General features: G+C 47.8%; 1 pseudogene; it reads left to right on the top strand.

The window, feature by feature from the left end:
* The first annotated feature begins 23,606 nt into the window (after positions 1-23,606).
* On the top strand, positions 23,607-45,935 carry LOC141026044 (protein FAR1-RELATED SEQUENCE 5-like; annotated as a pseudogene).
* Positions 45,936-72,089: the final 26,154 nt, after the last annotated feature.

The raw sequence follows: 72,089 nt of genomic DNA, 5'->3' as shown, positions 1-72,089 counted from the left end.
GGATTGGTGGAATCAGGCTGGTCACTTTATAATGTGGTGTTGGAATCCTCCAGTTCTCCGCGTCAAAACCCGGCTGGTACTTGGTGAGATCTGCTTCATCCCTATCAGGGTGGCCACGGGGCGTATACCCTTCACACAAGTGGCGAAGTCTTCCTGTTCAAAGGGAGTACCGTCCTCCTTAAGGCTTGGATAACCAATGGCAATGTTGGCCTGGTCTAACTCTGGCAACCAAGCTTTGGCCCAGCTTAAGGCAGCCACGGCTCCGGCTCTTGCAGACGATCACCTTAGTTCATTGCACCGCTGGGGCAGCACAGAAAGATTCTTTAGTACATCCGCCAAGCGTGTGGGAATTTCATTTGACAGGGACACTGTGGCTAAGGCACTCTGAGATCCGGTGTAGAGTTGTTCCACCAGCGTATAAACCGCCTTCAGCTTTGTCAGCATGTTTTGGTTAAGATTTGAACTTCTGGGGCCTGCATTGCAATGTCAGGTGAGTTAATGACAATTTATATGCTCATTACAAAGATTCAAATATTTAACACTTGCAGGGCGACTTACCAAAGATTGCTGAGACCATCTGAGATATATGGCGTTTTAAGCCAGATAATTCGATGGTCGCCTCTGCAAGAGCCGCCTCTGCTTTCTCAGCCCGATTGGTCAAGGAGATCTTTTCGTCAGCCCAGGCCTTCTTCTCCACTTCAAAGCCCTTTTTCAGTTTTTCTTGTTCAGATACACTGAATTCGAATTTGGAGTTGGCTCTTTGGGTTTCAGTCTCCTGTGCTTCCAGGCGGTTCTTCAAATCAGATATTTCTGATTCAAGTTGACTAGTGGTGGCCTGTACAAATACCGGGTCAAAGTCAGGGTTATCATGATGCAACATTAAGTCCCAAGCATTTTGCAAGCAATAACACTTGGCACTTGGGGGCTAATGTATACTGAAGAATTTTGCTTAAAGTGGCGGTTCAGTAAGTCCCAAGCACTTTGCAAGCAAGAATACTTGGCACTTGGGGGCTAATGCATATTGCTATTACACATTTTACAAGTATTTTATTCGATTCAAGCATTATAAGGACCGGTTCAAACATGCTGCTTAAGCCAGCCCTTGGGGGCTACGGAGTAAGCCGGATTTCTTACATGCCTTGTCCAGATATATTACTAATGTTATCAAGCTTGTTTCTAAGTCTACAGCATATTTCGTCATAAGCAATAGACTTGGGGGCTAGCATAGTAAGGATAAATGAGTACAGAGAAAAGATTGTACCTCAAACTTCTGGTGCATCTGCTTCACCATGTTAATTTCGATGTCACGGCTGCTGTGCACTTGGCTCATATAGCCAGAAAAGACTTCTCCAATACTCATGTGAGTATAATCAGCGACATCAAGCTTAACCCTGCGGCATTCCAGAAGTTCCTCTTTGGCGAAACACTTGGCCAGCACGGTTGGCCTCCCCGGCTCAACAAAGCCGGTCTTGGTGATTTCGATATCAGGGTCTTGAGGATCATCCGTCCTGGCCGGGCTAGGGACTTTCGGGTTTTCAGAACCATCGACAGCTTGCTCGGCAGGCGGGTCAGCAGTGGGCGTTGGTATATCATGGGCTGGCTCAGGCGGCGGCTCATGAGTAGAGGCTTCAGGTGCGGCCGTTCCAAGTTCCGGCTCATTTAAGATCGGCTCTTCGTCCGACTTATTCTTCTTCGCCCTTTTGCTGGGCTTTGCTTTTCCGCTGCATAAGATCAAAAGGTCAGTGCAAATGCAACAAATTGAAATGAACACAGGATAAGTAGGTTATCATTACCTTGGAGCGGTTTTAAAAGTCGGCAAACTGGACTGCATTGACTCGCCGGAGGAAGGTGAAGTTTCTTGATAATTTGAGTCGGAAGAATTGAGTAGTTGACGAGTGAGACCCGCCAAAGGATAAAAGGGATTTAAATCAGAGGAGACCTCGTTCCGGCATTTCCTTGGTACATTGGGTAAGCCGGAGGAGAGTTCCGCATCTTTACTGGTCCGGGTTTGCCTCCGGCTCTCATGAATCTGTCGCTTCAAAAGAAATTGAGGATTGTGATAAGCTAAGGGATGTGAAAATCTTACTTTCCGGGTTACTCTTCGGATTTTCTGTCTTGGCAAAGGCTCGGAGTCGGAGGAAATGATAGTTACCTCTTCAGCTTTTCCATGACTGGTTCCTGTGTCCTCCTGCTGATAATCAGTGTCAACAAGGTGGTTAAAAAAGGAGCCAAGAGAGTCAAGGGCTACCTCTGACTCAGTAGACCCTTCTAGCCAAAGCAAGTCAGAGGCGGTGGCTTTCTTGCCCTTCTTCTTCGCAGCCTCTTTTCTGGCGGCTCTCTTGGCCTTCCTGGCCTTTTTTGCAGCTTCGTGATCATATTTGACTTTCCAGAATTTGTCACCAGCCTGTGAAAATTAGCAAAGGTATGAGTATAGATAAAACGTCAAAAATTAAAAGTAATTTGTTCAGATGGGCGGCTTACTGCTGGAGCCGGGTTAGCTTCGTAGAAGGGGCTTAAGCCCACCTTGCTGCAGTCTACTAAGCTTTCATTGAGGAGAGACTTGGTCATGTCATTGATGACGTATTCAGGTAAATCGTCAGAACTGTGCCGCAGAGGATCATTTTTCTTGCCTGTATAGGTGCACATCAGGACAGGGCGACGGCTTAATGGGATGACACGCCAGGATAGCCAAACCCGGACTAAATCGATGCCATTTAACCTGTTCCCCACAAGAGCCTTGATCTTGGCCAGGGTGGGGGCGAGCGTCCTGCGTTCGGCGACTGTTATCTTATCCGGAAGTGGATGATCAGACTCCAGACGCAGAGCACGAAAGTCGGGCAGAGGATTTTCGTCAGCCGGAGAAGTGTCTTGACAATAGAACCATGTCTGATTCCAGTCTTTGGGCTGACTCGGTGGGTTGGCATAAGGAAAATTGCGTCTCTCCGACGTTGGATTGAGACACCACCAAGTTCCAAGCTTTGGCCATTGGCACATTCATTCTGGCGGTTCAAGTAAAATAGCTCTCTGAAGAGTAATATGTTGGGTTCTTCTCCAAGATATACTTCACTGAACACTTGAAAATTGCAAATATTAGACACGGAATTGGGTCCGATGTCTTGAGTACGGAGGTCAAAGAAGTGCAGGACGTCTCTGAAGAATTTTGAGACGGGTGGTGAAAAACCCCGGTTCATGTGATCCGTGAAAACGATAACTTCCCCCGCTTTGGGCTGAGGAATTTCTTCCTCCGGATTAGGAGCACGATAAGACATGACTTCCTTCTTCGGCAGATAGCCGGTCTTTACAAAGTCATCCAGCGTACTGTCTGTGACGATGGATTTAACCCAGTTGCATGTAGTGGGTGCTTTTGGTGCCATTGTGATGAAACCCTAAGATAGAGTAAAAATTCCCGGTTCAAATTTAAGCCGGAGAGAAATATTTCAATGCATATTCAAGATGGCGGCTTATAAAGGGGCCTAATGGTATATGGCTAATTATGTCAGATTATTTAAGCCGCCATGAGCAGTTAAGTTGTTTGAGCCGCCGTGTGTGGTTAAGGTTATCTATTGAGCATTGTAATTAAAAGTCGGTGGTATGAGCCGCCATGGCTAGGTGGATCTATCAAAACACAGACGTTGACTAAGTGTCACAAAAACAGGTTTCACAGATTGCAATCATTATTTTGGATCAACGGATGCTCAGAAAAGGAAAGTATTCTAGACCTAAAATCCAGTACAGAGGAGTTCATCAGTTCTAAAGAGGCCTTTGTGCAAGAAAAGGGGATCTACTAGCATCTGAAATGGATGCGAAATAGCTACCGCATGAGTTTCATACTCCTTTTAGATCAAAAGAGGCTGCGGTGGAGAAACTATGAAGAATCCGTGATGAACAACGAAGAACACAGAAGAACTTGCAAACCCTAATGTGGATCTAAGGTGCGGAAAGGCAAGACTTACGGACGCAGATCTACTGCGGAGGGTCGCCGCCGTTCTCTAGACAAGCTCAGGTTGATGCAGCGGCCGGGGTCGAGGAAGACGAGGTGCGCTGCGGCGGCGGCGGAGCTCGAGCAGCAGTAGGGTTGCGAGAGGAAGAAGACGATGGAAAGGGGGAGAATGAAGAAACACCAGTCGTACCTATTTATAAGGGAAGGACTGATAAGTAGGGCGCGAAAAACGAGGAGGCCAAAAAATATGGGTATCCAGCTTGCCAGGATGCCTCGATTCTCGGGATGGTTATTAAAGATAAGGATCCATTGAGATATATTGAATAAGGTATGAATTAATGACTGATGACGTCATGGCGGGTTATTGCAAATCCAGAAGATGACGTCATGGCGGGTTACAAATTTCCGTGCAATAAAGAGCAGAAGATTTTTTCCAAGTGTTGAAGATTGACATGAACCAGTTCAAATCAATCTGGGGCCTAATGTTGGGGATATAATTATTAGTATGACCCGCCCAGGAGGGGCCGGGTTATACCTATGATGACTCATGAAGCCTAAGACGACTCTTGGAGATGGCGGGTTAGTTAAGGGCCCGAGGCCCAAAGGGCGACTTAAGGCCCGTAGAGATAAACCGCCATATGTGTGTAACTTGTATTATAAGGCAGGAATAGAGAGAAACCGAGCCGGACACTGTTATGAGCCGGTCGGGACTCTATGAGCCGCTGGGCGTCGACCTCTATATATAAAGGGATGACCCGGCGGCGGTTCAGGGCAAGTAACATCAAATCGAAGCTAGGTCAAGCGGATTCGCTCCCTGGTTATCGAGACATAAGCAATCCCACTCAAAACTGGATCGTAGGCTTTTACCTTCACCGTAAGGGGCCGAACCAGTATAAACCCCGTGTCCTTTGTCCCGATTAACCCCTTTAAGCTTCCTAGTTGCGATGGCTCCACGACTAAGTCCTTTCACTAGGACATCTGACGTGACAATTCCATGACACATCCCATCATATGAGAAGGATGCAATCATTTGTGTGGACAAGATGTACCGGGACGCGGTCGTGGCCGAGGCAGCAGCAGCGGTAGCTCCCGCCAAGGGAAGTAAAGGAAAGAAGAGGGATTGTAGAGACTCCGGCAAAGAGTCCGGGAAGCGTCACTACAAGAAACCAGTTAATACATGACGGATTCGCAGTGACATTTTGAGAAACCGTCATGACCGGTCTAGTACAGCCCCAAAGCCCACCGAAGCCCGCCTAACCCATTCCTCGTATAAAATCTAAACCTAACCCTAAGCCTCTCCCTGCCCCCATCTCATTCTTCCTCTGTCGCCGCCCATCATCTTCTCCCTTCTCCCGTCTCCTCGATCTACTCCTTTTCGTCCTCTGCACACCAACCGCTCTGACAGTCTCTCCTTCCTCCATCCAATCCCCACCTCCCCGGCTGCACCCTCCCTCGTCCCCGGCCTCTCCCGTCCTTCCTCCACTCGCAATCCTAGTGGAAACCATCACCCCTAGACACCATCATCTACCTTTCCGGCCATCCCCTTCCCCCCTCAACCCCATCTTCACGAAGATGGTTGGTCTACAGCATGTGTTGCTGATCTGCCGAGTGGCGGTAGCTGCCCGAATGATGACATCCGCGTCTTGGGCGCCGCAGTTCCGGCACGGGCTCAATCACAATGTTGACCTTGTCGGAGGGAGCGGCCGTGCGGTGGCCGGTCTATGACAATGGCTCGCGGGAGGCCGCAGTGTACCCTAGCCGCCACTGGATACCAGGGTCGCTCCAGCCCCTTGTGTTGGCTTCCTCAACACCATGGCGTCATGCCGCTACTGCGACTTGTGGTCAGGTTCATTTGCCTAAGCTAGTAGCCGTACCAGCCATTCGTGGGCAGGGAGGGAAGCCTATGGCTGGTGCGTGGCCTCCCTCTTCAATCGATTGCTGTTGTGTGTGCGGGTTTCCTCTAAATCTATAACACTGAATTTTCTCTGTATCTTTACACTGCAGGGTACCAGTAGAGACAGAACGCACATGTTCGTCAACCGTCTGCACTGCACTATGTGGGCTTCTATCAAGATCTAATTCAGTTTAATTTTCTACCAAAATCTAATTCAGTTTAGATTTTTCTGACAGTTTGATGCATCTCTGTTCTCTAAATCAATATAATCAAGTGTTCTATATGCAGTTAGTTTAGTTTTCTATCGAAATATAATTCAGTATTAATCATTGTAAACAAGTGGTGAACAATTTCATCAAATAGGTCTTGGAGACATGATTTATGTTACTGTATTAACATGGCGAGATGTTCTGTTTAGAGTTTTGTCCATACACTTCTCTCCTTGTTGTCAACTGCAGCTTGGTAAATATATACAACCAGAATTAAGTTTAACCTGAATCTAAGAGGAAAGTTACATCGGTACAGTGTGGCGGTTCTACAGTAATAATACAGAGGTTTAAACGTGTTCATTTGTGTATTGAGCACATGTATTAGCGAGTCAATTTAGAGTTGTACTTCTACTATTAGTTGTGTGCTTACTAGTACTAGAACCAATTCCACGTTAGTTCACTCTCTCTCAACCTGGAGGCACACACCGAGCTAGCACCTGCCAACACAGTGACACACATTTCTTCTTCAAATCCTCTGCTCCATGCTAGGTCGCCCTCCGCAATAGTTCTGCTGACAAATGAGGATTGATGTCTACTGTCTGATCCTAAATCTTTTCCCTGATGTTTTTCCCATCTTATATTCGGTCACTTAAACACTCTAATCTCCATGATTATGATCTCCGTTGTTTTGGGATGCAGGTCTAGGTGGTGCCGTAGCAGGCGTGCTGCTGCATGGCGCACAATAGAGCTCGAGAGGGCGGCTGCGGTAACTGTGGACGAACTGCACCTATTTAGTTGATCAAGTTCTGAGTTAGCATTTTTCTCCATTGTGTGATTTTGTAGTAATATGTTTGCGCCCCTTGGATCTTGGTGGTGAAATTTATCATCTCATGCATGGTGTGATTTTCTACTAATCTATTTGCCCCCCTGATACGTCTCCAATGTATCTATAATTTTTTAATGTTCCATGCTATATTATATTCTGTTTTGGACATTATTGGGCTTTATTATAGACTTTTATATTATTTTTTGGGACTAACCTATTAACCGGAGGCCCAGCCCAGAATTGCTATTTTTTGCCTATTTCAGAGTTTCGCAGAAAAAGAATATCAAACGGAGTCCAAACGGAATGAAACCTTCGGGAACGTGATTTTCGGAATGAACGTGATCCAGAGGACTTGGACCCTACATCAAGACATCAACCAGGAGGGCACGAGGTAGGGGGCGCGCCTACACCCCCCCCCCCCAGGCGCGCCCTCCACCCTCGTGGGCCCCACGTTTCTCCACCGACGTACTCCTTCCTCCTATATATACCTACATACCCCCAAACTACCAGATACGGAGCAAAAAACCTAATTCCACCGCCGCAACCTTCTGTACCCGTGAGATCCCATCTTGGGGCCTTTTCCAGAGCTCCGCCGGAGGGGGCATCGATCACGGAGGGCTTCTACATCAACACCATAGCCTCTCCGATGATGTGTGAGTAGTTTACCTCAGACCTTCGGATCCATAGTTATTAGCTAGATTTGGACTCCCGACAACGAGCCATTTCTGGTGCCGTTGCCGGGGAGTCTACGCAAAAGTCAACATACCAAGTACCCATCACAAACCCTTATCTCCCGCATTACATTATTTGCCATTTGCCTCTCGTTTTCCTCTCCCCCACTTCACCCTTGCCATTTTATTCGCCCTCTCTTTTCCGTTCGCCTCTTTTTTGTTTGCTTCTTGTTTGCTCGTGTGTTGGATTGCTTGCTTGTCACGATGGCTCTACCTAGATTTGGAGATCTTCACCTTAAAAGGTTGGAAGAGATCGAAAGCAACGTCAGGAGTTTTATGGTTTTACAATTTGAACATAATAATTTCTTTAGAAATGAGCTTAAGGAACAAAAAAGTTTTATGAGTTATATGAATAAAGAGCTCGATGATATGTCTAAAGAATTTGATGGTTTGAAATCTCAGATTGCTGACCTCGACAAATTGATAGCTGAAATTTCGGATAAGCAGGCCACCTTAGTTAATAGGATGGCCGCTAAACCGGAGAAGTTCTATGAAAATAAAGATGAAGATCTAAAAGTTATTGATGTGTCTCCTATTAAATCTTTGTTTTGCAATATGAATTTTGATAATGATGAGACTGAACATGATCCACCCTTACCTAGAAGGCGTTCCAAAAATTCGGAGTTTTTAGATCTTGATGCTAAAATTGATGAAAGTGGGAATGAAGAGGTCAAAACTCTAGATATTAATGAACCCACTATTTTGGATTTCAAGGAATTTAATTATGATAATTGTTCTTTAATAGATTGTATTTCCTTGTTGCAATCCGTGCTAAATTCTCCTCATGCTTATAGTCAAAATAAAGCCTTTACCAAACATATCGTTGATGCTTTGATGCAATCTTATGAAGAAAAACTTGAGTTGGAAGTTTCTATCCCTAGAAAACTTTATGATGAATGGGAACCTACTATTAAAATTAAAATTAAAGATCATGAATGCTATGGTTTGTGTGATTTGGGTGCTAGTGTTTCCACGATTCCAAAAACTTTATGCAATTTACTAGGTTTCCGTGAATTTGATGATTGCTCTCTAAACTTGCACCTTGCGGATTCCACTATTAAGAAACCTATGGGAAGAATTAATGATGTTCTTATTGTTGCAAATAGGAACTATGTGCCCGTAGATTTTATTGTTCTTGACATAGATTGCAATCCTTCGTGTCCTATTATTCTTGGTAGACCTTTCCTTAGAACGATTGGTGCAATTATTGATATGAAGGAAGGGAATATTAGATTCCAATTTCCGTTAAGGAAAGGCATGGAACACTTCCCTAGAAAGAAAATAAAATTACCTTATGAATCTATTATGAGAGCCACTTATGGATTGCCTACCAAAGATGGCAATACCTAGATCTATCCTTGCTATTATGCCTAGCTAGGGGCGTTAAACGATAGCGCTTGTTGGGAGGCAACCCAATTTTATTTTAAGGTTTTTTCTTTTTGCTTCTGTTTAGGAATAAATATTTGATCTAGCCTCTGGTTAGATTTGTTTTTATGTTTTAATTAGTGTTTGTGCCAAGTTTAACCTATAGGATCTTCTTGGATGATAGTTATTTGATCTTGCTGAAAATTCCAGAAACTTTCTGTTCACGGAAATAATTGTTAAAAATCAACAGAACGTGATAAAATATTGATTCCAATTGCTGCTGATCAATAAACAAATTTTCTAGGTCGTCCTATTTTAATAGATGTTTTGGAGTTTCGCAAGTTTGCGTTAGTTACAGATTACTACAGACTGTTCTGTTTTTGACAGATTCTGTTTTTCGTGTGTTGTTTGCTTATTTTGATAAATCTATGGCTAGTAAAATAGTTTATAAACCATAGAGAAGTTGGAATACAGTAGTTTTAACACCAATATAAATAAAGAATGATTTCATTACAGTACCTTGAAGTGGTCTTTTGTTTTCTTTCGCTAACGGAGCTCACGAGATTTTCTGCTGAGTTTTGTGTTGTGAAGTTTTCAAGTTTTGGGTGAAAGATTTGATGGATTATGGAACAAGGAGTGGCAAGAGCCTAAGCTTGGGGATGTCCATGGCACCCCAAGAAAATCTAAGGACACCTAAAAGCCAAAGCTTGGGGATGCCCCGGAAGGCATCCCCTCTTTCGTCTACTTCCATCGGTAACTTTACTTGGAGCTATATTTTTATTCACCACATGATATGTGTTTTGCTTGGAGCGTCTTGTACTATTTGAGTCTTTATTTGTTAGTTTACCACAATCATCTTTGCTGTACACACCTTTTAAGAGAGACACACATGATTCGGTAATTATTAGAATACTCTATGTGCTTCACTTATATCTTTTGAGTTATATAGTTTTTGCTCTAGTACTTCACTTATATCTTTTAGAGCACGGTGGTGGTTTTGTTTTATAGAAACTATTATTCTATCATGCTTCACTTAGATTATTTTTAGAGTCTTAAACAGCATGGTAATTTGCTTAAATAATCCTAATATGCTGGGTATTCAAGATTAGTAAAAACTTTCTTATGAGTGTGTTGAATACTAAGAGAAGTTTGATGCTTGATGATTGTTTTGAGACATGGAGGTAGTGATATCAAAGTTGTGCTAGTTGAGTAGTTGTGAATTTGAGAAATACTTGTGTTGAAGTTTGCAAGTCCCGTAGCATGCACGTATGGTAAACGTTATGTAACAAATTTGAAACATGAGGTGCTCTTTGATCGTCCTCCTTATGACTGGCGGTCGGGGACAAGTGATGGTCTTTTCCTACCAATCCATCCCCCTAGGAGCATGCGCGTAGTGCTTGGTTTTTGATGACTTGTAGATTTTTGCAATAAGTATGTGAGTTCTTTATGACTAATGTTGAGTCCATGGATTATACGCACTCTCACCTTTCCATCATTGCTAGCCTCTTCGGTACCGTGCATTGCCCTTTCTCACATTGAGAGTTGGTGCAAACTTCGCCGATGCATCCAAACCCCGTGATATGATACGCTCTTTCACACATAAACCTCCTTATATCTTCCTAAAAATAGCCACCATACCTACCTATTATGGCATTTCCATAGCCATTCCGAGATATATTGCCATGCAACTTTCCACCATTCCGTTTATCATGACACGTTCATCATTGTCATATTGCTTTGCATGATCATGTAGTTGACATCGTATTTGTGGCAAAGCCACCGTTCATAATTTTCATACATGTCACTCTTGGTTCATTGCATATCCCGGTACACCGCCGGAGGCATTCATATAGAGTCATACTTTGTTCTAGTATTGAGTTGTAAATAAATAGAAGTGTGATGATCATCATTTTCTAGAGCATTGTCCCAAGTGGAAAAAAAGAGAAAGGCCATAAAAAAAAGGCCCAAAAAAATGAGAGAAAAAGAGAGAAGGGACAATGTTACTATCCTTTTTACCACACTTGTGCTTCAAAGTAGCACCATAATCTTCATGATAGAGAGTCTCTTGTTTTGTCACTTTCATATACTAGTGGGAATTTTTCATTATAGAACTTGGCTTGTATATTCCAACAATGGGCTTCCTCAAATGCCCTAGGTCTTCGTGAGCAAGCAAGTTGGATGCACACCCACTTAGTTTCTTTTGTTGAGCTTTCATATATTTATAGCTCTAGTGCATCCGTTGCATGGCAATCCCTACTCCTTGCATTAACATCAATCGATGGGCATCTCCATAGCTCATTGATTAGCCTCGTTGATGTGAGACTTTCTCCCTTTTTTGTCTTCTCCACATAACCCCCATCATTATATTCTAGTCCACCCATAGTACTATATCCATGGCTCATGCTCATGTATTGCGTGAAGGTTGAAAAAGTTTGAGATTACTAAAGTATGAAACAATTGCTTGGCTTGTCATCGGGGTTGTGCATGATGAGAGCATTCTTGTGTGACGAAAATGGAGCATGACTAAACTATATGATTTTGTAGGGATGAACTTTCTTTGGCCATGTTATTTTGAGAGGACATAATTGCTTAGTTAGTATGCTAGAAGTATTATTATTTTTTATGTCAATATTGAACTTTTATCTTGAATCTTTCGGATCTGAATATTCATACCACAATTAAGAAGAATTACATTGAAATTATGCCAAGTAGCATTCCACATCAAAAATTCTGTTTTTATCATTTACCTACTCGAGGACGAGCAGGAATTAAGCTTGGGGATGCTTGATACGTCTCCAACGTATCTATAATTTTTTATTGTTCCATGCTATATTATATTCTATTTTGGACATTATTGGGCTTTATTATACACTTTTATATTATTTTTGGGACTAACCTATTAAACGGAGGCCCAGCCCAGAATTGCTGTTTTTTGCCTATTTCAGAGTTTCGCAGAAAAAGAATATCAAACGGAGTCCAAACGGAATGAAACCTTCGGGAACGTGATTTTCGGAACGAACGTGATCCAGAGGACTTGGACCCTACGTCAAGACATCAACCAGGAGGGCACGAGGTAGGGGGCGCGCCTACCCCCCCCCCCAGGCGCGCCCTCCACCCTCGTGGGCCCCATGTTGCTCCACCGACGTACTCCTTCCTCCTATATATACCTACCTACCCCCAAACTACCAGATACGGAGCCAAAAACCTAATTCCACCGCCGCAACCTTCTGTACCCGTGAGATCCCATCTTGGGGCTTTTCCGGAGCTCCGCCGGAGGGGCATCGATCACGGAGGGCTTCTACATCAGCACCATAGCCTCTCCGATGATGTGTGAGTAGTTTACCTCAGACCTTCGGGTCCATAGTTATTAGCTAGATGGCTTCTTCTCTCTTTCTGGATCTCAATACAATGTTCTCCCCCTCTCTCGTGGAGATCTATTCGATGTAATCTTCTTTTGCGGTGTGTTTGTTGAGACCGATGAATTGTGGGTTTATGATCAAGTTTATCTATGAACAATATTTGAATCTTCTCTGAATTCTTTTATGTATGATTGGTTATCTTTGCAAGTCTCTTCGAATTATCAGTTTGGTTTGGCCTACTAGATTGATCTTTCTTGCAATGGGAGAAGTGCTTAGCTTTGGGTTCAATCTTGTGGTGTCCTTTCCCAGTGACAGTAGGGGCAGCAAGGCACGTATTGTATTGTTGCCATCGAGGATAACCAGATGGGGTTTATATCATATTGCATGAGTTTATCCCTCTACATCATGTCATCTTGCTTAAAGCGTTACTCTGTTCTTATGAACTTAATACTCTATATGCATGCTGGATAGCGGTCGATGTGTGGAGTAATAGTAGTAGATGCAGGCAGGAGTCGGTCTACTTGTCTCGGACGTGATGCCTATATACATGATCATACCTAGATATTCTCATAACTATGCTCAATTCTATCAATTGCTCAACAGTAATTTGTTCACCCACCGTAATACTTATGCTCTTGAGAGAAGCCACTAGTGAAACCTATGGCCCCGGGGTCTATTTTCCATCATACTAATCTTCCAACATTTAGTTATTTTTATTGCTTTCTATTTTACTTTGCATCTTTATCATAAAAATACCAAAAATATTATCTTATCATATGTATCAGATCTCACTCTCGTAAGTGACCGTGTAGGGATTGACAACCCTTTATCGCGTTGGTTGTGAGGATTTATTTGTTTGTGTAAGTGCGAGGGACTCGTGCGTGGCCTCCTACTGGATTGATACATTGGTTCACAAAACTGAGGGAAATACTTACGCTGCTTTACTGCATCACCCTTTCCTCTTCAAGGGAAAAACAACGCAGTGCTCAAGAGGTAGCACCCCCTTGGATCTTGGTGGTGAAATTTATCATCTCATGAAGTTGAATTAAAGTAACCCCAGCACGCATGTTGTTAAGAGCAATAACGGATACGTCCTAACCAGTATCTCTTAAGAGAACCATTTGTCACTTAGTTCTATAGATTTATTAGTGGCCACGACTAGTTATTTTGCATGCCATTTGAAGTTTACTTGTCAAGCAATTGTTTTCTACTATTGTCAGGGCCTCTGATAAACATTTAGTTTCATGTGCATAGTTGTTGACACATGGAAATTTGAAGCTTATGCCCGCCTGGTCAATGAGTTGTGGCTCCGCTTCATTGATATTGTTTGTTAGTGATGCCATTTTCTCGGTGGGTTTTTATGGCCTCAATTGCTGCTTAGTACTTGTGTTCTCAGATTTATGTTCTTTTACGTTGTCACTTATAGGTCAACTTGATTAGACTTTAATTTGATCCACTTTTATTTGATTAATATTGAGCAACCTCATGTTTATTTTTGTTTTAATGTAGATACCTCGTTATTCTCATTTGTAGGCACTGTAAAAATTTAAGAATTTTGGACAGCAAGTAATTTATTTTTGAAGTTTGTTCTAATTCTCTTATTTCTACTATCTAATGTCCAATGTTGTTGTAAATACGCTAGGTATGATTGGGCAGCGTGCTCCTTTGTGTTGGCCATCACAATCCGCCATGATATGATACTTACCATCCGGAGGGCCGTCGACAAGAACTTGAATAACAACCTCATTAGTATTATATGTTTTGTTGTTGTAAATTGGATTCCACTGGTTCCTAACCTTGTTGTGTGATATATTTTGTTAATATTCAGTAAATTAGTATTTCATGGAGGATTTTGTAAACTACTATGGTGTAGATACCAACGGTTGGCAGCATATTGAATATCTGTGTAATATATGATCACACTTTGGAAATACTTTATCCTGGCCAGAGTTTGTATTATGATTTGTGTAATGCATTATGCAAAAAAATGTACTGGTTCAAAATTGCTGCGGTAGATATGTGCTAGACTAAATTAAATTGTTCCTAAATCCATGACGAAAAATAATGTCCACGTAGGTAGCCACGTCATTCCAGTTGGTCAATCAAAAATCCTACGTGGCGTTGGTCCTGTGACAGTTTGTTCCGTCATGAATGGTTGGGCCTAGTTTGGGCTGGGCAGGCCTTGGGCAGATCCATGACGGCCAAGGACTATCATGGAAGGCCGGATGTCAAATTATGACGCGATATACATGACAGATTTCAAATCCGTCATCGATGGGCACCCATGACAGTTTTTGACTGATGCATGACGGACGAGGACCGTCATGTATTAACAGATTTCTTGTAGTGCCCCCACCGAGTGCACGGCACCCATTGACGATGTGCCGGAGTGTTCTAACAGCAAGAGAACCAAGTTTGTTGCACCCCAAGTGAAGAAGGTCCCGGCAGGGCTGGCTAGCGTTGATAGTACTTTTACTATCAGCGCTACCCTTGATGACAAATAGGAAAGCGCGCCCGTTGCCTTCCTACGGGCGAATATCGATGTGTTTTCCTGGCAACCATCTGATATCCCCGGTGTTCCCAGGGAGGTAATCGAGCACCACCTTCTTGTCTGCCCACATGCCCGACATGTCAAGCAGAAAGTCCGGAAGCGGGCCTTGGAGAGGCAGCAGTTCATTGCAGAAGAGATCAAGAAACTTGAGGCAGCTAGTTTGGTCAGAGAAGTATTGCACCCCACGTGGTTGGCAAATCCAGTGGTAGTCCATAAGGCTAACGGGAAGTGGAGGCTTTGCATAGATTTCACAGATCTCAACAAGGCTTGCCCGAAAGATCCATTTCCCTTGCCGCCCATCGACCGGATTGTGGATTCCACTTCAGGTTGTGATTTGCTCTCATTTCTGGACGCATACTCTGGGTATCACCAAATCTTCATGTCGAAGGAAGATGAAGAGAAGACGTCATTCATCACTCCGTGTGGTACGTACTGCTTTGTCCGCATGCTGTTCGGATTGAAGAGTGCCGGATCCACTTTTGCAAGGGCAATCCAGATTGGTTTTGAGCCATAGTTGCGCAGAAACATAGAAGCTTAAATGGATGATATTGTGGTCAAAACCAAGGATAAGGCCACCCTTATTCAAGATTTGGAGAAGACATTTGACAATCTGCACAAGATCAATCTGAAGCTCAACCCGGAGAAGTGTGTATTTGGTGTTCCCTCTGGAAAGTTGCTTGGTTTCTTTGTATCCCATCGCGGGATCGAAGCCAACCCCGACAAGATCAAGGCCATCGAGCAGATCTAGGCGCCAAGGACAGTTAAGGATGTGAGGCGCCTAACAAGATGTGTTGCCACGCTAAGCAGATTCATTTCCAAGTCTGCCGAGCGCGCCCTGTCATTTTTCAAAATTTTGAAGAAGGCCGGCCCTATGAAGTGGACCCCAGAAGCACATGCAGTTTTGCAGGAGTTGAAATCTTACTTATCCTCTGTGCCTACCTTGGTTGCTCCCAAACCCCAGGAGCCTTTGTTGCTATACTTGGCAGCAACCAACCAAGTGGTCAGTGCGCCTCTGGTAGTGCAACGGGAGGTGGATGAGGCAGAAAGTGAACAGAGACTGGCAAAATCAGAGAAGGATCTGGACAGCAATGAGCACGGCAACGAGAGCAATCTCAAGGACGCGGTAAGGAAGAAAGTGGTGCAGCGCCCAGTGTACTTCGTCAACTCCCTGTTACAGGGGGCTAGATCGAGGTACTCTGGCATGCAGAAGTTGATCTTTGGCCTCGTCATGGCCTCAAGGAAATTTCGCCACTACTTCCAAGCCAATGAGATCACGGTTGTTACTCGTTTTCCGTTGCAAAGGATACTCCGAAACCCTGAGGCTACCGGCAGAATAGTGGAGTGGGCTTTGGAGTTATCCAGCTTTGGTTTGAAGTTTGAGAGTACATCAACTATTCACAGCAGGGCATTGGCAGAGGTTATTGCAGAATGGAGGCCAACCCCTGATGAGGAAGTGACAGAGACAGTTATCCCCGACAAGGAATTGCCCCAAGAATGGATTATGTATTTTGATGGTGCTTTTTCCCTACAAGATGCAGGAGCTGGTGTGCTTCTTGTCTCCCCCTCCGGGGAGCACTTGAAGTACTTCATCCAAATGCATTTTGCCCAGGAAGAAGCAACCAACAATACAGCTAAGTATGAAGGGCTTCTTGCCGGGCTCAGGATTGCAGCTGAATTGGGAATTAAGAAGCTGATCATTCGAGGAGATTCACAGCTTGTGGTGAGACAAGTCAACAAGGATTATCAAAGTCCATTTATGGAGGCATATGTCGAGGAAGTGAGGAGATTAGAGGAGCGCTTTGACGGATTGAAAACAGAGCACGTACCCCATGCGGAAAATAGCATAGCTGATCATCTGTCAGAGTGTGCTACGCAGAAGCTTCCTGTGGAACCAGGGACTTTTGTTCTCCATCTCACTCAGCGCTCCGTATCCCCAGCGACAATGGCCCGGAAGAGGAGAAAGTTGGACTACGGAAAGCCTCTCCCGGTAGAGCCGTCCGTTCCCGGCAAAGACCCTGCCGAAAACAACTCCTCCCAGCCTGCCGGACAACCCCCTCCAGCCGGGCCTATGGACCCCGCAAATGAGGTTGGTGCTCCCGCAGCAAAGGAGGTGCCGCTAGTCCTTGTTGCCGAGCCCCAGGCTCCAACTTGGGCAAGGCACATTGTCCACTTCCTCCAAACCAGAGAGCTTCCCGGCGACCAAGATGAAGTTGAAAAAGTAACCCGGAGGGCCAGTATGTATCAGTTTGTCGATGACACTCTGTACAGAAGGAGGCCCAACGGTGTGAAACTGAAGTGTGTCTACCGGGAAGAAGGAAAGGAACTGCTGGCTGAGATTCACAGAGGAATGTGCGGCTCCCACATTGGATCAAGGGCATTGGTTGTGAAAGCATTCTCGCAAGGATTCTATTGGCCCACAGCCCTCCAAGATTTAGTCGAGCTAGTCACGAAATGTGAAGCCTGCCAGTTCCATTCCAAGAAAACACACCTGCCTGCCCAAGCTCTTCAAACAATCCCTCTATCATGGCAATTTTCTGTCTAGGGGCTCGATATCCTTGGCCCCTTCCCCCCAGCAATCGGGGCTTTGAATTCTTGTTTGTTTCCATCGACAAGTTTACGAAGTGGCCGGAAGTGACTGCCGTGAGAAAGGTGACTGATCAGTCAGCTACCAAGTTCTTGAAAGAATTGGTGTGTCATTTTGGAGTTCTGACAAGGATCATCACCGACAACAGCACCCAGTTCACAAGCCGCGCCTTCATGCAATATGTTCATGCCCTCGGATGCAAGATCTCATTTGCCTCTGTGGCACACCCCCGGAGCAATGGACAAGGTGAGAGGACGAATGTTGAAGTGTTGCGAGGACTCAAGATAAGAACTTTTGATACGCTACAGAAGCACGGCAGGCGGTGGATCGAGGAGCTTCCGGTAATTCTCTGGTCCCTCAGAACGACACCAAACCGAGCTACCAGGCAGACTCCCTTCTCCCTGGTCTACGGGGCAGAAGCAGTTATCCCCACGGAACTCATTTACGGGCCATCTCGAGTGCTTGCCTACGATGAAGTAGCGCAAGATTAGCACCGGCATGACGATGCTGTTCTACTCGAGGAGAACCGTCTCTGAGCTACTACGCGTGGTGCACACTACCAGCAGGCCCTGCGTCGCTATCATAGCCGCAGGGTTCATGCCAGGTGTTTTGAGGAAGGTGACCTTGTCCTTAGGCGCATTCAGTCCGCCAAGGGTACAAACAAGTTGTCACCAAAGTGGGAAGGCCCTTACCGGGTAGTATGAGTCACCAGACCTGGTGCAGTCCGTCTGGAGACCGGAGATGGCACTCAGTTGCAAAACTCATGGAATAATGAGCATCTCCACAAGTTCTACCCGTAAGGCGTGGCTGTCGGGCACTGCCCGGCAGCCACCCTTTTGTACAGGCCTTGCCTCAGCTGCATGTAACCCCTTGTACAAATCCGGGGTGATGACCCCGTGCAAGAGAAAATAAAGAAGCGCTGTGGGGGGGGCGACCAAGATTGCATGCATGCATGAGCATTCCCAAGATCACCGCATAAGCATTTGCATATGCATATAGATAGGATCTATCACGCCCAATATGTGTCTCTATCCTAAAGGAACTCGAAGGTCCCACCAAGGATAGAACCGCATATTGACATGCTTTTGCAAGGTGGATATCATTACATCGTACCATTACATAATAGTTGGGGATACATACAAGGCATACAAGTGCCGCAAGAATACATCAACATCATACATGAGAACAACATCCGACTACGGATGAAACACAAACAAAAACTCAAACGACATCCACCCTGCTAGCCTAGGCTGCCGACCAGGAACCTATCCCAAGATCGACGAAGAAGAAGAACTCCAAAACAAGCAAACATCGCTCTCGCGTCATGATCATCGCATTACCTGTACCTGCAACTATTGGTGTAGTAATCTGTGAGCCACGAGGACTCAGCAATCCCATTACCATGGGTATCAAGACTAGCAAAGCTTAAAGGGTGTGGAAGGGATAAATGGTGAGGTTGCAGCAAGCGACTAAGCATTGTATGGTGGCTAACTTACGAGTAACAGAGTAAGATGAGAAACTACGCAAACGGTCGCAACTAGAAATGATCACTAAGTGATCCGGAACTACTTACGTTCAAGCATAACCCAATCGTGTTCTCTTCTCGAACTTCCCAAAAAGAGACAGACATGGTTACGCAACGTGGTTGGTGTATTTTAATTGAGTTTACTTCAAGTCCTCTACAACCGGATATTAACAAATTCTCATCTGCCACATAACCGCGGGCACGGCTTTCGAAAGTTTAAACCCTGCAGGGGTGTCCCAACTTAGCCCATGACAAGCTCACGATCCGCGGAGACAATCCTCCATCGCGGGACCCTCCGATCAGACTCGGAATCCCAGTGCACAAGACATTTAGACAATGGTAAAACTAATCCAGCAAGACCTCCCGGCGTGCCGACACCCTGATAGTAGCCGCGCGTATCTCGTCTCAAGCCACGTCCGGATGAGCAGTCCGTACAACTAAAACCAGTCCTCGAGTTTCCCCGTGGCGGCGCTGCAAGGGGCTCTAGTTTGGGACCAATGCCATCAGCACTGGCCCCCCTGCTATGTAGAAAATCCTCGGGTTCATGACGCCCTATGCCAATTAATTATTTAGTTCAAGTGTTATTATGGCAAATGTTTAAACCAATGTTGGGCCTTGCAGGAAGAGTTTTATTCAAAGCGAACTGTCAAGAGGGCCCCATACCCCTCACCGTGTTAGGGATGCAAAATCAAGGAACATAACACCGGTATGACGAAAACTAGACCGGCAAGAGTGGAACAAAACACCAGGCATAAGGCCGAGCCTTCCACCCTTTACCAAGTATATAGATGCATTAATTAAATAAGAGATATTGTGATATCCCATGATATCCATGTCCCAACATGGAACAACCTGAAACTGTACCTGCAACTAGCAACGCTATAAGAGGGGCTGAGCAAGCGGTAACATAGCCAAACGACGGTTTGCTAGGAAAGGTGAAAAGGTTAGAGGCTATCATGGCAATTTGGGAGGCTTGAAGAACAAGTGGTAGGTAGCGCGACATAGCGATAGCATCGAGACAACTAGCATAGCAAAGATAGTAGTGAGATCCAAGGTGACGGTCATCTTGCCTGAAATCCCGCTAGAAAGAAGACCGAATCCATGAAGAAGATGAAGCCACGTAGTCGAACGGATCCTCACAATCGCAACATAACCGGAACTATCAAGGAGAAGCGTAACCAGAAAGAAGCAAACATCATGGTAAAGAACCAAGCATTAACATGGCATGATGCACAAGCAAGTATGATGCATGTCCGGTTTAAAGAGGAATGACATGTCAAAGAGCATCAAACAATACTACAAGTTAAGTGGAGCTCAATATGCAACTCGTTGCATATTGACGAAACACCACATTCATTTATGGGACAATTACATTTTTACCCCTAGTTGGTTCCTACCCACGGGTTTTGCCCTTACTTTTCGAGCTTGCTCAGTTTTGCCCTTACTTTTTCCGTCGTGGTCCCTCGAATGCCCTTTGACCGTTTGACCAAAACTTTGAAAATTCATAACTAATTCATATGAACTCAGAAAAATTAAAATAAGGTATCAAAATGTTCAGATAAACATTACCTTCATGTGCATATCATTTGCATTCGGGACAAAAGCACCCATTAAACTACCTGAGGTAAATAATGTTATTAACATTATTAAAAATAAAAAGGTATAAACAATACTTTTTTTCATGAATAAAAATTACATGCAAATGTAGGTGATGTTTTCTGAACATCCAGATATCTTATTTGCATTTTTCTGAGTTCGTATCATCTTGTTAAGAATGTTCTAACGACTTTGACCATTATTTGGAAACTTCATAACAAGTTGGTACGAACTCAGAAAAATGCAAATAAGATATCAGGATGTTCAGAAAACATCACCTACATTTGCATGTAATTTTTATTCATGAAAACAATATTGTTTATACCTTTTTATTTTTAATAATGTTAATAACATTAATTACCTCATGTAGTTTAAAGGGTGCTTTTGTCCTGAATGCAAATGATATGCACATAAAGGTAATGTTTATCTGAACATTTTGATATCTTATTTGCATTTTCTGAGTTCATATGAATTAGTTATGAATTTTCAAAGTTTTGGTCAAAGGGCATTCGAGGGACCTCGACGGAAAAAGTAAGGGCAAAACTGAGCAAGCTCGAAAAGTAAGGGCAAAACCCGTGGGTAAGAACCAACTAGGGGTAAAAATGCAATTGTCCCAATGTTTAAAATTGTGTTTGCATTAAATTGTTAAATGACCCGCGGGGAATTACCGGAATTGTTGTTTGATATTTCCGGCCTCATTTAAACTTGCCTAAATAGTTAGTTTAATTATGCTTCACCTCTTGCCATGTTTAGCAACATTTCATATTGTTGGGTACATAAACGGGAGAGAACTAAATAAATCTAAACATTTTAAATGTTGTTATCATGATGCGGATGACATATGCAAGTTATATGCAATTTTTATGAAGATGTTGGCATGTTATAAGCTATGGAGCATTTTGTCACCACGGCGGAAAGAAAGGGGTGCCATGGCAACGACAACGAAAATGATGCCATGGCAAGATTCCGATGATCCGACAACTCGTCGAGATGTCGGTGCAAAAGAAAGTGTGCGGAGCGAGTCATGTGAGGATGGTGGGGTGATCCCGGATACCGGGTTCCCACGGGTTGACTGCATGGAAACGAATGGCAAATTGGACACGGTGCAACCATACGGTTCATCTCATACAACATGCATGCATTCGTTCACGGGCGTCGTCTCGGGGTTATACCTTCGAAGCGTGCGTTTTCGGAACGGTTCGGGGTTCAATGGGTTGTAGTTTTTTTTTGCAGGGAAACCAGAGAGCTTTATTCATATAAAGGCATTCTTGGGACAATCAGCCAAAAGGCTGGTCACCAAAAAGCCAGGAATCTCCTCAAGCCAGCTATCGGTCACATTCAGAGTGCAAGCTCGCTTTGCACAAAGATGGGCCGGGACATTAGCTAACCTGCTTACATGCTGAATATCAAAAGAAGTAAAATTATTACATAGCTCTCCTATCTCTAACAATAAAGGAGCCACAATTGACCGAGAATTGTGGCGAGTGTTCCAAAGCGTCACCATCTCCAAGCAATCAGTTTCCATGACCACATGCGAGAATCCTCGAAGTGAAGCAAAACGAACTCCGTCTCGTAGTGATAAACCCTCCATAATCAAGGGATCAGAAATACCCAAATATGGTTTGCACCATGCTCCTAGGAGCGCCGAAGAGGATCTGGCCACCCCTCCCGCACCGCCCCTACCGTCTGCCAAATTTAAGGCACCATCAGTGGAGATCTTGACGAGTCCCTCATCCGGTGGTCTCCAACCGAAACCAGGCAAAGTCATCGCATCACGACGTGGAAGATGAAGGAGGGCAATCACCTCCTTGGTAGCCCTGATCGTCGCCGTGGGATTCCTCCCCTCTTCACCGTGCCTGATCCGATTCCGGGAATGCCAAATGGACCACATTATTGTTGTGATTTTTGCGCGGTCATCATCAGTAAACCGAGAGTCACATGTGATATCCCGCGCCCATGAGTCAGGATGAAGACGAGGCAATCTGAGGCCAAACCAAGCATAAGCTTCTTCCCAGAAGCATTTTGCATGTGAGCAGTGTATGAGTGCATGTTCCAGATTCTCGTCCATGGCCAAACAAACTTTGCATCGACGGATCTCTGCAATATGTCGATAGTTTAGAGTGACCTCATCTGGGAGAATTCCACGGAGAACCCTCCACCAGAACACTCTAACCTTTGGGATGGCATTCAATTTTCATAGGGATTTCCACAACTGTGTATCTTCCTCCGAGGTTCCGGTGGCCGTCCCTTCCTCTAGAGCAGCTCGCTCTTTCTGAGTCACGAGAGCACAGTACGCCGACTTCACAGTGTAGTTCCCCGATCTTTCGAATGCCCATGCAAGAAAATCATCTCCTCCTCCTTGCCGAATAGGGATATTCAATATTGCTTCAGCATCAGGAGAAATGAAAGTATGTCGAACAAGTTCTTGCCTCCACGGCCAGTTAGATGGGCTGTTCGCGGGTCGTCGTGCGAAAGTTGTGGTACATGTTCTGTAGATGTTCGGGCGGCAGTAGTGGTACACGTTTCGAAGGTGAACTTGACGAATTCGAATCCCTTCAGGGTTGTCGTGGTACTTAGGGTCTTCGGACTTGCCGGTCTCGTTCTTGCGACGGTAGTTGAACTTGACGTATCCGAGGGCTCCGAATATCGTGGTACTCGGCGAATCCGCGTAGTCATACACGTTTAAGAAGAAACTTATGCGACGTCGTGGAACTTGCGCGTCCAAAAGGTACTTGACGGGTCCGGTCTTGGCGTGCCAACGAGGATCACAGATGCATGGGGTGCAAGTAGTGCCAAAGGTGGAAACTGGCAGCGAGCATGGAGGCCTCGGGGCTGCGTCTTGGCGGTCCAACGATAGCAGGGCCTCGAGGTTGCACAGCCAAGTATGCAGCGGCACAACACAGCATCAGGCAGAGCCAGGGCCACGGAGCATCCCAGATGGCGAGCTCGGGGTGCTCGGGGCCGTGCGGCAAGGCGACGAGGACGAGGCACGTCGGGGCAGCAGGGCGGAAGGTGCATAGGCAAGGATGAAGCGGAGAGGAGCTGGGAAGCAGCGGCTGCAGCAGGAGCTTGGCGGAGGGGATGGCTGCCGGCGGCGCGGGACGGCGGATCTGGCGCAGGGCTGCCCGGATCTCGCCGGAGTCGTGGCCAGAGGCGGGTGGCGCAGCTCGGGGTCGACCTGGACGTCAGCGGCCGGAGGTGAGGCCGCAGGGTGCGCGGGCGTCGGGGCTCCTCCCTTGCGCTACGGCTGCGGCAGCTCGCGCCTCCTGTGAGTGCGGGCACAAGGAAGCAGGAAGAGGACCAGGGGCGCGGGTGAGGGGACGGCCACGGCGGATGCTGGTCGCCGGCAGGGGCGGCTGGAGTCGAGGACGGGCGAAGCAGAGGACGACGCGAGGCAGGGGGCGCTGGGGTTGGGTGCTTGCGACAGGAAGCTCGGCGGCCGGACCTGATGGTCAGCGCGGCTGTAGGGTGAGGCGCGCGAGGCAAGGGTGTGTGCAGCGGCGGCGCTGGATGAGGGATCGAGGGAGAGAAGTGCGGCGCTGAGGAACGAAGAGGAGGGGGTCGGGCTAGGGTTTAGGTGCGGGCTGGCCTAGGTGCAGATGGGCCGAAACAGTTGGGCTAGCTCAGCTGGGCTTTCCTCTCTCTCTTTCTCCCTTCTTCAAAACTCTTCCAAAAACAGAAAAGCAAAGAAAGAAAAAGAAATGAGTGGACAAGAATTTGAGCATGGGGATTATTTTCCCGGACCCACAAAAATACGAGGAATTTGACAAAAATGGCCTGAGGATTTTTAGGGGAAGTAAAATCCGCACATGTTGAATTTAACTCGACATGTTTGAATTTCGAAACCTATTCAAATGATCTCCAAATGGGTTGGAATTCAAGGAGCTAACCCTACACACCAGATGTGATTTATGGGCAGACTTGGAACATTTATGGAGAAAGTAAAATTGCAACTCAATTTGCAATTTAACTTAAAAGGTAGAAAAGGAAGGATAGGAAGTTGAGTCGGATAAAAGAAGAGTTGAAGAACAATGCAAATGTGTTATGGGTGATTCCAAGTTAATGGAATATTTATATATAGCTCCCTAATAATAGTAGGAGACTTTGGTATGTTTTAAAGAGAATTTCACCTTGTGAATTCCCTCGATTTAAATGGATCGAAGATCCATACTGTTTATTTGGTTGAGTTTTAAAACGGGTTGCATGATGACATGATGCAATGCGAATGATGGCATGATGAATGCAACAAGTAAACAAATCACACGACTAAACTCGGAATCCGTGGAAGGCATCTGGAGCGCCGGTCTTGGGGCGTCACAACTGTCCTCCACTTACAAGAGATCTCGCCCCGAGATCTAGGGATGGCACCGGAGAGAAACGGAAGAAGGAAGAGGTAAAACTAAGTTGCTTCTTTGACAAAGGAGTGAAACCAATGAACCTTGAGAGATTGAAAACTTGAAAGAAAGAACACAACAGAGTTGAATGGAATTGAGAGCACTCCGGTAGAAAAGAGAAACAAGGAACACCATGTGAACCTTGGAGGTTGCAAAGCTATGAATAACGAGCACAATGGACAAGAAGGAATTGAAACCACTCTGGTTGAAACGAGATCAACCAGGAACAAGGAAGAACAAATTCGAACAGCACTCCAGTTGAAAAGAGAAACAAGACTTGATAAGATGAAAAGAACTTGAGCAGAGGACACAACACTCCTGCTAAACGGATAAGCAAGGAAAAGAACATGATATTTACAAAATGAGATGACGGGTCGAAGAGAGTAACATCACAATGCCTCCGAAACAAATGTAAGAATGGAATCAAAAGAACGGAGAAGAAAACAACATGTTCTACCTGAAATGAATTTAAGAGAGCATCCTTTAAAAGAAGGATTGAACGGAGTTGTTGGAAGATCAATACGAAAGGATATGATCCTCCTGGGCTTATGGAGACATCTCAAAATTATGAGGTGAGCTTCTGCCAGCAACGGAAACAAGTGATTTGATTGAGAGCCAGAAAAGATAGAAAGCTCCTTCCAACGAGGTGACGATTAAGGAGAAAACTTGGATCATAGATGAGCACCACAATAGCAACATTCCTTAGGGAAGGTTGTAGGTGAATATAACCCAAGATAACTCCAACAAATAGATTGATTGGTTGAAAAGATCTCTTGAATGAAGAGAAAATGATGGATTTAAATATCTCATTCCTGACAACTTGTGAATCATGAAACACGAGTTGAAATTGCCAGGGATGACATAACACCATCTCAAGAGATAAGGTAGAAAGAATTGCACTTCAGAATGCAAGATGAAGAATGCTTGAACTCCTAAAAACAAAACATGTGTTGAACACCATGTTTATTTTAGAGTATAGCTTGGCGGTTCTTAACTCCGAGAGAAATCTTGAAGAATGAAATGAATCCTTGACAAACCACCATGTTGAGCCTTCATGAGAACTCCGTTAATAAAAGAATGACTAGACGAAAGAGAGTTGAAAAGAACAAGATGAAGCCTTCCAATGATTCAAATGGAGCTTCATGACGAGATAACCGAGAGAACATGGAACTCCGGAAGAAAAGATGAACAACTTAGAACCGAGAAATTGATATTACGAACAAACTCCGGAAGAAGGAATTAAACACTTGGATAAAACAAGAATAAGAATTATGTTATGCGTATCCTTCACCAATTTAAATTGATGACAAGCAATGGATTTGGCATACTAATTATACTCGTTGAAAAGGATTAAGGAGAGTTATAGCGCAAACTTGAATAAGGTCTTCAGCGAACCACCGGTAGGAATTGAAAAAAATGTAGCAGAGGGACGAATCACCGGGAAGAATGAGAAAACGAACGAAGAGATGCAGGAGAACGAAGAGATCGCGAATTGATTAAAGAATGCTTGAACGAAGCACCGGTACAAATATGGGAACGAACGAATCTGAAATCTTGGAACGAATGAATCTTCTTAAATGATGGCCTCCGGATGATCGAACGGAAGACAACTCCTGAAATACTCCGGATGGTTAAGAAAAGAATCGCACGATTGGAAACAATTTGAGAAGATGGCATGAAGCTAGGACCACGAATCTCTGAGAGAACGAACAAGATTTAGGGGAAAACTCTTCTTCGGTCTTCAAATGTTGAGAATTACAATGAGGAACACCACCAAAATTATTGAGGCACTCCGGAATGAAGAATAGAAAGGTTGAACCAACGATGAATAGAATTTGGAAGCGCTCTTGGAGAAGGCATATGACTGATGGAATCCATTCTTACGTCACACTTTTGAAAAGAATTTGGGAATCGCTCCGATAAATTAGAAGAGTCAAGTAAGATCCTGGGAAAAGACCTGTGGGTTAGGGCCCACTCAAAAGAAAACACCGTTGAACGATTTTAAAAGAGAGATTGCACCGGTTGAATTAAATAGCTCGAAAGAGATAACAACCTCGAAATAGCTTGAACGAATTAGCAACGGGAACGTGAATCTTCTGATATATCTTCAGCACTCCGGATACAAGTATCGCAATGTTAATGATCAAGAGATGCTTGGATAAGAACTTCCAACACGAGAAAGCATTTGAAACGAGGAAAGGGATATGATCAACACCTACAACTTGAATTGAATCCACCGGAAAATAATACGAGAATGAAGAATGATAAACTTGAAGCTTCCTTAGTATCTTCCTGAGAATCACCGAATAAGAACATTGACGGAAAAGAATGGAGAGACTTCCCATCATTTGAGTCCTTGAAGAAAAGGGTGGGAGGGCGGGAAAACAAAGGCAACTTGGGGACGGATGAAACGAACGACGTTGGGAAAACTGAGAGGTGATCCTGCGAATGGGGAAAATGATAGGATCATCTTGACGAGAAGCGAACCGGTTGGAAAAGAATTGACATGACAATCTCGATAAGCAAGAAGGATTAGCACTCCCATAGAAACATGAGAACACCACTTAGAATAAGGTATGGAATCAACACTTGACATCGAAGCAACTCGAATACCACAACAAAAACAAAACAAGGATTTGGCTCATAGAATAAGCTGGAACAAACATATGATGGACCCCATATCGTATCATGTGTCTATTGGAAAGATATCCTACGTGATACTTGAATTCCCACAACTCCCAGAACTTTCTAGTTATGCAATCAGGTGTTGGGGATACAGGGAGGCACAATATATATCACACAACTAAAAAGCCCTACGCTCCAACTGTATCCATCCGTCAACACATAACCAAGAAAACTCCGAAAATCGTGTACCTTGACCTTCGAAAAGCATCTGATATACGAGCTGTGGCAATACTCCCGAACTCCCGCCCCAGTATTGGGCGGCGTCGAGGTTATCTCACCACTAACTGCATATAAGAGATTTTCGATGTCGGTGAAACTCAAGTATACCGGAACTGCAACGATAAAATTGTGACGACAACACCTCGGAGCTCAACTCCCAGGGACACTGCCACAACCCCTAAATGACAGGAGGCACCAAGAACAATCTTCTCCTCACAAAATTATCGGAACGACTCCAAGATACCCGCATGATCCTAATTTTTTTTAGTGAAAATTGGGGAGAGGAATGTTAAAACATCTACGTCAGGAGTCCTCACCAGAGCGATGAAGGGGTTGAGGAGTAAAAAGAAATCCTACTCTCTGATATATATATATTCCCAAGACTCAAAAAGTTTCGTTCTAGACTCAACAATGCTAACGATCAATCAAGGGGGCTCCTATGGTCGGTCGAGGCTCTGATACCAACTTGTCACGCCCAATATGCGACTCTATCCTAAAGGAACTCGAAGGTCCCACCAAGGATAGAACCACATATTGACACACTTTTGCAAGGTGGATATCATTACATCGTACCATTACATAATAGTTAGGGATACATACAAGGCATACAAGTGCCGCAAGAATACATCAACATCATACATGAGAACAACATCCGACTACGGATGAAACACAAACAAAAACTCAAACGACATCCATCCTGCTAGCCCAGGCTGCCGACCAGGAACCTATCCCAAGATTGATGATGAAGAAGAAGAAGAAGAACTCCAAAACAAGCAAACATCGCTCTCGCGTCATGATCATCACATTACCTGTACCTGCAACTGTTGGTGTAGTAATCTGTGAGCCGGACTCAGCAATCCCATTACCATGGGTATCAAGAATAGCAAAGCTTAAAGGGTGTGGAAGGGATAAGTGGTGAGGTTGCAGCAAGCGACTAAGGATTGTATGGTGGCTAACTTACGAGTAACAGAGTAAGATGAGAAACTACGCAAACGATCGCAACTAGAAATGATCACTAAGTGATCCTGAACTACTTACGTTCAAGCATAACCCAACCGTGTTCTCTTCTCGAACTTCCCGAAAAGAGACAGTCACGATTACGCAACGCGGTTTGTTGAGGATATAACCATTAGAGTCAGCCGCCCAGGAGGGGCCGGGTTACGTCATAATGATCATCACGTGAAGCCCAGTACCAAGCTTGAGGATGGTGGATCAATAATGGGCTTAAGACCCGAAGGCGGCTTAAGGCCCGTAGTGATAACCCGCCATTATGGCAAGACTTGTAATGTAAGGCAAGAGTAGTTAAGAGTCCGAGCCGGATACTGTTATAAGCCGGCCGGGACTCTAAGAGCCGCGGGGCGTCAACCTCTTTATATAAAGGGATGACCCGGCGGCGGTTCAGGACGAGAGACAACAGATCGAGAGCCAGGCATAGCGATTAAGCTCCCTGGTCATCGAAACCATAAGTAATACCACCTCAACTGGACCTAGGCTTTTACCTTCATCGTAAGGGGCCGAACCAGTATAACCCTCGTGTTCCTTGTCCCGCTTAACCCCTTTAAGCTTCCTAGCTGCGATGGCTCCACGACTAAGTCCTTGTATGAGGACATCTGTCGTGACAATTCCACGACAGTTGGCGCCCACCATGGGGCCAGCGCACGGTGGATTTGAGTTCTTGAAGGGCAGCTTCGGGGCTCAAGGGCTACGCTGTGGGCCGGATGACCAAGAGTTGTCGCGGCAAGCTCTACATCGACGATGCAAACTGGGGCCCCGATGCCGGCTCAATTGAGTACGGGTACCGGGTCCCCTTCGGAGGAATCCATGTCTTTATTGGCAAGATTGGCGAGCCGGACCTCTGCGCCGAGCTCATCGAGACGGCTCAGCGTGCACGACCCGCCCGGACTCTGCCTGCCTTGAAGCATGCTTTCGTAGGATGCGTCCATGGAGGACTCTCTGAAAGATCTGGATCTGACGAGGAGACGGCCGCTCGCTCTGACGGTGAGTCATCCACAGAGGAAACCGACTCGTTATACCAACTTCAAGATGACAAGCTCAGGGGTTGTTCCGATGGCGACAGTATTCCGGACCCCTTTGAGCCGCCGAGCCGGGTTGGAATCTTCATGGCTGGCGCACAACCTGTTCAAAACCCCGCCGAAGGGGCAGGAAGCCCTGTGCCCTCGCCGGCTCAGGTGCTGATGGACCTCACAGACAAGATGATGGCCCTGTTAACCGCTACGGTCGCTCCAGCGGATCAGGCTCAGCATGACGCGGAGGTGGCACAGTTAAAGTTGGATTTAGCAAAGGCCAAGGAGGATCTGGCGGCGGTGGGGATCAGGATGGCTGCAGAGAGGGCGGCTCTCGACGCCCAGACTCAGCTGATTCAGGCACAATCTTTCCGGCTCACGATGGATCAGAACGCGTCCAATGAGGTCTTGAGAAGGAGGAATCAAAAAGCCCAATCTCGACTCCCTCCGGTTTACGATCCGCTAAACCTCTTCAACACGCCTGGTGCAGGGCCCAGTAACCCGCCAGAGATCACGACGCCCGGGGTTGGAACATCAATTCAGCCCCAAGTGATGGGGCCTCCCCGGGTGAACGCTGCCCCGCCTCAGTACGTGCCAATACCGCCGGGTCATTATGCTAACCCATTGGAAAACATGGTCGCCGCGGCGGCGCGCCTGGCGGCTCTCCCAATCGACGGTGACTCTCCAACGGCGGTTGAAACCCGCCGGGTTAGAGAACTCCTTCAGACGGCTCTGGCGCAGCAGGAGGCATATTCATATAGCCGGGACATGATTCATTCAACCCCTCGTCCAGGCCGGAGCCCTAGTTATAGCAGACACATGGTCTCAGCGACCGGCTCTAGCAATGTCCGACGCCGTGACTTGCCTCCGGGCCACGGCCCGGCTCATAATGGAGCTTTTAACACGGTAGACCAAGACAGAGCACGACAAGAGGCGGAGCAGGCGGCTCAATTGACGGCTTACCAGCCACTCCCGGCTTATCCGACGGCTTCCATCGACGCGGGTATACCTACAAGGACTGGAGGTGTTCCTTGTCTGGTGTCGGCTCTCCGTAATGAACGTCTGCCCAAGGATTTCAAAGGGCCTAGGAAGGTACCTAATTACACGGCTGATTTACAACCCGGAGCATGGATCGAGAGTTACGAGATGGCTATGGAGTTGCTGGAGCTTAGTGAAGCGGCAATAGCCAAGTACTTCACCATGATGATAGATGGGACTGCCCGCACTTGGTTGAAAGGACTGCCACCGAACTCTATCGGGTCTTGGGCTGAGTTAAAAGCCCGGTTCATTCAAAACTTCAAAGATACATGTAGGCAATCTATGTCAATTGTGGATTTGACTAATTGCAAGCAGCAGGAGGGTGAGTCTACAACCCATTGGGTTCGCCGGGTCAAGGAGATAATACATTCATCTGATAAGATGGATGCCGGCTCTGCAGTTTTAATGTTAGAGCAGAATTGTCGTTTTGCGCCCCTGAAGATGAAGCTCGGGCGGCTCAAGCGCGATTGCAATGATATGGGTACGCTGATGGCGGCTCTGGTCAAGTACGCCGACTCTGATAGTACCAAGGATCCCGCGTCGGATGATGAAAGGACAGGGAAGGGAAAACGGAATGGCAATGGCAAGGGCCCCCAGCATAACCTGGCGAACCAAGGAGGTAACAAGCGTAAGGCTGATGGCAGTATGGAATTTGTGGCCAACACCAATTCACAGGGTAACAACCACCGGCGCAAGGGGAGACCACCTCCCCAAGCCGGCGGGTCAGGCCCGACGCTTGAACAATTGTTAAATGAGCCTTGCCCAAGGCATGGCTCTAGGGAAAAGCCGGCCACTCATCTATGGAAGGACTGCGCAATCATGAAGGCCTTTAAGAATTCCAATGCTTTCAATGGCAACAATGGCCCGGGCGGCGGCTCAGGCGCCGGCGGCTTTCATGGCCCGGGTGGCGGCTCAAATTCCAATTCTCAGAATGTTCAAGGGGGCTTTAATCAGCAGTCCGGCCAGGGTCATCAGCAGCAGCAGGAGGGATACCAGACCAATCCAAAGCAGCTCAATGGTGGACAGTATCATGTATTTACCACCAGTCTGTGCAAGCGAGATCAGAAGCTTCATAAAAGGGCTGTGAATGCTGTTGAGCCGGCGGTTCCACGCTATTAAGATGGTCTGAGCAGCCTATTGTGTGGAGTAGGGATGATCATCCTCCCCGGGTTGATAATCCGGGTCACCTGGCCCTGGTGGTGGCTCCTCAGGTGGGGGGATATAAATTCACTAAAGTGCTCATGGACGGAGGCAGCAGCATCAACATCCTCTATTATGAGACCTTCCGTCGTATGCGATTGATTGATAAGAACCTCAGCCAGTCCAATACTGTTTTCCATGGTGTGGTGCCTGGTAAGTCGGCATATCCAGTTGGTAAGATCGAGCTGGAAGTGGCTTTCGGAGATGAGTACAACTACAGGGCGGAAAAACTAACCTTTGAGGTGGTTAAGATAAGAAGTCCGTATCATGCTTTATTTGGGCGGCCAGCTTACGCCAAGTTCATGGCACGGCCGTGTTACGTGTACTTGCAGCTCAAGATGCCGGGTCACAACGGGACCATTACGGTTCATGGCAGCCGAAAGATAGCCTTGGAGTGTGAGGAAGGTGACGCGGCTTATGCAGAATCTGTTTGTGCAACAGAGGAGTTGAAGTTTTACAAGGACAATGTTGACCCGGCAGATATGACGTCTTTGAAAAAGCCAACCACGGAGCATGAGCCGGTAATGAAATTTAAGTCCGCTGATGAGACTAAACTTGTCGACTTTGTTCCAGGCGACTCATCTCAGCAGTTCAGCATCAGTGCCAATCTGGATCCGAAATAGGAAGGCGCGCTCATCGAGTTCATCCGTGAGAACAGGGACATCTTTGCATGGAAACCTTCTGACATGCCGGGTGTACCTAGAGAACTCGCTGAGCACACTCTCAATATTGATCCGAAGTTTAAGCCGGTCAGGCAATTCCTTCGGCGGTTCAATGAGGAGAGGCGGAAAGCCATTGGTGAGGAGGTAGCCCGGCTCTTGGCGGCCGGGTTTATTGTTGAAGTTTTTCATCCAGAATGGTTAGCTAATCCAGTACTCGTGCTCAAGAAGAACGGCACCTGGCGGATGTGTGTGTACTACACGGACTTAAACAAGGCTTGTCCGGCTGATCCTTTTGCTCTCCCCCGTATTGATCAAATTATTGATGCTACGACGGGTTGTGAGCGCTTAAGTTTTTTGGATGCTTATTCTGGATACCATCAGATTAAAATGGCAGTTAAGGACCAGGAGAAGACGGCGTTCATCACCCCCTTTGGAGCCTTTTGTTATGTGTCTATGCCTTTTGGGTTCAAGAGTGCACAGGCGACTTACTAGCGTTGTGTGCAGAATTGTCTTCGTAACTAGATTGGGCGCAACGTTCATGCCTATGTGGATGATATCGTGGTTAAGTCCAGGGAGAAGGAGACCTTGGTAGATGATCTTAGAGAAACCTTTGATAATCTCCAGGTTTACAAGATGATGCTTAACCCGGCCAAGTGTGTTTTTGGTGTTCCTGCAGGCAAGCTCTTGGGATTTCTGGTTTCTCACAGAGGCATTGAAGCTAACCCGGAAAAGATCAAGGCAATCACCTCTCTGGCTAAGCCGGCGTGCATAAACGACGTCCAGCGTCTGGCGGGTCGCATTGCTGCTTTGAGCCGGTTTATAAGCCACTTGGGTGAAAAGCCTATGCCGTTGTACCAGATGATGAAGAAAACAGATGACTTTATTTGGAATGATGCTGCTGATGCTGCTTTTGAGGATTTGAAGAGACAGCTGGCTGAGCCCCCAGTCCTTGCTGCTCCTGTTGACAAGGAGCCCTTATTGCTGTATGTAGCCGCTAACACACGAGCCGTCAGTGTGGCTGTGGTGGTGGAGCGTAAGGAAACGGGTAAGGAGTATCCGGTTCAGCGGCCGGTTTATTACGTCAGCGAAGTACTCATTGAGTCCAAACAACGGTATCCACATTGGCAGAAGCTTGTTTATGGGGTGTTCATGGCAAGCCGGAAGCTTAAGCATTATTTCCAGGGTCACCCCATCACTGTGGTTAGTTCTGCCCCCCCTAGGAGATATCATTCAAAACAGAGAAGCCACAGGAAGAGTTGCTAAGTGGGCTATAGAACTTGGGCCTCATGGTCTGAAGTACGTGCCACGCACTGCTATCAAGTCTCAAGCATTGGTGGATTTCATCAACGATTGGACAGAGCTGCAGGTGCCTGAAGAGAAACCGGACAATACTTACTGGACTATTCACTTCGACGGGTCTAGGCAATTGGAGGGCTCGGGGGCTGGAGTTGTATTAACTTCCCCTCGAGGTGACAAGTTTTGCTATGTGCTACGGTTGATGTTTCCTTGTACTAACAATGCAGCTGAGTACGAGGCCTTGCTCCATGGTCTTCGGATGGCTAAGGAGATGAGCTTGAGCCGGGTAAGGTGCTTTGGCGACTCAGATTTAGTGGCCCAACAAGTGTCAGGCAAGTGGGATTCCAAGGACCCTCTCATGGCGGCTTATCGCCGCGAAGTTGATGCCATTGCTGGACATTTTCAGGGTTACCAAGTAGAGCACATCGATCGCAGGAAGAACGAGGCGGCTGATGCATTAAGCCGGCTGGGCTCTCAACGAAAGCCGGTGCTGCCTAATACTTTCTTGGACATTTTGCATAACCCTTCTGTCAAGTTGCCTACAGAAGAAGACTTGGCTGTTCCTGACCCGGAGGCACAGTTGGTGGCGGCTCTCCACATTACCCCGGATTGGACAGTACCATACTTGGCTTACATGACCCGGGGAGAATTGCCTGAGGATGAAACTTTGGCCACACAGATAACCCGGCGGTCTAAGTCAATGATAATTATCAATGGCGAGCTGCATCGTCGCAGTGTTACTGGAACTTTCCAGCGTTGTGTTCCCCCTGAGGAAGGTCAAGAAATTTTACGTGAAATTCATGAAGGGGATTGTGGCCATCATGGCGGCTCAAAATCCCTTGTGGCCAAGGCTTTTTGTCATGGTTTTTATTGGTTGACGGCTCATGCTGATGCAGAAGACTTGGTCAGTAAATGCGACGGTTGTCAGAGGTTCTCGCGACGGGCTCATGTGCCGGCTCAAGAATTGAGGATGATTCCAATTACTTGGCCATTTGCGGTCTGGGGGCTTGATATGGTTGGGCCTTTTAAAAGATCCAAGGATAAGAAGACTCACCTCTTGGTGGCGGTCGACAAGTTCACAAAGTGGGTTGAAGTAGAGCCAGTTAGTAAGTGTGACGCAGCCACAGCGGTTCAGTTCATGAAAAGGGTGATATTTCGCTTTGGTTTTCCACACAGCATTATAACTGACAATGGTACCAATCTGTCTAAAGGCGCCATGGAGGAGTTTTGTCAACGAGAGCATATTCGACTTGATGTTTCATCAGTGGCTCACCCTCAATCCAATGGTCAAGCTGAGAGAGCTAATCAGGAGATCTTGAAGGGCATCAAGCCCCAGCTTTTGGTCCCTTTGCAACGGACGCCGGGTTGTTGGGTGGAGGAGTTACCCTCCGTGTTATGGAGCATCAATACTACTCCTAACAGGTCTACGGGTTACACGCCTTTCTTCATGGTTTATGGAGCGGAAGCGGTCCTCCCTAGCGACATCCGTCATGACTCGCCTTGAGTGGCGGCTTATGTTGAGGCGGATAATGAGCGGGCGCGCCAAGATGCTCTTGACTTGTTGGACGAACAGCGTGATGTGGCAGCAGCTCGCTCGACGATTTACCAACAAGACCTGCGCCGCTATCACAGCCGCCGGGTTAAGTCCAGGGTCTTCCAGGAAGGTGATCTGGTGCTCCGGCTCATCCAAGATCAAACAGATGCACACAAGTTATCCCCGCCTTGGGAAGGACCCTTTGTGGTCAGCAAGAACTTGTACAACTGGTCATATTACCTTATCGATGTTCGGGAGCACAAAGATTCATGTAAGTCGGAGGAGGAGACCCGTCGGCCGTGGAACATAGCTCAGCTTCGGCCTTATTACACTTGAGCCACCGGCTCTCATAATGTACATATTTCTATAGCCATGTATAGATTATGATAAATAATAAAGCAGGACCTCTGTCCTTTTCTCCTCCAAAGGTAAATGTGTTATTTCCATTACAACATTACATGGTCACTTGGACGTGGATCCGGCTTACGATCGTATTCGAATCTAACCGTTAACAATATGATCACCTGGGGGCTTCTTGTTCAAACATAGGTCGTATTCGAACCAAAGAGAATATAGCTGTCGATACCCACTTGATTGGCAAATTGCCGAGCTCATTGGGGAGTTTTTCTTGATCATATTTGAATCATGGCTCAACCCCCTTTGGGAACCGACGTGGATCGTATTCGAATCAGCGTCGTTAAACAACTCTTAAGGTCATTTGGGGGCTTCCTGTTCAAACATGGGTCGTATCCGAACCCAAGAGAACATAGCTGTCGGTACCCTCTTGATAGGCAACGCCAAAGCCACTGGGGGCTATATGATCGCATTCGAGTCTTAAGCTTAACCCCTTTGGGACGGTTCTCTGGTCGTATTCGAACCAGAAGCCCCTAAGTTTTGATCTTTTGGTTTGCAACAAGTTCTTTTGATCATATCAACAGTGTGCAAGGGCGGTTCTTACGCCGCCGGCTTAACTTTGATTAATAATGTTGATAGCACACAATAGGCATTATAGGTGCTGATGAACCGGAGTTGCGCTCTCAACCTCATCATTTGGGTTACATAAGCCGGAGGTGTACTTGCAAGGCTTGTAGGTATGCTATTGTGGTTATCCCGTAGATAGGATTGAGAGCCGGTCTTTTATGACCTTGGTTTATATTCCGGGTTATATGTAAGGTATATGACTCTCCATGCGGTAAGCCGTCTAGAGACTTGTGATTTATTTTTCTATGCAGAATAATTAAAGGTAGTTCTTCAAGCTTAAGGAAAGTAAATGATCAAACATGATCCGGAGGAACATGAAAGAGCAGCTTCAACGGAGTTAAGCGCTGCACACGTGCACGATGGCACGACAAAATTAACCGTTTTTCCTACTCTATTACAGGACTCCCCGAGTCCAAAAGGTGAGGCATTGTTTATAAGGCGTAACCATGAGCTGCCTAAGTAGTCAAGGTGCTTGTTGGGTTGCCGCCGTTTCTCTGGACCAGTTCAGGGTGATGCAGCGGCCGAGGTTGAGGAAGACAAGGGGCGCGGCGGCGGCGGCGGAGTTCGAGCTCTGGGGCGTCAGAGGAAGAAGACGAGGGATCGAGAAGTGACGAAGGCCTATGGGCCGGGCCTATTTATAAGGGACGGCTCATAAATGCGCGCGAGAAATGAGGAAGCTGGAGACATGATTATCTTGCCGTAGAAACGCCTTGATTTTCGGGATGGTCTTTAAAGATAAGATCCGTTGAGATATGACAGAATAAAAAAATGAATTTAATGGAAGATGACGTCATGGCGGGTTACCAAGAATCCAGAAGATGACGTCATGGCGGGTTAGCAAGAATCCAGAAGATGACGTCACGGCGGGTTATAACCTTTGCACAAGCAGAAGCCGGAAGATTTTGAAGATTGACATGAACCGGTTCAAATCAACCCGGGGCCTAATGTTGAGGATATAACCATTAGAGTCACCCGCCCAGGAGGGGCCGGGTTACGTCATAATGATCATCACGTGAAGCCCAGTACCAAGCTTGAGGATGGTGGATCAATAATGGGCTTAAGACCCGGAGGCGGCTTAAGGCCCGTAGTGATAACCCGCTGTTATGGCAAGACTTGTAATGTAAGGCAAGAGTAGTTAAGAGTCCGAGCCGGATACTGTTATAAGCCGGCCGGGACTCTGAGAGCCGCGGGGCGTCAACCTCTCTATATAAAGGGATGACCCGGCAGCGGTTCAGGACGAGAGACAACAGATCGAGAGCCAGGCATAGCGATTAAGCTCCCTGGTCATCGAAACCATAAGTAATACCACCTCAACTGGACGTAGGCTTTTACCTTTATCGTAAGGGGCCGAACCAGTATATCCCTCGTGTTCCTTGTCCCGCTTAACCCCTTTAAGCTTCCTAGCTGCGATGGCTCCACGACTAAGTCATTGCATGAGGACATCTGCCGTGACAATGCCACGACACGGTTGGTGTATTTTAATTGAGGTTACTTCAAGTCCTCTACAACCGGATATTAACAAATTCCCATCTGCCACATAACCGCGGGCACGGCTTTCAAAAGTTTAAACCCTGAAGGGGTGTCTCAACTTACCCCATGACAAGCTCACGATCCTCGGAGACAATCCTCCATCGCCGGGACCCTCCGATTAGACTCGGAATCCCGGTGCACAAGACATTTCGACAATGGTAAAACTAATCAAGCAAGACCTCCTGGCGTGCTGACACCCTGATAGTAGCCGCGCGTATCTCGTCTCAGGCCACGTCCGGATGAGCAGTCCGTACAACTAAAACCAGTCCTCGAGTTTCCCCTTGGCGGCGCTGCAAGGGGCTCTAGTTTGGGACCAACACCATCAGCACTGGCCCCCCTGCTATGTAAAAAAATCCTCGGGTTCATGACGCCCTATGCCAATTAATTATTTAGTTCAAGTATTATTATGGCAAATGTTAAAACCAATGTTGGGCCTTGGTGGAAGAGTTTTATTCAAAGCGAACTGTCAAGAGGGCCCTATACCCCTCACCGTGTTAGGGACGCAAAATCAAGGAACATAACACCGGTATGATGAAAACTAGGCCGGCAAGAGTGGAACAAAACATCAGGCATAAGGCCGAGCCTTCCACCCTTTACCAAGTATATAGATGCATTAATTAAATAAGAGATATTGTGATATCCCATGATATCATGTCCCAACATGGAACAACCTGCAACTAGCAACGCTATAAGAGGGGCTGAGCAAGCGGTAACATAGCGAAACAACGGTTTGCTAGATAGGGTGAAAAGGTTAGAGGCTATCATGGCAATTTGGGAGGCTTAAAGAACAAGTGGTAGGTAGCGCGACATAGCGATAGTATCGAGACAACTAGCATAGCAAAGGTAGTAGTGAGATCCAAGGTGACGGTCATCTTGCCTGAAATCCCGCTAGAAAGAAGACCGAATCCATGAAGAAGATGAAGCCACGTAGTCGAACGGATCCTCACAATCGCAACATAACCGGAACTATCAAGGAGAAGCGCAACCGGAAAGAAGCAAACATCATGGTAAACTACCAAGCATTAACATGGCATGATGCACAAGTAAGTATGATGCATGTCCGGTTTAAAGAGGAATGACATGTCAAAGAGCATCAAACAATACTATAAATTAAGTGGAGCTCAATATGCAATGAGTTGCATATTGACGAAACACCACATTCATTTATTTAGTTCTCTCCCGTTTATGTACCCAACAATATTAAATGTTGTTAAACATGGCAAGAGGTGAAGCATAATTAAACTAACTATTTAGGCAAGTTTAAATGAGGCCGAAAATATCAAACAACAATTCTGGTAATTCCCCACAGGTCATTGAACAATTTAATGCAAACACAATTTTAAACATTTTAAATGTTGTTATCATGATGCGGATGACATATGCAAGTTATATGCAATTTTTATGAAGATGTTGGCATGTTATAAGATATGAAGCATTTTGTCAGCACGGCGGAAAGAAAGGGGTGCCACGGCAACGACCACGGAAATGATGCCACGGCAACATTCCGATGATCCGACAACTCGTCGAGATGTCGGTGCAAAAGAAAGTGTGCGTAGCGAGTCATGCAAGGATGGTGGGGTGATCCCGGATACCGGGTTCCTACGGGTTGACGGCATGGAAACGAATGGCAAATTGGACATGGTGCAACCATACGGTTCATCTCATACAACATGCATGCATTCGTTCACGGGCGTCGTCTCGGGGTTATACCTTCGAAGCGTGCGTTTTTGGAACGGTTCAAGTTCAATGGGTTGTAGATGTTCGCGGCTCGTCGTGCGAAGGTTGTGGTACATGTTCTGTAGATGTTCGGGTGGCAGTAGTGGTACACGTTTCCAAGGTGAACTTGACGAAATCGAATCCCTTTGGGGTTATCGTGGTACTTGGGGTCTTCGAACTTACCGGTCTTGTTCTTGCGACGGTAGTTGAACTTGACGTATCCGAGGGCTCCAAGTGTCGTGGTACTTGGCGAATCCGCGTAGTCATACACGTTCAAGAAGAAACTTATGCGACATCGTGGAACTTGGCGCGTCCAAAAGGTACTTGACGGGTCCGGTCTTGGCATGCCAACGAGGATCACAGATGCACGGGGTGCAAGTTGTGCCAAGGTGGAAACTAGCAGCGAGCATGGACTCTGCTTCAGTGCCTTTGTGAAGCAAAGGCACAGAGCGCCTTAGCCTACCATATCTGCCACTCGTTTTTCATCCGACGCACAGGATAGACTGAAGGTAAAACACACCCAGACTTGCTGTTTTCAGGAGAGACAGAGGCGGGGCGAGGCGTTTTTGCGCGTGGGCTGAAACAGTTCTCCCGCGCCGCTCGACGGAGGCGAGGGTTTGACGGGCGAGCTCACCGAGGAGAGAGAGGGAGTTGAGCGGCGTCGTGCCGCCGTGAGAGAGAGAGAGAGCCGCGCCGCCGCAGAGGAGAGGGAGGAGGGCCTCCCACCGCGTCCATTGGAGATCGAGGCGGGGCCGTGGCGAGGGCCGAAGGTCGCGCCGCCGCGGAGGCGAGGGATGATGGTCGTGCGGCAGCGGAGGATGGTTGTCCGCCTGATCTTCCCCACGATTTCGTTGTGAATCTGCAGCCACCGCCCGCCGTAGGTAATCCAGGTTCAGTTTAGTCCGCTGCTAACTGAATGTTCAGATTTAACTTTAACATGTTCAGGTTCAGGTTCAGGTTCGACTGTAAATTGCCCATGCGTGTACATGCATGTACAGGTTCAGGTTCAGTTTAGGCAACAATATTTATTTGCTTGCACATGCGTGTACGACCTGAACAAATTGCCCATGATTTCAACAGATTTCATGCATTCTGATCACACACACACACACAAGCAATTGCAGCTATAAATTCAGAAAACTTGTAGTAGTTTGTAGTATACAATACATGGTTGTGCAGTATAGTACACAGCACAAGGCTGTGCAGTAGTAATTCTTTCAACTTTCCATCTACAAAATTTGTTAGTGTTGTGCAATTTGATCATTTGATTATACATGTATGACAGATAAATTGGGTTGTGTGCAATGGCACAGTCTGATAAGGGGATGCCTCAAGTTGGCATGTCATTTAAGTTCAGAGGAGGCTTGGCTATTTTGGAGAGCATATGGTGGTCGTGCTGGCTTTGATGTGAGGAAAAGGTACAACAATGTGAGCAAATTTGATGGTAAGATAACCTCTTGCATATTTGTTTGTGCCAATGAAGGCCATCGGATAAAAGGGTAAAGGGAATCCGTTCAGAAGTGCTTTAGAGCTGAAACAAGAACTGATTGCAAAGCTCGGATGAGTCTTACATTGGATCGAGAGTCCGAAAACTTGGAAGTCACTGATGTAGTTCTTGAGCATAATCACCTCCTTCACTTGCCACAAACCCGCCACTTGATGGCGTCCCAAAGGAAAATTTCAGAATTTCAAGCTTTTGAAATCGAAGCAGCGGATGATTCTGGAATTAGGCCTCAAGCTGCATATGAGCTTGCTACTCGTCAAGTTGGTGGACGACTTAATCTCGGCTACACTCCTCATGATCACAGAAATCATTTGCAAAGCAATATGCAGAGGGAGTTGGCTTTTGGTCAGGCGGGCAGCATGTTGAAGTATTTTCAAGACAAAATTGTTGAAAACCCATCATTTCAATATGCTTTGCAGCTGGATTGTCAGGAGGATATAACAAACATTTTCTGGGCTGATGCTAAAATGATGGTCGACTATGCACACTTCGGCGATGTTGTCACATTTGACACTACTTTTGGCACAAACAAGGAATATCGGCCGTTTGGTGTTTTTCTTGGGCTCAATCAGTTTAGGGAGACTACTGTTTTTGGTGCTGCACTAATGTTTGATGAAACATTTGCCTCATTTCAATGGCTTTTCAACACTTTTCTAGTTGCACATAATGGAAGGCAACCTAGAACTATTTATACCGATCAAGATATTGCAATGGGAAAAGCTGTAAAGGATGTCTTCACAGAAGCATATCATGGACTATGTACCTTTCACATAATGCAAAATGCCGTCAAACATCTATCTCCAGTTAAGGGTGAAGAGAAAGATGAGGCTGAAGAGAAAGATGAGGGTGAAGAGAAAGATGAAGACGAAGAACCACATATTCTCACTGATTTTAGTGCTTGTATGTATGGCTATGAGGACCCCGCAGCATTTGAAGAAGCCTTTGTCAATATGAGGTGTAGGATGCACAAGCAAACTTGGTTTGATAGTATCTACAAGGTAAAGGGAAAATGGGCTGAATGTTTTATGCGAGATGTCTTCAGTTTGGGTGTGAGGAGTACACAGCTAAGTGAGAGCTTCAACAATTCATTGAAGAACCATTTGAAATCTGATTTTTCACATTGTTAGATTTTTGAAACATTTTGCAAGGATAGTGGAGGTAAAAAGAAACAAAGAGCTGGAATCTGAATTTGAAGCAAGAAAAAACATACCAAGAATCAAGATGAGCACACCTATGTTGGTACAAGTAAGCAAAGTTTACACTCCAATTGTTTTTGAAGCTTTCCAAAGTGAGTATGAAAGGTCCATGGCTCCACTAGATTATTGGATGAAAACAAGTATGTTGTTACTATTGGTAGTTTGTATGGTGATTTAACTTTTGAAGATGAGCGTATAGTGATAGGTGATCCTTTGAACCAAACATCAATATGTACTTGCAGAATGTTTGAAAGGACGGGAATATTGTGTGGACATGGATTGAAAGTGCTTGATTTGATGAACATAAAAACATTGCCAACACATTATATCTTGAAGAGATGGACTAGGGAAGCACGTAAAGGAAGCATATTGGATAGGCAAGGAAGGAATGTGGTAGAAAATCCAAAACTGGAAGCTCTGCTTCGTTACAAGGGACTATCTCATAAATTTCATGACATGGCATATAAAGTGGCCTACTCTACAGAATGTTGCTTGATATTAGAAAATGCACTTGATTGTGTTGGTCCACAGTTGGAGGAAAAACTCAATGCATCTACTAGTGACATGAATGAACCTAGTAAGGCTCAGGAAAATGATGACCCAAATATGCAGCAAGGAGATGACTTGCTAAGAGCTGCACGACTGAAGAAAAAGGAGGTTCAATCCAAAAATTCAAAAAGAAAGAATAGTTGGCTTGATAAGTTGCACAAGGGCAAGCGCAAGGCAACTAAACCTCCTGCTTCAACCAAAAATGGAGCAAAGGTATATTCTAATCTGGACATAACAAAAAACTGTTTTCATCTATTAATACACTAATTAGTGGAACTTTCATTGGCAGCAAAAAAAGAAAAAGGATGATGTGCAGCCCAAAGTAGACGTGGAGAATGATGGCAGCAAGAGAAGCCCAAATGCAGAGAATGCAAAGTACATTGCCATCGAGAGCTTTACTCAACTCCTAACAGCCCCCCCCCCCCCCTACTTGTGGTGATGGTGATGACAGTCTTTATGGTGGAAATTTCTTCTAATGTCTGGATGTTGGTTACATGGTACTTTGGGGGTTAACTATAGTTTTTTGGAAATATTTGGGGGATAACTATAGTCTTTTGTGGCCTAAGTGTACAAGTGAATTGGCCTATTTGTAACAGACTTGGATGATTGATCATCAGTAGTACTTGTTGCTACAAAATTTGAATCATATGCTTCAGACTTTCAATGTCATGTGCTTGAAAATTGCAATGCTATGCTACAGAACCACTGATTATCAATTGCTTGCAAATTACGATGTTACCTTGTTCGTATTTCCTTCTCTGGTTGCTTCAGATTTGATATAATGTCAACTTGGTACAATGAATTTTAGTCATGGTTTGGTACAGATTGTACACTGAATGTCAGTTTTTCCAGTGCCTACTGTCAGATTTTTGAAACATCAGCTAACTAACTAACAGCCGAATGACCAGAAAACTAACAACCTGATCTTTAGCATCAAATTTTTTGTGTGCAAATCTTCAGGCTGGAGAGCGTTAGTGCATCCCTGCTGTCATTCCTGTCCCTCTGTCTTTCTTGAAAACAACAAGTCTGGGTGTGTTTTCCCTTCAGTCTATCCTGTGCGTCGGATGAAAAACGATTGGCAGATATGGTAGGCTAAGGCGCTCTGTGCCTTCGCTTCACAAAGGCACTGAAGCAGAGTCCAGCGAGCATGGAGGCCTCGGGGCTGCGTCTTGGCGGTCCAATGACAGCAGGGCCTCGAGGTTGCACAGCCAAGTATGCAGCGGCACAACACAGCATCAGGCAGAGCCAGGGCAGCACAGAGCATCCCAGATGGCGAGCTCGGGGTGCTCGGGGCAGTGCGGCAAGGCGACGAGGACGAGGCACGTCGGGGCAGCAGGGCGGAAGGTGCATAGGCGAGGATGAAGCAGAGAGGAGCTGGGAAGCAGCGGCTGCAGCAGGAGCTTGGCGGAGGGGATGGTTGCCGGCGGCGCGGGACGGAGGATCTGGCGCAGGGCTGCCCGGATCTCGCCGGAGTCGTGGCCAGAGGCGGGTGGCGCGGCTCGGGGTCGCCCTGGACGGCAGCGGCCGGAGGTGAGGCCGCAGGGTGCGCGGGCGTCGGGGCTCCTCCCTTGCGCTACGGCTGCGAGAGCTCGCGCCTCCTGTGAGTGCGGGCACAAGGAAGCAGGAAGAGGACCAGGGGCGCGGGTGAGGGGATGGCCACGGCGGATGCTGGTCGCCGGCAGGGGCGGCTGGAGTCGAGGACGGGCGAAGCAGAGGACGACGCGAGGCAGGGGACGCTGGGGTTGGGTGCTTGCGACAGGAAGCTCGGCGGCCGGACCTGATGTTCAGCGCGGCTGTAGGGTGAGGCGCGCGAGGCAAGGGTGTGTGCAGCGGCGGCTCTGGATGAGGGGTCGAGGGAGAGAAGTGCGGCGCTGAGGAACGAGGAGGAGGAGGGGTGCAGGGGTCGGGCTAGGGTTTAGGTGCGGGCTGGCCTAGGTGCAGATCGGCCGAAACAGTTGGGCTGGCTCAGCTGTGCTTTCCTCTCTCTCTTTCGGGTCCGGCTCACCTGCAGGGCTCCCCGCAGGAATAAATATGCAGGGCCAATAAGAGACTGCCACTTGTCTTTATGGGTCAAGTTTTCAATTAAGATTGATTAATTTTGATACGAGCAGAGCATGGGCGGTGCGGCGAGCTAGCCAACTACTACGCCATGGAGGAGCCGGCGACGCGCGGCACTGGAACGCCGACGTGAATGGGGTGTCCCTCCACGAGGGCAAGCAGGGCCCTACTGTGCTCCTCCTCCACGGCTTTCATGAGAGCCGGCGTGGCGCCAACAGATGGTCCCACTCGCCGCGCGGGGCTTCCGTGCCCTCGTCCCCGTCCTCCGTGGCTTGGGCGACTCCGGCGCCGGTGTCCCCTTGGACCAGTTGCCCTTCGGATGAGAGGTGGTGCTGCGTGGGATATGATGGCGCAGGTCCAGCCATCATCGACGTCATAGCGCCCGCGGCAGTCGGACGGAGCTTATTACTTACGGCATCGACCTGAGTATCGCCGGTGCCGCTAGCTGCGCGGATCACTACTCTGTGCATGGCTGCACTCGTACGACGTGACGGTCCACACCGGTCTCTCCCTCGCTGAGGATGTCGTCGAGGTTGAGCGTTGGTGCTGTGCCGGACGTGGTGGTGCAGTTTGCCGCCATCCATGCCAAGTCCGGTCTCCGGTGCAGCCACTATCGGCGTCGTAGCATGCAGCGGTTGCAGGCTGCAGCATTGATGCGAGGACCATGAAGTGGTGCATCGTTCTCCATATCGTCAAAGTTGAATGGTTCAATCAACTAACATATTGCCCCCTCGAATAAGCACCTGCTCCATACTCTTTTCTGTGCACATTTGATTCGATTTGTTGTGTGAAATTCCAGTCCACAAAACTTAATTCCAGTCCACCAGATGTACCGCGTGATGTAGAACCCATCGCCGCGCGGCGCGAACATCTTTGTCACTGGTCGAGCCTTCAAGGGGAGCGGGGAAGTACGGCACCCCAGCGCGACGACGGCGAGCACCCAGTCCGGCCGGAAAATGCCGAGATGCCATGCCACCTGCGTGCCCAAGTCGTGCCCCACCGGCCACCACCACCTGCGCCACCGGTCGATCTTAGCGCGTCTTTCAAAGAGAAACCAAGAGCAGTGCAGGAAAGGGTGCACAGAGGCGCAGGTGGTCGAGGACCATGACGACCTGGACGGTGGGGGTCGGAGGCGCCGAAGCCATCGAGGTCGGGGCGAGTGTGCGAAAGCCGTGCGCGGCGAGCGCGGACATCTGGTGGCGCCACGACAGTGATCAGAGATCACTCAGGGAAGCCGTGGAGGAGGAGCACCGCCGGGACGGCGGCGGGGCCCTGCTTGGCCACACGGGGGGACACACCATTCACGTCGGCGTTCCAGGGTCGCGCGTCGCCGGACTCCTTCATGGCTCAGTAGTTGGTTCGCTCGCCGCACCGCCCATGCGCTCGTATCAAATTAAATCAATCTTAATTAATTGGAAAGTGGGTCCAATGACAAGTGGCAGTCTCGTATTGGTCCTGCATACTAATTCCTGCGGGGAGCCCTGCAGGTGAGCCGGACCCCTCTCTTTCTCCCTTCTTCAAAACTCTTCCAAAAATAGAAAAGCAAAGAAATAAAAGAGAGAAAAAGAAATGAGTGGACAAGAATTTGAGCATGGGGATTATTTTGCCGGACCCACAAAAATACGAGGAATTTGACAAAAATGGCCTGAGGATTTTCAGGGGAAGTAAAATCCGCACATGTTGAATTTAGCCCGACATGTTTGAATTTCGAAACCCATTCAAATGATCTCCAAATGTGTTGGAATTAAAGGAGCTGACCCTACACACCAGATGTGATTTATGGGCAGACTTGGAACATTTACGAAGAAAGTAAAATTGCAACTCAATTTGCAATTTAACTTAAAAGGTCGAAAAGGAAGGATAGGAAGTTGAGTTGGATAAAAGAAGAGTTGAAGAACAATGCAAATGTGTTATGGGTGATTCCAAGTTAATGGAATATTTATATATAGCTCCCTAATAATAGTAGGAGACTTTCGTATGTTTTAAAGAGAATTTCACCATGTGAATTCCCCCGATTTAAATGGATCAAAGATCCATACGGTTTATTTGGTTGAGTTTTAAAACGGGTTGCATGATGACATGATGCAATGCGAATGGTGACATGATGAATGCGACAAGCAAACAAATCACACGACGAAATTCGGAATCCGTGGAAGGCATTTGGAGCGCCGGTCTTGGGGCGTCACATGATCGCATCCCGGATTCATTCTCATCTGCATGAAGTTATAGGTTCTTGCCGTGGACTTAGCTTCGATAAAGATTCGAGAAGATTGCTCGGCACAGCGATCCCCGACAAGCCAAGCAGATAAGTTCTACCTCCTGTCCATTAATGTTCTGTAAGGCTATGACTTTGCATAAGAAAGCCTCACCTCTCTTTTGAGTCTTAGGTGCTCCCATCCGTGACTCGAACATTGCTTCGATCAGGATGGTCGTAGTGGCCTTTGGTAAAAAGGAGTTGGCGGGGGGCTGGTCCCTCTATCTGTTCCCCGGCAGACGCACTCTTCGGCAGACAAGAAGGGTACCGGCAGGATAGCCTGCCGGGGAAAAACTCATTTATTTATATTAAAGAGGCATCTCACCTCTGCACGGACATACACATGCACGGGTTCCCGGCAAGGCTCATCTTTTTCATTAATATGCTAATACAAGTACAAGCATTACAGGACACGAACATGGACTTGAGGGATTACATTATTTGAATTAAAATTTGGCGATTGCCTACAGATTTAAGATTGAAAAAAGATAAGTGCTCTATAATGCCCTTTCTTGTCCCTCTCCTCCTAGGCACGGCCGTCGAAGGTGAGGAGGGCAAAAGGAGCGCCTGGGCAGGAGCCCAGCCCGCTCCCAATCGGGCTCCAGGAGATGTAGCCCGGCGGGAACGGGAGCGCGAGGGAACGCCTCGATGGAGAGCACGGCGGAAGGGTGGCCCCGTCAACCACTGTCACCAGGGCCAGCAGGACTCGGCAGGGCTAACGGAGCTGCAACCCTAGAGGAAGCCTTTCGGGATCCAGCTGGAGGACTGCTGGAGGAGCCCGGGAGCAGCATCCGCACCTCTGCATCCAACCATCCGGCAAATCACATTGTCGGGGAGGAGGCGCAGATGCAGATGATGGTGCTGCCGCCTGATGAAGATGGTGCGGGCGACGATCAGCCGGAGTCAGAATCGTCGCTCCCCCGCCCGCTGCCATCGTCATCGCCATCGATGTCCTCCTCGTCGCTTTTGCTCGAGGAGGAGCTTTCGTCGTCGGTCGAGCTCTCCGCACAACACCCTAAGCAACCTCCCGAGCGCCCGAAGATCTTGACGGAGAGCAAGCCGTTCTCCATTAATTTGAACTGGAGAACGTGCCCCTCTGAGAAGCCGTGAGCACGGGCAAAGGTCTTCCAACCACGGCGAAGGTACATCGAATGAGGGGCAGGGAAATTGACGTCGACCCTCATACCTCCATCTCCCGCGCGAAGGGAGTTGGGAGGCGAAGGTGACCACAAAGGGGCTTGTATAGCCTGATGATGAACTCCCGAGGTTGGTCACCAACGTGGCCTTTCATCGGGGAAGGAGCCACCGGCGGGGGGTCACCAAGGCATGCCCCGCCCTCTTCCTCCCCGAGCGCTGCGGCGACCGAGACCTCGTCCCTTTCCTCCTCCCCTCGCGGCCGGTTCCGCCACCTCAGGATCCGGGGGAGGAGGGACGCGCTGTCGAGCAAAAGCCCTCGTCGCCGGCGCCGAGACACCACCGCGCCCTCGCCCTCTCACCATGGCTAGAAGGGAAGGGTTGCAGAGAAGAAGAAGAAGTGTGTGCAGAGAAGCATCACTCCTGCCCTTTTTGAAGGAAATATGCCCTAGAGGCAATAATAAAGTTATTATTTATTTCCTTATATCATGATAAATGTTTATTATTCATGCTAGAATTGTATTAACCGGAAACATAATACATGTGTGAATATATAGACAAACAGAGTGTCACTAGTATGCCTCTACTTGACTAGCTCGTTAATCGAAGATGGTTATGTTTCCTAACCATAGACATGAGTTGTCATTTGATTAACGGGATCACATCATTAGGAGAATGATGTGATTGACTTGACCCATTCCGTTAGCTTAGCACTTGATCGTTTAGTATGTTGTTATTGCTTTCTTCACGACTTATACATGTTCCTATGACTATGAGATTATGCAACTCCCGTTTACCGAAAGAACACTTTGTGTGCTACCAAACGTCACAACGTAACTGGGTGATTATAAAGGTGCTCTACAGGTGTCTCCAAAAGTACTTGTTGGGTTGGCGAGATTAGGATTTGTCACTCCGATTGTCGGAGAGGTATCTCTGGGCCCACTCGGTAATGCACATCACTTAAGCCTTGCAAGCATTGCAACTAATGAGTTAGTTGCGGGATGATGTATTACGGAACGAGTAAAGAGACTTGCCGGTAACGAGATTGAACTAGGTATTGAGATACCGACGATCGAATCCCGGGCAAGTAACATACCGATGACAAAGGGAACAACGTATGTTGTTATGCGGTTTGACCGATAAAGATCTTCGTAGAATATGTGGGAGCCAATATGAGCATCCAGGTTCTGCTATTGGTTATTGACCAGAGACGTGTCTCGGTCATGTCTACATAGTTCTCGAACCCGTAGGGTTCCCACGCTTAAAGTTCGATGACGGTTATATTATGAGTTTATGTATTTTGATGTACCGAAGGTAGTTCGGAGTCCCGGATGTGATCACGGACATGACGAGGAGTCTCGAAATGGTCGAGGCATGAAGATTGATATATTGGACGACTATATTCGGACACTGGAATGGTTCCGGGGGTTATCGGATATATACCGGAGTGCCGGGGGGTTACCGGAACCCCCCGGAGGTTATTGGGCCTCATGGGCCCAAGTGGTGGAAGAGGAGAGGCGGCCAAGGGGCAGCCGCACGCTCCTCCCCCCAAGTCCTAATTGGACAAGGAGGGGGCGGCGCCCCCCTTTCCTTCCCCCTCTCTCTCCTTCCCTCTCCTCTCCTACTCCAACATGGAAGGGGGGAGTCCTACTCCCGGTGGGAGTAGGACTCCTCATGGGGCGCGCCAAGGGTGGCCGCCCCCCTCCCCCTCCTCCACTCCTTTATATACGGGGAGGGAGGCACCCCCTTTGTCACGACCGGTTTTTCAATAAAATAATTATTGAGAAACCAATCCCTGATACGGACCAGCGAGGAAGAATTCCTTCTCACTGGTAGACAATACATTGGTCACAGAAGAAAAATACCAGGAGTACTAAATATAATACAAAGTTGAGCAGAGACTGCCCAACAATTTATTACATGCACGCCGATGAAACAATACGGCGGATAGGGTGGCAAACTTCTAACTCACGATAATAACGGTGGTGGAAATATCATCGCGAAGCGAGTGACATGATTCCAGAATACTACAACTCTTCGAGCGTCGGAGTGAGGCTCGAGAATACTTATTGCGGGTGGCGGAAGCGTAAACGATACGAGTGACCAATATCCGGGATCGCGCAGGACTGACTGGGACTCCTCTAGGCGTCGGACGCGCTATCAAACTCTTCATCCAAGAAATCGCCTTCGTCAACATCTGGCCAAATCAACAAGCCAGGTGAGTACTATGAAAGTACTCGCAAGACAGTTCGGACATAAGGTATAACAAATGCAAACATGGAGCACATGAATAAGTTAACCAGTGCGATCAGACATAGAGAAAATAAATACTGGGTGCCAAGCGAGGGTCTGAATGACGCCTCGAGCGGAAACTGCAGAATAGTAATGCGGGTGCCAAACGAGTGTCTGAAAGACTCCTCGAGCGGAAAATGCGGAATAATAGTGCAGGTGCCAAACGAGTGTCTGAAAGACTCCTCGAGCGGAAAATGCGGAATAATAGTGCAGGTGCCAAACGAGTGTCTGAAAGACTCCTCGAGCGGAAAATGCGGAATAATAATGCCACAGTCGGGCGTCGGGGCGACACCACATAAAGGGCTTATAACAGAAAGTAAAGACAGTACATGCCACAGTCGGACGTCTGAGCGACATCACATAAAGGGCTTATAACAGAAAGTAAAGACAGTACATGCCACAGTCGGACGTCTGAGCGACATCACATAAAGGGCTTATATTTAAAGTGAGAAACGAGTACACGCCACAGTCGGACGTCTGAGCGACGTCTCATAAAGGGCTTATATCACAACTCATTAATACAATAGCTTGGAGACATAAATTATCACAAGCATGAGACACAGAATAAAGTTAGTCCATCGACTGGAATGACAATAAATCTGAGATTTTACCGCTTGAGCCTGTTCACCGGGGGCAAGATTTTCACGCGGATAGATTTGGATGTAAAGTCTACATTACTGATCATGGATACGATGATTTGGAAAGAATTGACTCTGCAGAGTTTGTACTTAACCACAACCAACGGATTTCAGTAGTCACGGGGACTAGTTCCGTCTACGGTGTTCTGGAAGGAACACGTCTAACCAGTACACACCCAATTCAACCATCCGAAGCCAGGGATCACCCTCGGCAACCTTCAGGAAAAACCCTGAGTCGGGGAGGCTACAACCTCGCGTAGCATGGGATCAAATTTCTATACGCGCGCTATAAGGGGGTGCCCCCCCTCTCGGTCCCAACCGGAAACACCCATGCCCCCTGACCGAATGACTGGCTTTAATCCTGGGCCAAGGTACCATCATCCCGGCCTCTCTGTTTGGTGTGTACACGGAAAGAGGTTACCAACTTACTAAGCCGTATCCTGGCAATGAGACATGTGGTGGCACGGAAAGGGGAAAGGACGGTAACACGGCTCCAACCATGTTAACGTCGGAAAAGTCGGATGACACAAGGCTGGCATGCTACAACAGTACCACCTTGCTGCCCTTCATGTCACCACATGATTTAGGCCACCTCTCATCAGAGGTCATCACAACTTTGGAATATGCGGAAAAAGATCGATAACGTGGCTCCAACCACGTTAACGTCGAAGAGAGTCGGATGACGCAAGGCTGGCATGCTACAACAATACCACCTTGCTGCCCTTCATGTCACTACATGATTAGGCCACCTCTCATCAGAGGTCATCGCAACTTTGGAACAACCGGGTCGTTGCCTTACAAGCAACGAGGTACTAATCGACACTCACATGCCACGCACAAACTTTCACATGAACATGCAAAACATCTGCCATATCAAATGTTCAAACATGCTTGCCTGGTTCGGAGAAGTCGGAGTCTAGCTCGGCGAAGTTCGCGGCTCCGTCCCCTCTCCCGGAACCTACGGCAATCACGAAACGGGGTACTAACGTGAAAACCAACACATGCACAGAAACTTTGCCAAATATTTTTCAAATAAATCCCATAAAACACTAGACAAAATTTGGAGAGTGACAGAAAAAGAATCACTCAAAAATACCTTTTTATTAAAAAGTTATAAAGGTTTCTGTCCAGGGACCTTTCTGTAATGAAACAGAAAAGTTCCAGGGTTTTAACTAAGAAAACAGAAAACGCTTCGGCTGGGAATGCGCAAGCGCAAAGGGGAAAACGTATTTTGCCCGAAGGCGCCAACAGAAAACGGTTCGGGGAAATAAAACAGAGGTTGACACGCGGGGCCCGCATGTCAGGTTTGAAAGCTCGCCGGCGCCCGAAGACGGCGGTGGACGCCGGCGTCGAACCACGGCGAGTTAGGAGAAACGGAGGGTACCAAGAGCTTCAGTGTCTTCTTCCGCGTCGGTGGGTGGTGGACTCGTCCAACGGGGAGCACCACGTCGACGGCGACACTATCTCCGGCGGACGGCGGTTCGGGTGAGGTTGGGGAACTCCGGTGGAGGGCTGCAAAGTACGAATTGAGGCGCGGGTCAGAACGGGTGATGCAAGGAGAAGCTACTGGCAAGAGAATGGGGGCTGCGGAGCACACACGGGGGCGAATCGGGCTGGATCCCGTGGTGGGTCGCGGCGGCCGGAGTCGAGGAAGGAGACTCCCTCGCGGCTCTTCCAGTGGCTGGGCGTGCTCTAGGGGAAGTGTAGGGCTGGTGGGTGCTCGAGTTGAAGCTCGGGGCCTCTATTTATAGGCAGATCGACGGGGTGGCCGTGAACGGAGAATCTCCGGCGAGCGATTACGGCGGAGCAGTGGGTTGGCAGAGGGTTTGAGCGGTCGGGCAGCATCAGTGGATGTTACTGGACTCGATTTGCAGCTGAACGGGGTTGTTCTTGGCGTAATGGCGTCTGTCCACGGTGAGGTGACCGCGCGGGCTCAACGGCGGCAGAGAGCGCGCTCCGCGCCCTGCGGTTCACGACGAGAGCGGCAGCGCATTCTGGGGAGTGGACGGCCACGCGGCGGGCTCCGGTGGTTTGGGCGGCGCTGGGTGGAGTTGGCGGCGCCGTGTCTCCCGCTGGCGTCCGCAAAGCCGCCGTCGGCGTCGGTCACGGGGCGGCGCACCTTCTGCTGCTCGTCGCCGACGCCCGTAAGATGCCAGGCACTCGTGCGGTGCAGGAGCAAGTGGGCGAGGACGAGGAGCAAGGCGACGCGAGGGTACTGGCGAGATCGACGCCCGTTTCTGAAGAAAACGACAGTGAGCACTGACTGAACTCTGAAGTTAACTGAAACTTGACAGTGACCAAGCATTGCAGGTGTTCGACAGTAGGTTTGGTAAAGAGATAAAAAATTTCTGGAGCTGTAACTTGGTGAGATGATCACTCAAAGCACCCAGGGGCTGCATGAATTTATCTGGAATTTTTGGAGAAGGTTTTGAATGAATTTCACCAAATTTGGCAAATCTGGTCCAAACATGCAGCTGATGTAGTTTGAAATTTTTGAACTGGAGACCAGTGGATCTTCATGGTTCCAGGTTGAGGGTTCAAAGGACTAGGAGGGGAAAGGAGTTTGGTGGTAAAAGTCCAAACAGAAAATGGAGTTCCTTTGTAAATCTCCAAGAGGTAGAATTAGAAGGCAGAAAATATTTGAATGAAATTTGAATGGAAATAATCACATGAGGAGGTTCAACTTGCTGGATTTGATGCAAATCATGATCCAAAGGTGAGGGAGGGTTAGGAGAGAGGATTTGCACTTATGTCATGGCAAGAAGGAATAGTTGAAAGTGGCAAAGGACTTTCCAAAAGCCATAGTGCATATTCAAGAAAAGGTTTTCAAAAGTTATTTTCTCAAATGAAAAACATTTAGTCTTGAGCCCAAGTGAAAAGCAAGAACCCCCAAGGTCAAAGGCAGATCTTGGGTGAATCCAAATAAAATTTTTGTCATAAAGAAAAATATTTGAGAGTGAGAGTTTTCTTGAAGAAAATTTTTAAAATCACTCCCTTCAAGTCAAATAAAAATCTTTTGAAAAATTCAAATAAAAACTTGGGTGTCACACCCTTGAGACACAACAACTGATCCCTTGGATCTTTTAGCCGTGTGCGGTGCCCCCTCCACCATAATCCACCTCGGTCATATCGTAGCGGTGCTTAGGCGAAGCCCTGCATCGGTAGAACATCATCATCATCATCACCATGCCGTCATGCTGACGGAACTCTCCCTCAAAGCTCGGCTGGATCGGAGTTCGAGGGACGTCATCGAGTTGAACGTGTGCTAAACTCGGAGGTGCCGTGCGTTTGGTACTTGATCGGTCGGATCGTGAAGACGTCTGACTACATCAACCGCGTTGTGCTAACGCTTCCGCTTTCGGTCTACGAGGGTACGTGGACACACTCTCCCCTCTCGTTGCTATGCATCACCATGATCTTGCGTGTGCGTAGGAATTTTTTTGAAATTACTACGTTCCCCAACAGTGGCATCCGAGCCAGGTTTTATGCGTAGATGTTATATGCACGAGTAGAACACAAGTGAGTTGTGGGCGATACAAGTCATACTGCTTACCAGCATGTTATACTTTGGTTCGGCGGTATTGTTTGATGAAGCGGCCCGGACCGACATTACGCGTACGCTTATGCGAGACTGGTTCTACCGACGTGCTTTGCACATAGGTGGCTGGCGGGTGTCAGTTTCTCCAACTTTAGTTTAACTGAGTGTGGCTACGCCCGGTCCTTGAGAAGGTTTAAACAACACTAACTTGATGAACTATCGTTGTGGTTTTGATGCGTAGGTAAGAACGGTTCTTGCTCAGCCCATTGCAGCCACGTAAAACTTGCAACAACAAAGTAGAGGACTTCTAACTTGTTTTTGCAGGGCATGTTGTGATGTGATATGGTCAAGGCATGATGCTATATTTTATTGTATGAGATGATCATGTTTTGTAACCGAGTTATCGGCAACTGGCAGGAGCCATATGGTTGTCGCTTTATTGTATGCAATGCAATCGCCCTGTAATTGCTTTACTTTATCACTAAGCGGTAGCGATAGTCGTAGAAGCAATAGTTGGCGAGACGACAACGATGCTACGATGGAGATCAAGGTGTCGCGCCGGTGACAATGGTGATCATGACGGTGCTTCGGAGATGGAGATCACAAGCACAAGATGATGATGGCCATATCATATCACTTATATTGATTGCATGTGATGTTTATCTTTTATGCATCTTATTTTGCTTTGATTGACGGTAGCATTATAAGATGATCTCTCACTAAAATTCAAGATAAAAGTGTTCTCCCTGAGTATGCACCGTTGCCAAAGTTTGTCGTGCCCAGACACCACGTGATGATCGGGTGTGATAAGCTCTACGTCCATCTACAACGGGTGCAAGCCAGTTTTGCACACGTAGAATACTCAGGTTAAACTTGATGAGCCTAGCATATGCAGATATGGCCTCGGAACACTGAGACCGAAAGGTCGAGCGTGAATCATATAGTAGATATGATCAACATAATGATGTTCACCATTGAAAACTACTCCATTTCACGTGATGATCGGTTATGGTTTAGTTGATTTGGATCACGTGATCACTTAGATGATTAGAGGGATGTCTATCTAAGTGGGAGTTCTTAAGTAATATGATTAATTGAACTTAAATTTATCATGAACTTAGTACCTGATAGTATTTTGCATGTCTATGTTTGGTGTAGATAGATGGCTCGTGCTGTTGTTCCGTTGAATTTTAATGCGTTCCTTGAGAAAGCAAAGTTGAAAGATGATGGTAGCAATTACACGGACTGGGTCCGTAACTTGAGGATTATCCTCATTGCTGCACAGAAGAATTACGTCCTGGAAGCACCGCTAGGTGCCAAACCTGCTGCAGGAGCAACACCAGATGTTATGAACGTCTGGCAGAGCAAAGCTGATGACTACTCGATAGTTCAGTGTGCCATGCTTTACGGCTTAGAACCGGGACTTCAACGACGTTTTGAACGTCATGGAGCATATGAGATGTTTCAGGAGTTGAAGTTAATATTTCAAGCAAATGCCCGGATTGAGAGATATGAAGTCTCCAATAAGTTCTACAGCTGCAAGATGGAGGAGAATAGTTCTGTCAGTGAGCATATACTCAGAATGTCTGGGTATAACAATCACTTGATTCTACTGGGAGTTAATCTTCCGGATGATAGCGTCATTGACAGAATTCTTCAATCACTGCCACCAAGCTACAAGAGCTTCTTGATGAACTATAACATGCAAGGGATGGATAAGACGATTCCCGAGCTCTTCACAATGCTAAAGGCTGCGGAGGTAGAAATCAAGAAGGAGCATCAAGTGTTTGATGGTCAATAAGACCACCAGTTTCAAGAAAAAGGGCAAAGGGAAGAAGAAGGGGAACTTCAAGAAGAACATCAAACAAGTTGCTGCTCAGGAGAAGAAACCCAAGTCTGGACCTAAGCCTGAGACTGAGTGCTTCTATTGCAAGCAGACTGGTCACTAGAAGCGGAACTGCCCCAAGTATTTGGCGGATAAGAAGGATGGCAAGGTGAACAAAGGTATATGTGATATACATGTTATTGATGTGTACCTTACCAGAGCTCGCAGTAGCACCTGGGTATTTGATACTGGTTCTGTTGCTAATATTTGCAATTCGAAACAGGGACTGCGGATTAAGCGGACACTGGCTAAGGACGAGGTGACGATGTGCGTGGGAAACGCTTCCAAAGTCGATGTGATCGCCGTCGGCACGCTACCTCTACATCTACCTTCGGGATTATTATTAGACCTAAATAATTGTTATTTGGTGCCAGCGTTGAGCATGAACATTATATCTGGATCTTGTTTGATGCGAGATGGTTATTCATTTAAATCAGAGAATAATGGTTGTTCTATTTATATGAGTAATATCTTTTATGGTCATGCACCCTTGAAGAGTGGTCTATTTTTGATGAATCTCGATAGTAGTGATACACATATTCATAATGTTGAAGCCAAAAGATGCAGAGTTGATAATGATAGTGCAACTTATTTGTGGCACTACCGTTTGGTTCATATTGGTGTAAAGCGCATGAAGAAACTCCATACTGATGGACTTTTGGAATCACTTGATTATGAATCACTTGGTACTTGCGAACCATGCCTCATGGGCAAGATGACTAAAATGCCGTTCTTCGGAACTATGGAGCGAGCAACTGATTTATTGGAGATCATACATACTGATGTATGTGGTCCAATGAATGTTGAGGCTCGCGGCGGGTATCGTTATTTTCTCACCTTCATAGATGATTTAAGCAGATATGGGTATATCTACTTAATGAAACATAAGTCTAAAACATTTGAAAAGTTCAAAGAATTTCAGAGTGAAGTTGAAAATCATCGTAACAAGAAAATAAAGTTTCTACGATCTGATCGTGGAGGAGAATATTTGACTTATGAGTTTGGTCTACATTTGAAACAATGCGGAATAGTTTCGCAACTCACGCCACCCGGAACACCACAGCGTAATGGTGTGTTCGAACGTCGTAATCGTACTTTACTAGATATGGTGCGATCTATGATGTCTCTTACTGATTTACCGCTGTCGTTTTGGGGTTATGCTTTAGAGACGGCCGCATTCACGTTAAATAGGGCACCATCAAAATCCGTTGATACGACGCCTTATGAACTATGGTTTGGCAAGAAACCAAAGTTGTCGTTTCTTAAAGTTTGGGGCTGCGATGCTTATGTGAAAAAGCTTCAACCTGATAAGCTCGAACCCAAATCGGAGAAATGTGTCTTCATAGGATACCCAAAGGAAACTGTTGGGTACACCTTCTATCACAGATCCGAAGGCAAGACATTCGTTGCCAAGAATGGATCCTTTCTACAGAAGGAGTTTCTCTCGAAAGAAGTGAGTGGGAGGAAAGTAGAACTTGATGAGGTAACTGTACCTGCTCCCTTATTGGAAAGTAGTTCATCACAGAAACCGGTTCCTGTGACGTCTATACCAATTAGTGAGGAAGTTAATGATGATGATCATGAAATTTCAGATCAAGTTGTTACTGAACCTCGTAGGTCAACCAGAGTAAGATCCGCGCCAGAGTGGTACGGTAATCCTGTTCTGGAGGTTATGTTACTAGACCATGACGAACCTACGAACTATGAAGAAGCGATGGTGAGCCCAGAATTCGCAAAATGGCTTGAGGCCATGAAATCTGATATGGGATCCATGTATGAGAACAAAGTGTGGACTTTGGTTGACTTGCCCGATGATCGGTAGGCCATCAAGAATAAATGGATCTTCAAGAAGAAGACTGACGCTGACGATAATGTTACTGTCTATAAAGCTCGACTTGTTGCAAAAGGTTTTTGACAAGTTCAAGGGGTTGATTACGATGAGACTTTCTCACCCGTAGCGATGCTTAAGTTTGTCCGAATCATGTTAGCAATTGCCGCATTTTATGATTATGAAATTTGGCAAATGGATGTCAAAACTGCATTCCTGAATGGATTTCTGGAAGAAGAGTTGTATATGATGCAACCAGAAGGTTTTGTTGATCCAAAGCGAGCTAACAAAGTGTGCAAGCTCCAGTGATCCATTTATGGACTAGTGCAAGCCTCTCGGAGTTGGAATAAACTTTTTGATAGTGTGCTCAAAGCATATGGTTTTATACAGACTTTTGGAGAAAGGTGTATTTACAAGAAAGTGAGTGGGAGCTCTGTAGCATTTCTGATATTATATGTGGATGACATATTATTGATCGGAAATGATATAGAATTTCTGGATAGCATAAAGGGATATTTGAATAAGAGTTTTTCAATGAAGGACCTCGGAGAAGCTGCTTATATATTGGGCATCAAGATCTATAGAGATAGATCAAGACGCTTAATAGGACTTTCACAAAGCACATACCTTGACAAAGTTTTGAAGAAGTTCAAAATGGATCAAGCAAAGAAAGGGTTCTTGCCTGTGTTACAAGGTGTGAAGTTGAGTAAGACTCAATGCCCGACCACTGCAGAAGATAGAGAGAAAATGAAAGATGTTCCCTATGCTTCAGCCATAGGCTCTATCATGTATGCAATGCTATGTACCAGACCTGATGTGTGCCTTGCTATTAGTTTAACAGGGAGGTACCAAAGTAATCCAGGAGTGGATCACTAGACAGCGGTCAAGAACATCCTGAAATACTTGAGAAGGACTAAGGATATGTTTCTCATTTATGGAGTTGACAAAGAGCTCGTCGTAAATGGTTACGTCGATACAAGCTTTGACACTGATCTAGACGATTCTAAATCGCAAACCGGATACGTGTTTATATTGAACGGTGGAGCTGTCAGTTGGTGCAGTTCTAAACAAAGCGTCGTAGCGGGATCTACATGTGAAGCGGAGTACATAGCTGCTTCGGAAGCAGCAAATGAAGGAGTCTGGATGAAGGAGTTCATATCCGATCTAGGTGTCATACCTAGTGCATCAGGACCAATGAAAATCTTTTGTGACAATACTGGTGGAATTGCTTTCGCAAAGGAATCCAGATTTCACAAGAGAACCAAGCACATCAAGAGACGCTTCAACTCCATCCGGGATCAAGTCCAGGTGGGAGACATAGAGATTTGCAAGATACATACAGATCTGAATATTGCAGACCCGTTGACTAAGCCTCTTCCACGAGCAAAATATGATCAGCACCAAGACTCCATGGGTGTTAGAATCATTACTGTGTAATCTAGATTATTGACTCTAGTGCAAGTGGGAGACTGAAGGAAATATGCCCTAGAGGCAATAATAAAGTTATTATTTATTTCCTTATATCATGATAAATGTTTATATTCATGCTAGAATTGTATTAACCGGAAACACATGTGTGAATATATAGACAAACAGAGTGTCACTAGTATGCCTCTACTTGACTAGCTCGTTAATCGAAGATGGTTATGTTTCCTAACCATAGACATGAGTTGTCATTTGATTAACGGGATCACATCATTAGGAGAATGATGTGATTGACTTGACCCATTCCGTTAGCTTAGCACTTGATCGTTTAGTATGTTGCTATTGCTTTATTCATGACTTATACATGTTCCTATGACTATGAGATTATGCAACTCCCGTTTATCGAAAGAACACTTTGTGTGCTACCAAACGTCACAACGTAACTGGGTGATTATAAAGGTGCTCTACAGGTGTCTCCGAAGGTACTTGTTGGGTTGGCGTATTTCGAGATTAGGATTTGTCACTCCGATTGTCGGAGAGGTATCTCTGGGTCCACTCGGTAATGCACATCACTTAAGCCTTGCAAGCATTGCAACTAATGAGTTAGTTGCGGGATGATGTATTACGGAACGAGTAAAGAGACTTGTCACTAACGAGATTGAACTAGGTATTGAGATACCGACGATTGAATCTCGGGCAAGTAACATACCGATGACAAAGGGAACAACGTATGTTGTTATGCGGTTTGACCGATAAAGATCTTCGTAGAATATGTGGGAGCCAATATGAGCATCCAGGTTCCGCTATTGGTTATTGACCGGAGACGTGTCTCGGTCAGGTCTACGTAGTTCTCGAACCCGTAGGGTCCGCACGCTTAAAGTTCGATGACGGTTATATTATGAGTTTATGTATTTTGATGTACCGAAGGTAGTTGGGAGTCCCGGATGTGATCACGGACATGACGAGGAGTCTCGAAATGGTCTAGATATGAAGATTGATATATTGGATGACTATATTCGGACACCGGAATGGTTCCGGGGGTTATCGGATATATACCGGAGTGCCGGGGGGTTACCGGAACCCCCCGGAGGTTATTGGGCCTCATGGGCCCAAGTGGTGGAAGAGGAGAGGCGGCCAATGGGCAGCCGCGCGCCCCTCCCCCCAAGTCCGAATTGGACAAGGAGGGGGGCAGCGCCCCCCCTTTCCTTCCCCCTCTCTCTCCTTCCCTCTCCTCTCCTACTCCAACATGGAAGGGGGGGAGTCCTACTCCCGGTGGGAGTAGGACTCCTCATGGGGCGCGCCAAGGGTGGCCGGCCCCCTCCCCCTCCTCCACTCCTTTATATACGGGGAGGGAGGAATCCCCTTGAGACACAACAATTGATCCCTTGGATCTTTTAGCCGTGTGCGGTGCCCCCCTCCACCATAATCCACCTCGGTCATATCGTAGCGGTGCTTAGGCGAAGCCCTGCATCGGTAGAACATCATCATCATCACCACGCTGTCGTGCTGATGGAACTCTCCCTCAAAGCTCGGCTGGATCGGAGTTCGAGGGACGTCATCAAGTTGAACATGTGCTGAACTCGGAGGTGCCGTGCGTTCGGTACTTGATCGGTCGGATCGTGAAGACGTACGACTACATCAACCGGGTTGTGCTAACGCTTCCTCTTTCAGTCTACGAGGGTACGTGGACACACTCTCCCCTCTCGTTGCTTTGCATCACCATGATCTTGCGTGTGCGTAGGATTTTTTTTGAAATTACTACGTTCCCCAACACTTTTTAATAGGGAAACGGAGCAGGGGGCTGGCTCCTCATACGGGAAATGACCGCCCCGTTCCTCCAATAGGGCCTCTCTTCACCCTCTGTGGATCTGAGAGTCGAGGCCGACCCTCTGCTCCAACCATCGGCGCTCGGTTTTCAGCCATGGCACTCCTCCTCGTGCCCTCTGCATCCACCACCTACCATGCCCAATGCATGCGGAACACGTGGCAGGTACGTGCAAAACAGGAGGCAAGTGGGATGGCAGTTTCCACCCCGTGATCATGGGGCGAGAAGAATCCGCAGGCCACGATCAAAGTTCCTCCACAATGTTGCGCACGACGCGCGGGGAAACCAGAAACCGGCTCGGAATCAAGGCTAACGAAGAAGCAAAAGAGACCTCAAGAGACCAGCCTCTTCGGCAACGCGTTCGGGGGCTTCTGTTGCCCATACTGTGCATATGCACGAGAACAAGATAGAAGCACCAGCCCAAGTCAGAGTACAAGAACCCTAGACATTCGAAGGACCAACATGCATATCAGAGGGACCAAGAACGAGCCAAGGAAGTAGGATATCGTCAAGAGAAAAGCCTCCCTTGCCGGGCAGGCGAGCCCGGCAAGGGGCGAGGCCACCCCTAGAAGCAGACAACCGAAGCGCCCTGGCAGGGCCTGCCGGGGCTCACGGAGGCAGAACCACCTCACCAACCATTCCACCACGACCCACGTCATCGATCAGTGTGGTGTCAAGCCGCAAAGTGATTGAGTGGTAGCCATTCGCCACATGGCAGCCATTTCCTACAGGAGAAACCCACAGATGACACCCGTCCTCTGACGTGTCAAGAGAACATGCGCGGAGCTGGCAAGATAGCCCGACAAGCCTTGCCGATCAACCAACGATGTGACGTTAAGCGGTGCATTTAAGGCACCCTACTAGCCAGCAAAGTTTGGTATGATATCACTGTTTGCTATCTTATCAGTGCGTAATGACTACTTTGCCACTGTGGTTACCCCTTGATCTATAAAAGGAGGCCCATGGCAACCGTAGAAAGGGTTAGAAGGTTGGACAACTCACACCCCATATGCGCATAGTGGCTACTGCCCCAAGGCAACCCCTGCCGGGCAAGTGTACTACGCTCGCCACCACCTTCTCCACCATCAATCCACCAAAGCAGGAGTAGGGTTTTACGCCTCACGGCGGCCCGAACCTGGGTAAACTGCATGTGTGATCTCTACCGTGCTGCCCCATGATCATCTACTCTTTGTGCAATGCATCGCCCCCTGCCGAACCAGCAAGGGACCTCCTGGTCCCATAGTTGGCCATGGTTCCCTGCGACAGAAGCCGCAAGCAATCTCCTGGCTCGAGTGGCATCTCGGACTAACTCAGAAATAAGAAGACATCCGGCCCTCATGTAACGGGACATGGCGAAGATAGCCGGGTCTTCTTGGGGGTTGACAAACGGGAACTTGATCCGCTTAGGGTTCTCGATGATGGTGGGATAGAACTAGTAAGCACGATTCTCTCGCGCCATGCTCTCTTGATGACGAAGACCAGTGAATGCTGCCATTACGAAAAGCTAGACGACACGCTCGGGAGTAGCACCGTAACCACCGTGGAAACTGTAGGTGTGCTTACCAACAGGAATCGGGGCTGACAGATGAACATGAGCAACATACTCCAAGAATTTTCCTCCGGCAAAAAACTGGAACACTTGGTAATGGGGTGGATCTCCGCGGGGATAAATGATACACCACATGTCACCAAGGAGGGTGGAAAAGCTGAGAGGTGCAGGAGTGGGATTAAATGCAATAGAAATAGCACCGGGAGCTCTGGGATGGCATTGAACTCGTGGAAGCTGACCGCCATCTACGCACGAAACAAGGGTGAGGGGTAACCGAGTAAGACTATATGCAGCAAACAAATGCAACAACCAAATGCAGCAAGCAAGGGCAACAACCAGACCCTATAATACCGTTCTCTAACATTCCAGCGGACTAGGACGCTCTACAGCCAGACCTGCTCTGATACCAAGCCTGTGGCACCCCGGCTCAGAGAATCCGGAACGCCCCGTATTCCAGCCCAGAGATCGATGTGAAGTCTTCTGGAATACGTCACTGCTTAGCATAGAACAAATCAGCTCTCTATTTCAACACGGATATGAATACAAGGTCTCCGGATATTACAATGAATAACACCAGCATGGCGACACTACGCCAACCACAGTTGCTCTATGCAAGTAGCATAACAACTCGAGGCAGCGGAACCTCTACTAGCAGCGGAATAACGAACGACGATGATGGACTCCAATCCGTAGGGACTCTGGTTGGAATGTTTATCCTAGCTCGTGAACATAGGAACCACACCAAACAAGCAAGCAACCAGGCATGACCTGCAAACTGGCATGACACGCCAGGTCAGTAGATTGAATGTACTTGCAAGCTCACAATAACCAAAAGCAGTCAAGACAAACAACAACATGGCATTAGCATGTTAAAGCAATCATGAACATGATACATGACATGCACAACTGAACATGATACGGCTAGAATAACATTAGCATGGCATGAGCATAAGAACATGATGATACTACATGCAACAGGTAAACCAATATCATGCACCAACTTACTCTTGTTCGGCGGTTACCTCGTAACCATCTCATGCAACAACTTACCAACATTGGTAACCACGATACCTTTCTTATCCTCTCTCGATCACAACCAATCTCTTTCTCATCATCGAACCGGGGTTATCATTAAGCAAGTTATTATTATTGTTGGCTCATAGTGTGACCGACTATGAACTAGGCCCATATCCGCGGGTGTGACTAACGATAGAATTAACACACACTCTGCAGAGGTTAGCACACTGTACCCACACCACCGAACCCATGGCCTCACGCTCCCATTCGGGTGGACCAACGGCGTTTCGACAAAACCGATCTACTGCCATGACACTCTCCAACCACTCCGACCAACTCCCCTTTGGGCTAAGTCATGGGTGGCCCCGTGCCTACTGAAGGCATCAACGGCCACTGTCGTGGCAAAACATAAACGGTCCCAAACGGGGACAAGGTACCATAACAGCAACAATGGGCACACAAGGATTATGTCCGCCTACCTGATGAGGGTAGCACGCGCCCATAACCTTCCCTCGTTGGAGGCACCGGCGAGAGGCATGACAATAGACCCAGTTAGGTCCTTCCATAAAGGCAAGTGTGGTTGCACTGGTCAGCTCGATTCAGTGGCACCATGACTCAGCCAACAGTTGTTCAAGTTCATTTTTATCCGATTAAACTTGAATGCAATAAGCTGAGCCATACTACAAAAACATGATGCAACTACAATGCATGAACATGATATCAACATAAGCATGGAGGTGCAACATAATCATCGAGCATAACCACAATGAATCATATATCCAAATGAGCATGGTATACTGACGAGCATAATCATAACACTACACAGGAGCATAGCATGACTACTAGCATCATGAATAAATATCATGCAAGAACATATCAAGAACACTACCAAGTAAGCATGTAACCAACTAGATGCAAGGAACATGCATAACCACGGTACTGTTAACAGACGAAAAACATGCAACAGATGAGCATCACTACTACTAGCATGTGATAGTACCAAGCAAGGCATATGAACATAATACTAGCAAGTAGCACAAGGTAACGAGATGCATCGAAACATAGTATGAAGGCACTACAAAAAAAAGACACATCCGTGACATTTTGGGCCGAACATTTTTTTCTGTCATACTTATGACACTTCTATGACGATAATTGTGACAAAACCCGGTATCATCATAGATGTGGTGGGGTCCTACTTCTATGACAAAAAATCATGACAGAAAATGGGCTTTTCGTCCTGGGCGGGCCGGAGACGCAGCTGCTTGACATTCTTTGGGCCGTCCATGACGGAAAAACCATGGTAGAAGCAAGGGCGAGGAAAATATCGGGGTGTTCCCGGTTACGGTGGGTGGTCGGGGCCGAGCGATGAGCGTTTCTCTCATACACGCACGCGCGTGGGTGCGAGGCGTTAGGCTCTAACTGAACCCGAGCGAGGCATTGGGCTCTAACTGAACCCGAGCGATTGCACTGCAGGCTACGCGTTACTGAACCCGAGCGATCGATCGATGGCTGTTAACTGAACCCGATCGAGCGATTCCTTTGCTACTGCTGCTAACTGAAGCCGATCGATGCTGCCTCTGGATGAACAGTGAGTGTTGCTGGGGGGGTTTGGATGAACAGTTCCGGTTGGGGTGGATGAACAGGACCCTGTGGTGCTGCCTCTGGATGAACAGGACCCCGATCGATCGAGCTGGTTGGGGCTCGATGAACAGGACCCCGTGGAGGGCTGGATGAACAGGACCACCCCGTGGAGGGCAGGATGAACAGTAGACGGTGGAGGGCTGGATGAATAGTAGCCCGTGGAGGGGTGGTTGAACAGGAGCCCGTGGAGAGGGCTGGTTGAACAGTAGCTGGTGGAGTAGCACGCGGTGGAGGCTGGATGAACAGGAGCCCGTGGATGAACAGTCGCAGGTGGAGGCTGGAGGAGGTCGACGGTGGATGAACAGTAGCCCGTGGAGGCTGGAGGGGGGCGACGGTGGAGATGAACAGTATCCCGTGGAGTCCCGTTTTGCGGTACGCCACACCCCACCCGATGAACAGGACCCCCGTTTCGATCGTAGCGCTCCAACGCAAGTCCGTTTCCTCCGTTTTGTGGTACGCCACACCCCTCCCGATCAATAGGACCCCCGTTTCGACCATAGGAGATCCGTTTCCTCCGTTTTGCGGTACGCCAGACCCCTCCCGATGAACAGGATCCCGTTTCGACCATGGCCGGTCGAACACAAGGCCGTTTCCTCCGTTCTGCAGTACGCCAGGCCTCGTTTCCATCGGCTGTTCCATCTAAGCCCTCCCGATGAACACGACGAGGCATTCCGTTCCGACCCAGCCAGTTGGCTCCCCATGAACACGACGACAATGCAGTTTCTCCGTTTTGACCCAGCCATGTACATGAGCCCTGGCCGTATGTATGCGCGAGTAGGCGTTCGAGACCCTGCCCGTATGTACGTACGTGGCCGTATTTTCTTTCTTGCACACTGTCCGCTGTACGTACGTGTACATGCTACGTGCGCGCCTCTACTATGACACGTGCGCGCCTCTACATCGACCAGTATGTACGTACACGTTCGCGACCAGAATGACAATGCTACGTACACTTCGACCAGGTGGGTCCCGACTGTCAGGCACTTCCTTGCGTGCGAAGATGTAGCTGGTGGGTCCCAGCAGTCAGGGGGAAACGTTTTTTCGCAAAATACGGTGGCCCGTCCGGTTGGTCCCCGCTGTTAGCTGGAGGAATAATTATTTTGCGCGTAATAAGGAGGCACTTCCTTGCTGTGGCCGTGGACCCAGCTGTCAGCCTCTCCACGTACAATCCACGTCCGATGGAAGCCGTTCCTTGACCACGCTGACCACGCCGCGCCGAGAGCACTAGGGCGGTGGACGACGGCGAGGCCTAGGAAGGGGACGACGCGGAGCCGGGGAAGACGCGACAGTGGAAGCCCGCGCGGAGAGGAGTACGAGGGTTCACTGGTTCGGCTGCGGTGTGAGGCTGCCATCGCCGCAGAATAACATGGGGTGTGGGTGAGTGGAGGGATGGCTTGGCCAGCGGTGGGAGTAGTAGGGGGCGGTGAGGCCTCCGCGGCAGCACAACCGGCCACGGGAGGCAGGAGCACGAGGCACGACCGGCGCTGGTTTGGGCGGCTGGAGCAAGAAGACCAGAGGTTGAAGTAGCACTACGGCCGTTGGATGGACATCGTACGGTCACTGGAGCTAGAATCGTGCATATTGACTAAGTTGACAAAGCCCTTCGTCCCCGTCAACTTAGTAGGCCCACAAGTCAGCCTGCCACTATACTGGGTCCCAGCTAATAGGGGGAGTATTCATTTTTTTGTGCGTAATAAGGAGGCACTTGCTTGCGTGCGAAGATATAGCTGGTGGGTTCGAGCTGTTAGCGGCGGTAACGTTTTTCTTTTCGCGAAATACAGAGGCCCTTTCGGTGGGTCCCAGATGTCTAGTGGAGGAATCATTATTTTGTGCGTAATAAGGAGGCATTTCCTTGCGTGCGGCCATGGACCCAGCTGTCAGCCTCTCCACGTACAGTCCACTTCAGATGCATGTCGGTCGTTGACCACGTTGACCAGGCCGCGCCGAGAGCACCAGGGCGGTGGACGACGGCGAAGCCTAGGAAGGGAACGACACGGAGGCAGGGAAAACTCGGCAGTTGTTTCCCACGCGGAGGGGAGTATGACTGTACGAGGGTTTACTAGTTCGTCTGCCGTCGCCGGAGAATAACAGCAGGTGTGGGTGAGTAGAGGGATGGCTAGGCTAGCGATGGGAGTACGGTGGGGCGGCGAGGGCTGTGCGGCAGCACAGCCGGCCGCGGGAAGGAGGGAGTAGGCAGTCCCGCTGGCACTTGTTTGAGCGGCTGGAGCAGGAAGAGCAGAGATTGAAGAAGCACGACGGCCGTTGGATGGACATCCAACAGTCACTGCTTGTGCGTCAACCTTTTTTTAGGAAAGCCTCAAATCTGTGGAAAACATCATACAACCCATCTGCCATTATTTCTAATAATTTACAGCCCATTTGCTAATTCTTAAGGTTTTTTTGGATCCCATATTCTTTTTGTTAGCATTACAGCCCATATTGTGGCCACGGTTAAAAAATTATACGAAATTTTGCATATTTCGGTGCGGTCCGAACTGTTTTTAATCCCGAAATTTTGAGTCACATTCAAACTAATTTTAAAAATAAATGTATATCAATATAAAATCCAACAAATTGTCCACGCATAAAAATCAATGCAATTTAAAATGTCCAAATGAAAAAAAAGAAATTTGAAACTAATTACCGGTTTGATGTGTTTTGAAAATGTACAACCCATTTCTCTTTACTGATAGGCCATTTTCTCGGCTAGCCGAATGAAGCTCTCCTCGTCTTGAAAGATTTGCAGCCCAACAGGCCTAACAAAGCGACTTACTCGGCAAATCACAAAAAAACTGGGCTGTGGCCGTGGACCCAGCTGCCGCCGTGGACCCAGCTGTCAGCCTCTCCACGTACAGTACTCTTCCAATGGAAGTCGGTCGTTGACCACATTGACCACGCCGTGCCGAGAGCACCAAGGCGGTGGACGACGGCGAGGCCTAGGAAGGGGACGACGCGACAGTGGATGCCCATGCGGAGAGGAGTACGAGGGTTCACTGGTTCGGCTGCGGTGTGAGGCTGCCGTCGCCGCAGAATAACAGGGGGTGTGGGTGAGTGGAGGGATGACCTGGCCAACGGTGGGAGTAGTATGGGGGCGGTGAGGCCTCTGCGGCAGCACAGCCGGCCACGGGAGGCAGGAGCAGGCGGCACGACCGGCGCTGCTTTGGGCGGCTGGAGCAAGAAGACCAGAGGTTGAAGAAGCACTATGGCCGTTGGATGGACATCGTACGGTCACTGGAGCTAGAATCGTTCATATTGACTAAGTTGACAAAGCCCTCTGTCCCCGTCAACTTAGTAGGCCCACAAGTCAGCCACCCACTATGGTGGGTCCCAGCTAGCAGGGGGTATTCATTTTTTGTGCGTCATAAGGAGGCACTTCCTTGCGTGCGAAGATATAGCTGGTGGGTCTGACCTGTCAGCGAGGGGAACGTATTTTTCGTGAAATACAGAAGCCCTTCCCATGGGTCCTAGCTGTCAGGTGGAGGAATCATTATTTTGCGCGTAATAAGGAGGCATTTCCTTGCATCCGGCCGTGGACCCAGCTGTCAGCCTCTCCACCTACAGTCCACTTCCGATGGATGTCGTTCATTGACCATGTTGACCAGGCCGCGCCGAGAGCACCAGGGCGGTGGACGACGGCGAGGCCTAGGAAGGGAACGACACGGAGCCGGGGAAGACTCGGCAGTTGTTTCCCACGCGGAGGAGTACGAGGGTTTACTGGTTCGTCTGCCATCCCTGGAGAATAACAGCAGGTGTGGGTGAGTAGAGGGATGGCTAGGCCAGCGATGGGAGTACGGTGGGGTGGTGAGGCCTGCGCGGCAGCATAGCCGGCCGCGGGAGGAGGGAGCAGGCAGTCCCGCCGGCGCTTGTTTGAGCGGCTAGAGCAGGAAAAGCATAGATTGAAGAAGCACGACAGCCGTTGGATGGACATTGTTGGGGATATTACTACTGAGTATAAACCGGCCATGAGGGGCCGGGTTATGCCCATAAGGAGTTAATCATATTTGAAGCCCATGAAGATAAGGAGTATGGCGCTTTACAGAGGAGTTCTAATATGGAGGCCCAGGGCACAAAGGCGGATTAGGGTCCATAGTCATAAACCGCCATATGATATGTAACTTGTGTTGTAAGATAGGGAAAGATAGAAACCGAGCCGGACACGTTTATGAGCCGGCCTCGGGATTCTGTAAACCGCCGGGTGTCAACCTCCGTATATAAAGGGACGACCCGGTGGCGGTTTAGGGACAACAAACAACAACTCGAGAGCCAGGCATAGCGGATTCGCTCCCTGGTCATTGAAACTCTAGCAATTCCACATCAACTGGATTAGGCCTTTACCTTCACCGCAAGGGGCCGAACCAGTATAAACTCCCTGTGTCTTTTGTCCGCTTTAACCCCTTTAAGCTAACCCGTCGCGATGGATCCACGACTAAGTCCTTTCACTAGGACATCTGCCGTGACAAAACCACGACAGTTGGTGCCCACCGTGGGGCTATCGCACGATGGTCTCGAGTTCTTAGAGGGCAGCTTCAAAGGGCTCAAGGGATACGCTGTGGGCCGGATGACCAAGAGTCGTCGCGGCAAGCTCTACATCGACGACGCGGGCTGGGGCCCCGAGGCCGGCTCAATTGAGTATGGGTACCGGGTCCCCTTCGGCCGCATTCACGTGTTCATTGGCAAGATTGGCGAACCGGGCCCTTAGCCAGACATCTGCACCGACATCATCGAAACGGCTCAGCGTGCGATATCGCCCGGGTTAAGCCTGCCATGAAGCGTGCCTTCGTGGGAGTCATCCACGGAGTGGAATCTGAGGATAGATCAGTATCTGGTGGTGAAACCATCGTTTATTCTGATGACAAGTCTACTAGAGAAACCGAGTCATTGTACCGGCTGCAAGATGACCGGTTTGGGGGGGTGTTCCGATGGCGACAGTATTCCGGACCCCCTCGATCCGCCAAGCCGAGTTGCGATCTTCATGGCCGGTACGCAGTCAGCGCCACAATCTTCGACCGCAGCAGCGATGATCTGCGGTTCAGCGGCGGCGACAGCAGCTGGGGAAGGAGGCACTGCTCCACCGCCGGCTTAGGTTTTGTCCGATTTATTCGACACCTTGGCAGCACCGCTGGCGGCTGAAGTCGGCCCGGCGAATCAGGATCATCATAACGCAGAAGTGGCAAAAGTGAAGGATCAGATAGCTCAAGACAAGGTGGACCTGGCAGCTGAAAACGCCAGGATGACAGCAGAGCGGGCTGAGTTAGATGCACAGGCTTATCGGCTTATGTTGGATCAGAACGCGTCGAATGACGTAATGAGGAGAAGGTACTGATCTCACCTACCTCCGGTTTATGAAGCCAGGAATCTCTTCAACACGCCAGGAGCAGGAACCAGCAACCAACCAGTGGTAAACCGGGTAGAAGCACCTGGAACGGGGACGCCAGTCTAGTCGCGCACAATGGATCTGCCTCCTCAGAATGTCCCGTCCTAGCACGTGCCGACGCCTCCGGGTCATTATCCAACCCCTTGGATAACATAGTCGCAGCCGCTTCACGATTGGCGGCCCTCCCCGTCGATGGTGAGTCCCCCGTAGCGGTGGAGACACGATGGGCTAGGGAGCTCCTTCAGACAGCTTTGACTCAGCAGCAGGCTTATTCATACAGTCGCGAGAGGATTCATTCTACCCCCCGCCCAAGCCGGAGTTACAGCAGGCATATTGATGAACCGGCTGTGTCAAGCAGTGCACGGAACCGTAATCCGCCCCGTGGCCATAACCCGGCGGGTGGTGGTGCCGGTGCTCAGAATGTGGTGGACCAAGGAGGAGCGCATCGGGAAGCCGAGTTAGCGGCGCAATACGCGGCCCGTCAGCTCACTCCGGTTCGTCCAACAACTTCGGTGGAGCC

The sequence above is a fragment of the Aegilops tauschii genome, chromosome 6, assembly GCF_002575655.3.
Source record: "Aegilops tauschii subsp. strangulata cultivar AL8/78 chromosome 6, Aet v6.0, whole genome shotgun sequence".
NCBI classification, from domain to species: Eukaryota; Viridiplantae; Streptophyta; class Magnoliopsida; order Poales; family Poaceae; genus Aegilops; species Aegilops tauschii.
Note: the sequence above shows the minus strand (reverse complement) of the source record. Positions and strands in the feature narration are given on the sequence as shown.